This window comes from Canis lupus, chromosome 1, assembly GCF_011100685.1.
Source record: "Canis lupus familiaris isolate Mischka breed German Shepherd chromosome 1, alternate assembly UU_Cfam_GSD_1.0, whole genome shotgun sequence".
NCBI classification, from domain to species: Eukaryota; Metazoa; Chordata; class Mammalia; order Carnivora; family Canidae; genus Canis; species Canis lupus.
Window position 1 is genome coordinate 5,505,424 of NC_049222.1, and position 72,089 is coordinate 5,577,512.

A 72,089-nucleotide genomic window follows, 5' to 3' on the forward strand; every position below is an offset into this window, starting at 1 on the left:
AGACCTAAATTCCTTCTCAAGAGTGATTCTTGATTACAAGTTTCCCTGGGCTGGTGTTTAATGACGGCTCCTGTGTGTGCCTCCCAGGGACTTTGCCTGAAATACTCCACTTTGAATAGTAGCTGCATCTCTTGGAGGACAGCTAGCCACACATACTCCTCACAACCAAATGAAAGGGACAGATGATGTTGAGTGTTCTGTTCAAAGCTGGCTTGCCAAAGAGTGGCTTCCAACAACTGTCTGAGTTGCACTGGGTATCATGCACTGACGGACACAATCATAGCAGCTTCCTGCCATCCTTCCCACCAAAGTTCAGCACACACTTATGCCTCTTCCCTTTGTCAGATTATATCCACTTGCTAAGACTTCCATTTATTTATTTATTTATTTATTTATTTATTTATTTATTTAGGTTCAACTTGCCAACATATAGCATAACACGCAACATATAGCATAACACCCCCATCAGTGCCCGTCACCCAATCACCCTCACCCCCCACCCACCTCCCCTTCCACCACCCCTTCGTTTCCCAGAGTTAGGAATCTCTCATGTTCTGTCTCCCTCTCTGATATTTCCCACTCATTTTCTCTCCTTTTCCCTTTATTCCCTTTCACTATTTTTTATACTCCCCAAATGAATGAGACAATATAATGTTTGTCCTTCTCTGATTGACTTATTTCACTCAGCATAATACCCTCGAGTTCCATCCACATTGAAGCAAATGGTGGGTATTTGTCGTTTCTAATGGCTGAATAGTATTCCATTGTATACATAGACCACATCTTCTTTATCCATTCATCTTTCGATGGACACCGAGGCTCCTTCCAGTTTGGCTATTGTGGACATTGCTGCTAGAAACATCGGGGTGCAGGTGTCCTGGTGTTTCATTGCATCTGTATCTTTGGGGTAAATCCCCAGCAGTGCAATTGCTGGGTCGTAGGGCAGGTCTATTTTTAACTCTTTGAGGAACCTCCACACAGTTTTCTAGAGTGGCTGCACCAGTTCACATTCCCACCAACAGTGCAAGAGGGTTCCCCTTTCTCCGCATCCTCTCCAACATTTGTGGTTTCCTGCCTTGTTAATGCTCCCCATTCTCACTGGTGTGAGGTGGCATCTCATTGTGGTTTCACAGAGGAAGACATAGACATGGCCAACAAGCACATGAGAAAATGCTCCACATCACTGGCCATCAAGGAAATACAAATCAAAAGACTTCCATTTAAAAATGGCACCGACATCCCTGCTCTTCCTGAGAGACGCCTCCCAAAGTATTATAGGGAGAAGCCTAATTCCCTTTGGATAATCCCTGTGATGGACTGAATGTTTGTGTTCTAAAATTCACATTTTGAAATCTTCTCCTCTGGTGTGATTTAGAAGATAGGGCCTTTGGGAGGTGATTCTGGTTAGATGAGGTCATGAAGGTGGAGTCCCCATGATGGGGTTAGTGTCCTTAGGAGAAGGAAAGAGAGCAGAACAATCCTCTCTATGCCAGGAGTGGGCACTCACCAACCCACCACTGCCAGAAGCCTGATGTCAGACTTAGAGCCTCCAGAGCCATAAGAAATAAATGTCTGTTGTGTAAACACCTAGTGTACAGTGTTTTGTTAGAGCAGCCCAAGCTGGTTAAACCATATCCATGCTTGGGGATGGCAGAGACTTTACAGAAGACCTAAATTCTAGTTCTTAGGTCCCCATAAAGGAGTATATATAAAACACCAAAGAGAGCCTTGAGTAGCATTTCCTTCTTCTTTTCAGGAATGCACGCATTCTAAATTCTGATACCTTCCTTATCAGCTCCACAGGCTCCCATAATATTATTCTCTTTAACCAATGGCTGCAACTATACTTTTTCAAAGTAAGCTTTTTACAGAAAAACCACTTGATAGGGGCCCCTCTCAATTCTCATAGTTTTCTGTCTGATAAAAAACCTCACTAGAAAAGACATCCTTGACTACAAAAAATAATGATATCTGCCTATGCCTTGCTGCACAACAATGAGACTGGATTTTTCTCAGTGGCCTATGCAGTCCACTCTCATTACTTTATAGGTCTAACACCTTGATAGTGTAGACACCCCATGTAAGTCTTCCTTTATTCAGTTAATGTAAACCAAGTAGAAGTGAATTCGGGCAGAAATGATAATGGTTTGAATATAGGTTCATGAATATTCTAGCTCAGCCCTTGGAGTATGGCATGCCAAATATGAGAGAATGAAAGAAACAGATTTTACTAATAGTCATCATACTTGGATTATGAAGATGCCATTTTCCCTGTTTTCATTTTGATAGGGGATAATGTGTAGGTGTTCAGGGACCTCCCTGAGGCTGCACAGAAAATCGGTGGTGAGTGGCCTCAATGTCATCCACAGGATCTGAGACCTATGCAGGTACAGTGTCCTCCTGTGCTGGGGGCCCAGGCTGGGCCTAATGTTCTACTGCTACCTTCTTGAAGTGTTTAATAGTTTTTGAACAAAGGGCCACATGCTTTCACTTTGCACTACGCCACACAAATTTAGTAGCTGGTCCTGATTATAAGTGTTGAGTATTTTACACTTGTCATTTGGACCTCATAACCTAGAATTACAAATTATGCCTTACAGCTAAATATTATTAAGAATCTAGTAGAATGGGAGAAAAAAAATGAGTTAACATTTTCTAGTTGGGAGGTCAAGCCCTGAAAGCAGTGGCTCCAGGTACTTGTAAGAAGGTGGGTGAATTTGTTCAAGTAGTTCCTTAAAAAGAAGGAGATGATGTATACCATAAAAAGTTGCTGTAATGTATGTGAAGGCTTTCTAAGCTCTGGCAGTAGTACCCTGTGATTTTTGCCCAAAGTTTGAAACTTTGGAATTCATTTAAAATCATGAACCAGAATTTGCAATGTTTGGGTTTCTGTACTATAAAGTACTATAAATAAATTGGCTGTGCATTTAGGTCTTTGCAACTTTACGTGCATTTAAATCATGAAGTATGGGCAGGGCTGTCTGAACTGAGCTGATCCAATTTTATTATGAATCCAAAGTGCATGAGTTTTAGTTCTTTTTTCTTGAAGCCCATGGACACTTGGTAAGGCAAAGGCATCATCAAGTTACCGTGCATTTAACTTTTTTTATTTTTTTTACTTTTTTTTACTTAGCTCCAACGTGGGTCAATGAAACCCATTTTTGACTGATCCTCCCATATGGTGTCATTATTTTTTCTAATCTTATAATTTGCTCTGACATAGTTATTTTAAAAAGCAGAGTATCTATGTGATAACCTCCCATTGCTTATGTGACTGTCTGCCTTTTATGTGATTCATGTCATTTTGCAGATCATGGTGCTTTGCCTTTCTCTACTGCAGTGGTTTTAAATTAGAGGGTGATTTCATTACCCAGAGAGTATTTGGCAATGTCTGGAGGCATTTCTGATTGTCAGGAATTGGGGATGCTACTGGTTTTAGTGGATAGAGGCCAAACTTGCTGCTCAGCATCTTCCAGTGCACTGGAAAGCTTCCCTAACAAAGAACTCTCTGGCCCTCAATTTTAATAGTGCCCATGTTGAGAATCCCTGTTCTGTAGCCTCGAATCTACCTGCCAGATTAACTTTCTGCTGTCCTAAATAAGGTGAAAATGGGAATGCTGGCATGTAGCACAGCTGTATAATTGCTGACAAGGCAAATATCAGGCTGACAGTTACTCTTTTAAGGTAAGGAGTGTTCCCTGTAAAATACAGAGTTATAGGCACCAGAGTTGTTTTCTGCAAGGCAAACCTTGGCTAGTTTGATCTAAAGAGTGATGCTTTCTCTGGGTCCTAGTTTGTGTTAATATTCTGGCATTGCTTGTTGAAGTAGAGGTTGGGAATTTGTTGAGCAGGACCAGTAGTTTGAAATTGGGTTTGTCTACATGACAATTAAATTCTGCAAACATTTATGAGTATCACATAGGCAATGGGCGTTAATCATTTCAAGGAATATAAATATCAGGTATCATCCTTACCATCTAAAAGGGCAATGGCCGGCCCTATAGGAGACTAGGAGAAGCACATAGGGGAGATATATTCACCTTCCAAGCAACCCTGACTTTGGGAAGTTATGTTCATTCCCATTTCAGCAATTGTCCAATGGAGAAGTGACAATAGTAGAGACAAATCTCTGGGCTTTGGAGGGTACTGGTTAGAGACATAGGAACCTCTCTCACGTTCAGTAAGCTGGAAGTCATGTTGACATATGTATGGTGTGAATGAGGGTAGCTCTGAGAGATTATATAGATGGGGTGTCATTAGGTCTTTCACCAATCAAGGACTGTTGATCTTCTTAGTTCTTATCTGCTCCTGGTACATGTGAAGATAACTTCCTGCCATCAACCAGTCATCTAGGTGCCATCACCTTACTCATAAGATCACGAAATCTGGTGTGCACAAAGACTGAGCCAAATTTTACAACACAAGTAAGTGTCCCTACTGCAGGAAAGTACATAGCTGATATGCTTGATGCTGACAATGAAGTCCCCACTAAATGCCAATGGAAAATATGGGTGGCATTGTATCAGAGGTCTTTGATCAATTGAGTGTTGGGTGACCTCTGAGCACCCTCACAGTCCTTGGGTTCACAAACAGTGCCCTTTGTAGGGCTTTGCAGGTCCACTCACTCAAGTCCAGGACAGCTGGCCCTCTCTGTTCCTGGGCAACCTTCCCAGATTCGATTTCCATACTCTTCTAATAAGTTCTCTCCTTCTTTCATTTTAAACTTCAGTTTCTTATTTAGGTTCAAGGAAAAACTTCACTCTTCCAAAGTTATTTCTTTCATCTCCCTTCCTGTCAACTCTCATCTCTCATAAACCTGAACCTGAAACCCAATTTTCTAGATCAGCACTATCCTATAGAAATACAGCACAAACCACATATATATATAATTGAAAATATTCTGATGAACACAGTAAATAAATTTAAAAGAAACAAGGATAATAAATTTTAGAAAAATACTTTACTTAACTAAATTTATAAAAAATAAAATCATTTCAACAATTGTTTGTTGGGGTTTATACTTTCTTTTGAGGGTGGTTATAAATATTCAACAGTTAATATTAACAATATATTAAGTGACTTTACTACTGATAAGTGATGAAAACTATTGTCTATATTTCCTTTGAGAAAGGTTCCAGGCCTCTTATCCTTGAACATTTTATCCCTAAGCTGGGAATGGCCTGCCAGAATTTTGCCATTATAGAGTAGAAAGTGAGTGGAAAGAATCTGGGATTGAGTATGTATGAATAGAAAGATGTGTATCTAAAATATCCATGCCTTCTTGAGGCTCTGAAATTTCTAAACATTTTAAAATAAAAGTCATACTATTAATATTTTGGATTACAGATAATATTGCACATTAGCCAATTTAGACACATTGGTTTAAAATAAAACAATACAATTTTGACAATATTAAATAAAAAATGATCATTTGTAGACACTCTATTATACTGATTCAAGTAATACTTTTACCTTGGCCAGTTGCCATTTCTGAGTGTGAGGAGTCTAAAGCATTGTATCATGAGTTTCATTAATATCTGATCTGACTGAGCTGGTGTCAAACCAGAGGTATTAGGTTAGTGCCGCTATGACAAATCACACAGATGTGGTGGCTCAAACAGAAGAAATTTATTTTCTTGAAGCTCTGGGGGTTGAAGACCCAAGCAAGGTTGGTTTCTTTGGAGGCCTCGCCCCCCAAATTACATATTTCTGACCTCCTGCTGTGTCCTTATGTGCTGTCCCTTCTGTGCACATGTATATCTACATCTAAATTTCCTCTTCTTACAAGGACACCAATCATTAGCCGCTCTAATGATCTTGTTTAAACTTCTTTACTCCTTTAAAGGTCTTGTCTCCAGGGGCACCTGGGTAGCTCAATAGTTGAACATCTACCTTTGGCTCAAGTCGTGATCCCGGGGTCCTCAGATCAAGTGCCGTATCAGGCTCCCTGCAGGGAGCCTGCTTCTCCATCTGCCTATGTCTGTCTGTCTCATGAATGAATAAATAAAATCTTTAAAAAAATTAAAAACAAAAAAATAATGGCCCTGTCTCTAAATATAGTCATAGTTAGAAGAATTAGGGATTAGGACTTCAACATATGAATTTGGGGGCATGCAGTTTAGCTCATGCATAGTCTAAGAGAGAGTATCCAGCTGTCATTACCCATTCCCTTTCATTAGCCAGTTGGCTTTGAAATCATTGACGTGAGTCACCTATCCCATTCTATTGACCACCTTGAGAATTCTGAGGGATTTGTTCTGGCTCTTTCCCCAGACCCCTCTCTCTTTGATTAATGCCTACCTTACAGACACATTTTCCCTACCAATCTGACTACAGTTCAGTGAAGAAATTCTCTAAATTAATCATAAATCTCTTTTATTTGCAATGTTTTAAAATGTATGACACTTTCTGCATTTAATCTCATAAGACTGAAAAGATATTTGGTTTTGTTTGATTTTTTTGCATTAATTTTAAGACTGAGTATCTCACAAACCATTTAGACTCTGCTTTTAATTCTCTAACTTGCTTCAGGTAAGGAAGATGTTTTTCTGTGACCATGTACTCAAATTAAGTTTAGACCAAGTGACTTTTTACTAATTTAAATAATATTCTTAAATGTTGCTTGTGTTCTCAAATCAATATAGTTGATTAAAAGAGTGAAGAGTTAATAATATTTGATGTCTCATCCCTGCAGTTGTCATGGTCTTCTTTATGTCCTGGGTCAAATCCCTTGTCCTCTGTTTTGCTCTTGTGCATTATAGGAAATTAAGGTCAATATTATAGACTTGACCTTATACACAAAATGTATTTATTTCTCTGACTCTGTGTGTATTTACACTATGTGAAAGGAGATTCAATGCATGATGTATAATCCTTACAAGTAGCAAGGAAACTGATTAGCAGTAATTATGCACAGTTCCTGTTCTTCAGTCTCTGTCTGTATAACGTCAAAATGGTTGAAATAAGAGAATTTTGCTGATAAGTGGTATGGTCAAATAAAACGCTCAACTAGGGCAGCCCTGGTGGCTCAGTGGTTTAGCACCACCTTCAGCCCAGGGCCTGATCCTAGAGACCCAGGATCGAGTCCCACATCGGGCTCCCTGCATGGAGCCTGCTTCTCCCTCTGCCTGTTTCTCTGCCTCTCTCTCTCTCTCTCTCTCTCTCTATGTCTATCATGAATAAATAAATAAAATCTTAAAAAAAAACCGCTCAACTAAATTTTCTCATTGTGAAACCAGTATTATTTATCTGCTGTTGGAGGGGAAATCTATTCTGAGGTATCTTCCTTCTATTTTTTGTAATCCATCTTAAGATTTACACATGGCTTCTTGAGTTGGGAGTTGATTTTTTGTTTGTTTGTTTGTTTATCTGTGGATGAGTTCTTGGGTAACTGACCATAGTAAAGTTAAATTTTGTCTTTATAGCAATGGTGTTCTAAATAAGTTAAGTAATATTAAAAGCTGGAAACAAGATATACAGGTTGATTTTTATTAAATGTTTGAACTGATTGAGTGTAATGTGTGCACAGCTTTTGGTCCTAATTTACACAAGGCCTTGTCTGTGTGAGAGAGGTTCTTTATCACTGTCCTTTGGGCGGCTGCTTCCACGGTTTCTCTATGGGAACATAATGTGAAGTTTTTCTTCTCACTTTCAATGTCTTGGTTCTGTCTCCTTCTTGGTTCTTTCACTAGCTCTTTGTTTTGCAAACAGCAAAGGTTGAGTAGAACCACTTCCATGTTAATGCAATTCAGGCATTTCACAAACCCAACCTGACTTTGTCTGGACAATTAATGTCAAGTATGGATTAGACAGTGGTGATGGCATCATTTGCAAACATAATGGTTTTATTTTAGAATGTTCAGGCTGCAGAATAAAAAAAGTTTGATATAAGGAACACTGTATGTGTCTTCAGCTTGCTCTGAATCTTTGCCACATTGATATTGCGTATTTTTGCCAAGCTTCTGAAGGACATGGCTGGATCTGGTAGGATGGGATTTGTCAATTTAAATATACTGAGGACATAGCTCCGTTGATTGCTCTATTACATAAGAGGTTCCTTATCGTTATTTTGTTTTCCCTAATGGAAGTTCACATTTGTTCACATATTTACTCATTCATCCTCATGCACATCTGTATATGTGTTCAGCACTTGCACATCTTTCACCCGTGAGGCACTGCATGGGCACCAGTGATCCCAAGATGAGGAATAGAGAGCACTCTCAATGGGCTCGCGGTATACTAAGAGAGAAGCATCCTGCCTGCTATATGGGATGATGAGCGATCAGTCCAGCATACACTGGCACCCTAATGAGATCGTGTCTCAATGGTGGTATGGAAGTTAGCCAAGTAAAATGAGAAAAGGTTTTCTAGGCAACAAAAAGCATAAGTAAAGGCACATAGTGAGAGATAATATTACATATTAGAGAATTATTAGAGGTTAGTATTATTGGAGCTTAATTACGAAATAGGAAGATGGGCTGGCTGTTAATGAGAGATGGATCTGGAGAAATAGGTGGCTGGCCATGAAGGGCACTCTTTGCCTTCATTAGTGGCTTGGACTACATCCAGTAAGACAACAGTTCTTGTCCCTACCAGGCTACTTACAAGAGATGTTTACTAATATTCCATTTACTGTGTTGAAATATGCAGATCCTATAATCTATCTATAACCTTAATTTAAAAAATCAATATAAAAAATAAAAATAAATAAAAATACAAAATCAATATACTTTTACCATAATATGAAGAAAATATACAAGAAAAATTAACATATATTAAAGGATTTAAATGTTTGATTTAACATCTTTAAGAAACATAATGACACTGGGCTGTGTAAATGAAACATAGGCTAGTGGGACATGTGACAGCTCCATATGCAGACTGGTGCAGGTGTATCATACTGATGACTCAGATGCCACGAGAACATCGTGGTGACATAATTTCCTAAAATGTTAAATAACATTTGCTATCTTTCAGAATAAAGCAAAGTGCAAAGTAGATGCATTACTCGGAAATATCAGCATATACTAAAACTGTACATGTACTTTGTGTTTATGGGCAAAATATCTCACACATTGCAAAACATCTGGAACCTTGGGCCCCAAGACTAACTATGATATCCTTTCATCTCCATCATTGTGACAGCCAGAAATTCACAGGCACATTTCCAGACAAGCGGGTGCTACTTCTATTGAGAAATGTTGCTTTGGACAATGAGAAGTAAGAGTGTTAGGAGAATATCATGATTATATCTAGGTGTAGACAGATACCTCTAGAGTGTTTTTGACTTGAGTTTGAGGAGTACAAGATGGCAGACAAGAGAGCCTGTAACTGGGTGACCACAATGTTCCAAGCGAGGTATTATGTGGACATAGAAAGAGGATCGAGATAGCAGGATGGGAAGTAGAAAGGGATCTGTAGACACTTGATCTTGGTGAGGTGAAGTTGTAAAAAGCTGCCACAGGCTAAGTGGATGGGGAGGGAGTTCTCCAGCTCGAGACTGAATTCTCTCCTGAGAGATGGGTCGGCTGGTCTTGGAAACTGAGAAAACGCCCAAAGAATAAATACAGAAGAAAGATAATGAAAACAGTTCTGGCTGACTTTAAGTACCTGTAGATAGCCAGGAGGAGATGCCCTGCAGGTGTGTGTGTGTGTGTGTGTATGTGTGTGTGTGTCTAAAATTCAGTGGACAGGTCAAGATTGAAAATAAAGGTTTAAGAGTCACCAGCATATAGTTGATGACTGAAACTAAGAGAGTATTTCCCAGAAAGAGTGTGTGGTATCAGATGAACAGAAGAAGAACAAGGGTGAAATGTGTTTTAATCTGTGTAGGATTAAAAATTCATTTCAGGGGTGCCTGGGTGGCTCAGTCAGTTAAGTGTCTGCCTTCAGCTCAGGTCATGATCTCAGGGTCCTGGGATCGAGCCCCATGTTGGGCTCCCTACTCAGTGTGGAGTCAGCTTCTCCTTCTCCCTCTACCCTACTCCCCTGCTTACACCCTTTCTCTGTCAAATAAATAAATAAATAAAATCTTCAAAAAAATAAAAATAAAGGTTCATTTCCAACTCTTGAACTCTCCAGAAATAAAATCTTACTCTACTAATTTTGAGTCATCACAATCATTTGAATAATGAAAGGAGTGAGGAATCATAATTCTTTCACATTCACACTTTTCTAAGAAACTATTTTTCATAAGCTGTGCAGCTTGATACCTATGCAAACAAGTGTCTAGTTTTAAGGACCCCAAGTCAGTTGAGAGAGATTTGTTCACAAGCCCCTTACTGCAGTTGAGACCTGGCAATGACAAGTATCACCGTCCCCGTTTTACAGATGGAGACCTGGATGCCTGGGGAATGAAAGAATTTGCACATTGCCTAGGAAGTCACCCCTTTTGAGCTGCTATGGTGCTTAATTGATTCTAGCTTGTGTCAGATCCCGACAGTGTTTTAGATCGAAGATAAGAGACAACATACCACTCCCCAGATCACAAAATGGCTTCATTGCCAAGAGGTCTTCCTGCCAGGGAGACATGTCATATTTGCCGAAATCATTTTGGAAACGCAGTGTCAAATTTCATTAGCACAAACTCTCCCCATACTTTTAGGTTAATTTATCACAATCAGTATTAGCTAGAATGGAGCTTAAGGTTTTCCCTGCAGTGAAAGAAATTCACCTTGTCAAACTCAGTAATTTGAAAAACACTGAAGACAGTGGCATCCCTAGTGCATTTGGATCTGACACCCTGAGCAGATCACTTTCTAACAGGTGCTTCTCTACTCAACAGTTTAGATGACTACCAAATCATACCACTGATGAAACATTTCATTTTCTTGGTTCATTTTTTAGTTTTAAAACAATGATCAACAATTATAAAGGAAGATTCACTTTCGATTTTAAAGACAATATTTAAATCCAGTAACATCTTCTCCGAATGTTTTCTGCTTGTACTAAAATTTGCCCTTACTAGTAAAACAAAAATATTACACCTCACACTGGAAACTATTTCACAGTATTAAAATTTACACACAAATTAAAAAACCTCCAAATGGTCACATAGAATGACAAAACTGGAAGTGACTCAATTCATTTTCTTAGTCTTTACCATCACTGTGTTATTTGTTCTTTCATATGTATTGTTTAAATGCAGCATATGCAGAACAGAGAATATACAAGCTGAGTCCAAAATAAGTTATATGGTTCAGAGTTGCTACTCCAGTTCCCCCTGTGTCATGGAACTACCGTATTATTGGGAATTCCCCAAACATGGTTTCCATGTAGACCATGATGTTTGTTAAAGACGAGTAACAAAAATGGGTTATTTGTAGCTTACATATATTATTAAAGTTCGCTAGTAACCACAGCAACCGCTCAAAACTAGACCAACAGAGTATTCTCCTCCCCCCCCCCCCCCCCCCCCCCCCAGGGAGGTACATGTCATCACTGACGTTCAGAATTGTCAGTTCATGGTGATAATAACAAGCAGAAAGGTATAGGGAATTCGGATTGGTCACCAGAGAGCTTGCTTCCTCCTTCCCGCCGCACTCCCACCTTCCAGGCCAGGTGGACTCAAGGAGAACATGGCGGTCTGCAACCTGGAAGAGTTCTTGGCAGAACAGAACCACGCAGCACCTTGATCTCGGAACTCCAGAACTGCAGGAAATGAATGTCTGTGGTGTGCAAGCCACCCAGTCTGTGGTAGTTTGCTGTGGCGCTTTGTTTTTGTTTTTAAATAGAAACTGCAGCTCCACCTTAACCAGAGTGGTGTGAATGGGCCAGTATAATAGTGATGCATGTCTTCTAACAGCAGGCGTTTAAAATAAGTCTTAATGTGGCCTGAGGAACTAGATTTAGCCTTATATTTCAGGCAATAATAAAAGGTCTAAAGTAATGAAGCCTATAAAGGCTTATGGAGAAAAATAGACGCCATTGGGAATTTGAAGCCACAGCCAGCCATGAGGAAATCGTAATTCCGTCTTCCTCATAAGTGCTCGATGTGTTAACATCTAGCATTTTGCCAAAGGCCTTAATCACGGCTAAATGAAATCAAGGATACTCCCTTACCACCTCATCAAAAAGAAATCTGGGCATTTGGATAAGCAAGGTTAAAAACTCAGGCATTATTATACTCCACAACCAGAAGTGCCGGCCTTGCTTGAATTGCCACGTCTTTATGGGGGCCCTGACTGAATAATAGCCCCTCGGTGCACCTCAGGGTGCTCTCATATCCCTCTCCTTGGCATCACAATGTTTTCCTCACAGAAGACTCGTAGCCATTATGCAGACACCACCAGGCATCTGGAAGTGGCAGCAATGTACTGAAGCAGACCTGTCCCCACTGGCAGATAAGAAAGAGAAGTGGAGGGTTCCAGAATGACCACAAAACTGTATCAACCATCTCTCGTCTATTAAACAAATGGCTTTATGGAGACACTAACATGGTGACCTTGCTCGAATGTTTATCTGGTTTCAAGCTACTTTTCCTAAATGTTTGTTCTTTATTGTTCCAAACATTTATGTTTATTAAGAACATTCTAAATGTGCAGATACTTATCTGCTATGTATGCAAACCCGTTATTTGCCTCTCTCAGAGTTTCAGTTTCACCTATCTTGGATTGGAAGGAAAACAAATAAAAACCAGAATAAAAACTTTACTAAGTGTACCCCGAGAGTAGTCTTCTGGAATATCCCAAAGCCAGACAGTTAGGTGAGCTGAAAGCTCATGGAACTTGCCCCCAGCACAGTCAAAACACTATTGCATGTCACCTCATTGAAATTAGAGGTCTGCTGCCACTTGAAGGCTGCACTTGACCTTAAGAATTGCATAGAATTTGGGGATCCCTGGGTGGCTCAGCGGTTTGGCACCTGCCTTCTGCCCAGGGCGTGATCCTGGAGTCCCGGGATCAAGTCCCCAGGCTCCCTGCACAGAACCTGCTTCTCCCTCTGCCTGTGTCTTTGCCTCTCTCTCTCTCTCTCATACATAAATAAAATCTTTTAAAAAAAAATTGCGTAGAATTTAAATGTCCTACATCGTGGGGAATTTCCCCCTGAAGTCCTCCCTGATTCCTTTTTGCTTCCATCTTTTCTACCTCTCAGATTAAATCAAAGTTAACAAGTTTGAGACCATGACTTGCAGCAGCTCTTCAGCCTGAAACAGAGATAAAGCACACTCAGAATGGTTACATTAAATGAATCTCAAACTTAGAGAAAAAATATTGACTCTATTTCTGTTTTTCTAGAAGGAAAACTAATCAACTGCTATGGGAATCAGGTTTGACATTTCTACCTCTTACGAAATTGCAGAAAAATTAGTAAGTGGGATTAGTGTGCAGAGATTCACCGCAGACCTTGTCCTCAGCTTGTTGCAAATGTACATGGGCATGAATCGGGCCAGGCGATCTGAAGTGAAGCCATGTCACCAGGGCTACTATGACTGGTCGTATCTTTCATTATTACCAGTCTCTGCCTTTGTATCACCCTGACAGCATTTGTAAATGATGTCCTGTGCAGACAAAATAAGCCCTATTTTATCATTGAAAGATTGGGCTCAGATATGTGGAATGATCACTAAGCTACAGAAAGAAAATATTATCTCCTCGAGGTGGAGGGCATGAGCTCCAGAGTCAGCTTGGTTCAGTCTTAACTATACCACTCACCATGTACAAGACCCCAAGCAAACCATGCAACACTCAGTGCATCAGTCCTCCTTTGTAAAATAATGTCAGTGGGAGGATTTAATGAGATAAGCTGTGTACCGAGTTACCCATAGTGACCAACACAAGGTAGGCTTTCCATTGGAATTACTGTCACGATTGTCTGTAGGACGAAATGGGAGATTGAAGAACTAAGAGTAGCTGACATTATGGAGCTACTACTATTATAGTTTATTTGATGCAAGTGACTTTGTCATTTAGATAAAGAGCCATTTTGAATTTAAATGCAAAAAAATTATTTCAACTTTTTAATTTTCTGTAAGTTTATTCTGGCAAGAACACAGAATATGAGATCTACCCTCTTCACAAAATTTTAAGTACACAATATGGCATTAACTATAGGCACTATGTTGTAGAGCAGATGTCTAGAACTTACCTTGCAGAACGGAGCAACAACTGTTTCCTCCTCCCTAAGACCCTGGTAGTCACTATTCCACTTTATGTTTCTATGACTTTGACTATCTTAGTTACCTCATGTACCAAGGAATGTGGGAACATGCTGAGTCATGCCTGACTCTAAATACCAAGCATACTCCTAGGGTTGGGATTGGGATAGGACAAAATGGATAAAGATCACCAGTGGAGGATGAGGGATGCCAGTTGTGCATGTTGCTTGGTATTACAATTTTATTCTACATTTTGATGTGCCAAAGCACCATGTCAATATATTCCTATTCCTATTATATCAAAGTTTGTACTTTGAATGAGTGATGGAAAACAACCTCAAAGGGGCAGATACTCCATTCAGTTTAGAAGAATTGACCCAGGTCCTTCTTTTCCTCCAAAGTTCCATTAGCATGTTCTGTAATTTAAAACAAAAGAAATCCACAATCTAAAAATCAGGCACAAAGGTAATGAACCCTCTTCCTGATGATTACTATTTCCTTAAGACAGACATACTTCTCTACATCTAAATCCTTACTTTTCTCTCTGTAATTTTTCTTCCCTGAATTTATCTGTTGCAATCTTCCCGTCTTTCTTCTATACTCATCTGGAGGGGATCTAGAATCCTACTGATCTATGACTTAAGAGAAAATTTTTACATTAAAGAGCTTAGAGTAAATCTTGCGAGCCAACCGATTCCAAAATGTGTTCCATTAAACACTAGTAAGTCTATTTGGGGAAAAAAAATGGATTTGATGGTAAAATAAAGTTTAGGAACCACCGAGCCTTGTCTCTTCCTTCTAGGAGACTGCCAGTGCTTATCGTCACATTAAAGCTCTGAAGGTCTGTAACAAAGTGGACTAGTTTGGTGATGGTCTTCTAAAACGGGCCCATCTCTCCCTCAATTTTCATTAAATATCTCTTAGCATGTTTTTGCACACACAAGACAGTTTTGGAAGTACTTTTTCAGGGCACAGGGAAGAATCATAAGTGAAGGTATAACTTCATCGGTGTTTTCACTGAGATTATAGAGGAGCCGGGCAGGGCTCGTCTTCAGCAGTTAAGAAGCCATGCATGGCTAGTCCAGAAAATAGATAATAAGGACACAGAATGGAGCAGTGTTTTTCAGTGGACACAGGTAGAGGAGGACAAACAAAAAACCAATATGGCAGAAGTGGAATATCCTCAGGTTGGCAGCAGAGTGGATTACAGAGGACTTTAAAGTCTTAAGAGTAGTTGTGTGGGAAAAATGTGGTGCCATTTCTTGATTGAGGAGAGTCCACCATGATTTCAGTTTTGGCATGATTAATTTTAGGTGTCAAAACTAAATGAATTAAGAGAATTGGCGGTGTTTGGAAGAGCACTGGCAGCAACTAGAAGTTTCAAAAGGAGGTTTAACTGGGGAAAACAGAGGCTAGGAAGTTGTTTCATAAAATGATAATTAAAGCAGATTACTGGCTACACCTGTTGTGTTTGGTTCAGAAAAGTGCAAGTTTTCCTTTTTATTTTTTGAAAATATTTTATTGATTTATTCATGAGAGACACACAGAGATAAGCAAAGACACAGGTAGAGGGAGAACCAAGCTCCCTGTGGGGAGCCTAATGCCTGACTCAATCCTAGGACCCTGGGATCACAACCTGAGCCAAAGGCAGACACTCAACCACTGAGCCACCCAGGCATCCTACAAATTTTCCTATTTAAACCATTCAAGTTGTTCATGGCTAATCATATATGTTTATTGAAATTTATAGAATTTATTATTTTAATCTCACTTTTACCACATTCTTCTTTTTCAAAAAATAGTCATTTTTATCCTTGTTATTTTTCCTATCCAGTTGCTCTCTTTCTTTTTTCTTTTTCTTTTTCTTTTCTTTTTTTTTTTTTTTTTTTTAGGCTGTCAGACCCACAAGCTGCAATGGTGATGATAGGAAGATGATGGGTGGAATGCCAGTCCTAATTAGAGACTTGATTTCTCTGTAATAAAAAGCTTATATTTGATTGGACGGTTCTGGGTTGTCAGATAGAATGAATCAAATGTGTCTGCACGTTCATGTCAAAATGTGAAAAATGTGAATGTGCATTATTTATATTGTATTTCATGGGTATAATTAATTATGTGTCTGTCGAAATGATGTCCCCAAAGACAGTTGATTTTATGTTCAATCTGTATGTGCATTTGTAAAACTAATTTGTTCTCATTAAAATTTTTAAGGGTTTATTTGAGCTAAACTCAGGAGGCCTTTCTGGGTATAAAACTCAGAAAATACAAAGCAAAGTCTAATTTTGGTTTTTAGTAGTGAGTGAACTATCAATGCCTGAAGCATTGTACTAAATATTATTGTAGTGAATATGGTTAGGCTATAATAATAAAGAGAAGACATACTTCCCTCCCAGAAAGTGCTTTTAAGCTTGTTAGGAAGACTAGGGTATAAAGCAAATGCAGATAATGCAATCTGACCTTGCATTGCTTAGTAAAAGAATATTATGTTTAGTCAATGAAATATTAAAGCCAAATAATGATTTAACCACATTTTCTTATTAACCTATAGAGGTTTTGAAATTATTTTTCTTTTTTTAAAAGTGCAGGTCATTTCTTCCAGTTTTTATTATCAATACTTTCTAAATATATTAACTACCAATATTAAAGTTTCAAAGGTATTATCTCAAGTGGTATAAATAAAACATTTTTTCTTTTTCAGTGCCAATGCTAAGTTGATTTACTTTCAAGCAGACCGGCAATTCAATTGTAATATTGCAAATGATTTATCTCAAGTTCATTGTAATTAAATCTATTCATTTCAGTAGGATATAATTGCAGTCATTAAAGCAATATTTACCAAAAATTTTTTTTCTCATTTTCACTTTTCATATGATTACAAATCCTTATGTTCTCCTAGTCATGCTATAATCAATAGTTTGATGGGCTGTGATAGGTAGTTCACAGATATATTGGAGTTAATTTCACTCAAAGAATTACTATTGATATTAACATAAGTAGAAGAATATTTGTGTCTGAAATAAATAGGTTGACTTCTGTAGATTATGAGTGTTCCATTCCTTTGTCAGTATTCTTCCGCTAATTTTCAACATGATGATGATGGTGAAACAAGCTGATTCCTCTGTTTTATTTTATCCAATTTCAGAGATCAGTACCCTCAACAAGATGAAGCAATTATTTCCCTCTTTATTTGGTGTTTTCAGAGACCATTAAGCTTATTTTGTCCACATAGGGAAACAAAGTAATTTTCTATTCAAGGTATTTCTGATTCTCAACAGCTCATTTTTCATTCCTGCAATCCCATTCTCCATGAAGTCAGGCTTCTTGGCAGGCCCAGACACAGTGAGAACATGGTCAAGAGCTTAGAGGTAAGAAAAATAAAGGATTTCTGATAAGTGATCGTCACAGAGCCTCTACAACTAATCCTGTGCTGATATTAAATGACTTTCAGGGTTAAGCATAGAAGTGAGTGAATGATGAGAAGCAGGGAGGGATTGCATGTTGAACTAACAGTAGCTGGGGGAGACTGAACTGGTCACATCACAGGCTTACATCAGCAAACAGGCTAAAATCCTGAGATTAACATCAGGGCATCCTTGGAGTCTGGTGGGTAGACAGGGGCAGTGGGGCAAAGGGCAGGGCGCTCGGAAGCACTGCCAACATAGGAGCAAGAAGCTTCAAAGAACCTACAAAGGAGGCCAAGAAAACACTCGGTAGGAGGAGAGCAGGACCCAAGGAAGTGGATAACATTTCAGACATCAAATAAAATACAGCAGAGGGGCATTGCAAGATAACAATATGCCTTGAATTGTGTGGTGTGGATATGAGTACCATCTGCTGCCCGTCTTATCACAGTGGTGTGTCAAGGGTAAAAGCTAGATTCCAATAAGGGAAAAGGGAAGATCAGAGACAACTAATGTGGTCTGATCTTTCATGAAAATTGCTTCAGTTGTGTTTATGGTCTCAGCATATACTTGGTGCTAAATAACTGGAAATTATTAGAATTGTTACCATCAATAACAATGTATAGCAAGAATTAGACTCTGGGTTTTCTCTACATCATTTAGATATATACTATATCAAAGGTCATAAACATCTTCAATTCTCTTTTCTTTCTCTCTCTGTGGTTTATTTTGGGCAGATCAAGTTTCTAGAACTTCACAAAATGGCTATCCTCAGAACTGTTGATTTTATTCTTATCTCATTTGGCTTTCCTCAACTGTATAAAACTTTTTATTTTTTCTTATTCTATATACTTCCAAATAGCCAATAAAGTGAAGAACTTCTGTTCATAAAACAAATGATTGGTAATTCTTTCAGGACCACTTGTATTTTCTCCCTACACCTTAAGATAAATTGATTTGGGACCTTAATTACAGCTGGAAAATCTCTTCATAGGAGCACCCCTGTGGGTAATTGATTCAATACTCAGAGGCATGCATATACTGGGAGCCAGAATCTTGGGGTGGGGTTCTTAGAATTTTGCTTACTGTAGGCCCTCGGTTTTCACACCTCTGTCAAAAAAACATTTTCTAAAGCAATTATTTACAGTTAACTCTCTTAACGTTCAATCTCCACTTGTATAGGTCAAAAAAGCTTCTAAATAATAGTGATCTTGCATAAAGGAATCATGACATGATTATAGAGACCAGAAGTTATTAGTTTCAGAAAAAGGACATAGAAAGAGATCATTTTTGAAGAAAAAATAGTTTTATCTGTTAGAAATTGGTATTTCTAAATGTTTCTGGAGAAAATATATTGAAACCTACATCGTTGCCAAAATTGAATAGAATTAAACGCGCACATAGATACACACATATGAGTACGAGAAAAACGAGAAAGCTGAAGAAAGGAAACAAGAATTTTTCTCAATGTAAGTATTTTTGTTATGATAATATACTTTTCTTTACAGATGCTTACATTGGGGAAAACTGGATAAAATGTACAAAGAATCTCTTTTGGGTGGTGTTTAGAATTGCATGGAAATCTACAATTATCTCCATAAAATTTTCTATTAAAAAAAAGTAATTTCCTTCTAATCACCGGGACATATAAAGAGGTCAGCTTGTTGGTTTTCCCTCAAACCACAGTGCTCACAGTGCAACTCCCTGCCTTCTTTGGGTCCCTCCAAGCACAGAAAAGGGTCCTTCCGCTTATAAATAAGTAGCTACGCGTTGGGCTGATTCTCTCTGCTGTTATGAAATCCAGAGATTTAAAAAAGTATTTACAATTGTAAAAAGTGCATATTTTGTTTCTGGACCCAAACCAACACAGTATTACTATTCTCCCCGGAGATTGTGTTTAAAATAATCTCCAACTTAAATCACTACAGCAGTCATTGTGCAAAACAGCTGAATTTGGCTTGGCAAACCGTTATTTTTCTCAGGATAATGCTGAGTATGCCTGCTATCTCTCTTGTGTGAAGTTGGCAATTGGCACCTGGATTTTATTACCTTTCGTAATGCCCTTGCAAATCCTACGTGCCTGTAATTTAGCACGGCTACAATGTCTTGTTATGCCTATGTTTTAAACTCCAGCTCTTGTTTTCATTGTGTTTACAGTTTCTTGACCATTGTATAAGTCAGAGGTAATGGTTTCCAATTTTTCTCTTCCACCTACTTTGGTTGCCACCTTGCTTTGGTAATACGTTGTATTATATTCCCTGCACATCTTTTTAAATTTCAGGAGGCACTAGGGTAAAATGCATCACTTGAGTCCCTAGTAAGCCCTGTCAGGTAGATACTTAGATTCCTCACTTCTAGGTATAGAAACAAATTCCGGGTCATTGTCTGAGCTAGTAACAAGAGATATGACTTGAATCCCGGGTGTTCTGGTTCAAAATCGAGTGTCCTTTCCGTGACAACCGCGATTGACAGAGTGTAACAAACACTACCTGGCCCGCTGACGCGTGTCACCTTTTCCAGCAGGTGGAAGCCAGTGCTTCGAGCCTCCCACAGTGGCCTCCGTTCCATCCTACTCAAGATCTTCATTAAAAATAGCACACTACAGGACAGGTAAAATACCATGCCGACAAAGCACAAGCTTTCCTTGAGCTTTACTTCCATTTTTGGCATATGGATTTTCAAAAATGTATACTAAAAATAATATCTTAAGGTCATACTTCTGGAGCTATGGACAAATTGGTTAATTAGCTCTGAAAATGCTTGCTCTGTGGTGAGACAAGAATGCCTTGCAAAGCCAAGCAAAGGATGACCAAATCCATCTCCGCTGAAGCGATGAACACGTGAATGAGCACATGGGGGCTGTCTGTCTGTGATGGAGAACATGGCAGGGAGTAGTTTGAAAGCCAAGTCACTGGAAGGGAAAATTGAGAAAAATAAATTATGCTAATGGCTTTGAACACTGAGTTCAAATGCTGAGTTTTCCTCATTTGTTTTATCTATCAATGTGTTATGTCTTTGTTGCAGGGAACGTTTATGTTCTTTCCCGGGTAGGTGACGCCACTGTGTTGATGACATCATTCTAAAGAAGGAAAGCCAGTTGTATTCCCTCTGTGGTGAACAAAATCAACCATCTCGGCACGTTTTTAAAAAATTAGGCTACTGATGCTCCCTGGTTACCAGGGTCTTAGAGAGAACATCATGAGGCATCTGGAGAAGCACAGCCCTGTGTGTTTTCACTGCTGTGTTTGGGATGCAAGGTGGACTGTGTGCTCGGTCCATTTGCACGCTAAGGTGTGCCTCAGACAGGGCTCCCCCTGAGCACCAGCCTGGACGCTGGAGTATGGAAATGAGGCTCCCTGTCCCGGCCGTGGTCACTGGGGACCGGTGAGCAGGGGAATCTGTGAAAATGGGAACAGTCACAGTGGTCCACAGGACTTTGTCACCTGGCTTAAATAAAATAGGAGCTATAAGTGCTTGTAGCCCAGAATTTGCTTTATAGAAACCACTTAAAGCTGTGGCTTCTTCTAGCATCCACTTACAATTAAAAAAATAAGATTATGTATAAAACAATAAGAAATAATTATATAACTAGCATCCATATATCTACTCCCTGAGTAAGAAAAATGACTACCTTTGCCCTTAATCTTAGTATATGGAGTCCATCTCCTTCCCTTTTCCTGAGAGTGAACTATTTTCCTGAACATAGTTTTTATCAAGACCTCACTTTTGTTGACATGTCACTATATGTGCAGTCAGACTTTATGTTTTTAGTTCTATTTTATACCAAATTTTACATAAATGGAATTATATTTCATGTGTCCTATCACTTGAGTTTTTTGCTCACAATTATATGTTAGAAGATGAAAGTGGCACTGGGAAAAAATAGAAAAACCACAGTGAGAGGTAAGGGGTGTCAAGGACACCAGCATCGGGGAGCTAGGGTTATGCTGAATTGTCCATAGGGTGGACAAGGTGGCTCTCATTGAGAATTACCCTAAAGCCACACATGGCTTCCGTGCTGTGCCTACCTCAATGAAGTCATAAATTCCCTTTATTTTGGGGTTCCTACTATTCCTTTTTTTCCTTGACAGAAAGGTAAGAGTTTTTAATTGATTTTTCTTTTTTTTTTTAAGAATTTATTTATTTTAGAGAGAGAGAAAGCACAAGCAGGTATAGAGGCAGAGGGAGAGAATCTCAAGCAGACTCTGCATTGAGTGAGTAACCCAATGCGGGGCTTCATCTCATGACCTTGAGATCGTGACCCAAGCTGAAATCAAGAGTCAGACACTTAACTGAGTGAGCCACGCAGCTGCCCCTAATTGATTTTTCTATTTGATCCCAACAGTTTTAATTGTCTTTAGCCAGGGGATGGACAAAGTATCTAGACATCCATTCCACCAGAAATAAAGGCTTGTTTCTTTAAGATTTATTAAATACTTAAGATGCTTTAGGACATATTTTTCTAATTTTTATTTCCTCAATCATTTCTTTTTTTCTAGATAATACCTTAACAATTTCTAACTGTGTCTCAACATGTTGAGTGCTTATTATATCCTTGTGTTCTTGAGGCATTTAGAGCAAGGTCATTAATTCTAAAAATATTTATTGCGTTATTTTTCTTTGTGGCAGGTGTTGTGGTAGATGCTGGGGGTGATAACGAACAAGAGGGGCAGAAAGCCAGAAGTGACCTTGGAAGGAGGGGTGGGGACCTTGAACACAAGTGAGCCCACTGAGGGTGCTGCCAGCTGGGGTGGGGATGCTCCAGGCAGGTTATTTCCTGCCTACAGAAAGGACTGATTTAACGTGGGATGTTTAAATATAGCCTTATTAGCCTGGTCACATGCAATCTAGTCAATCAGATTAAATCTTTTTATTTCAAACTGTTTCATTATTCTTATTTTAGAGTCAATCTTTAAGTGCCTTTTCAGCCACACTCTCATTTCTCATCAGCTCAACCTGATGCTGTAAGTAGAATCCGAAACAACTTTAGATATGTGGATATTTAAAGAAAATGTTCCTGTTGACATTTGATTTTGCTGCACATCACTCGGTTACTGGCAGACATGAAGGAAGCCAGCACGGTGGACAGAAATGGGCCAGGAGCTCTGGCTGGGAAGATCGCAGCTCACAGGCTCTCTCTCGAACCTGCTGAACTTCCAAGAGCAACACACGACCTCTCTGAGCCTCAGTGTCCTTGCATATTGAATAGAGGCAATGATGACTCCCCTCTGCGGTCATGACTTGAACCACGGATCATGAAAGCATGATGCCAAAATGATGCTTTCGAGTTTTGAATGCTTCATTCTTCAACATCTTGTCATTTTACCTGGAATAAAATCTGGCGCCTTTACTAGCGTCCTGCATAGCCTGGCACCCTTCCTGCCGCTCCCCTGTCATTCCTGGACACCTCCCCTCCTCCACCCATTCACCCTTACAGAGACCTGTCACTGGGATCAGGCTTTGCACCTGCTCTTCCTTCTGCCTGCGTGCTTTGCTCCCAGCTTTTCATCCTTCAGGACTCAGAGCAGACACTGCTCTGAAGGGGTCTCCCCTCCCTGGGGGGCAGTAGGGGGCCCTGACTCAGCCTTTTGGCCACAGGTCACATATTTATTCCTCAGGTAGCTGTCTCCTGGCTGACCCTCCAGGATGTAAGCCCCTTGCAGGCAAAGATTCCTCCCTTTTGGCCACTGCAGCTGAGTTCCCAAGAGTCCACAGCAGCTGGAAGGCGTCTAATACATGTATCTCTAATAATGAACTAGCAGTGGCTGGAATGTAGATTTAGAACTAAAGTATTATTCAAAATGCATAGCATTTTGATCATATTTTTTGTAGTGTATTTTTTTTTTTTACCTCACCTAACATGATCAGAAAAGTCAGATTACATTGTCATTCAGATTCAGGGTGTGATGTTCCAAGCTCCGGCCACAACCTGGGCGGCTGCTCACCGCACTGCCCGGGGCCAGCCCTCAGCTTTGACACCTGAGGGTTTCCAGCTGCCATTTTCAGCACATTTTCATAAATCAGGACAGCTTACCCATCAGTGGCCTCAGTGTTCTGTTGGAATTCCAAATTCAAAAGTGCATTTTACGGATTGATACTGAGGCCATGTCTGTGCAAGTGCATGAGATCCCAACCCCGTCAGGCCATGGGCCCAGCAATGGCCAAGGACTATTTCCTGGGGCAGGGGGTGGGGGTGGGGGTGGGAGGTAAACCTCTTCTGTGTGTAATAATATCAGTAGGAGATGGTTTGATAATACATTATAGTTACAAGATGCTTTCCATGGATGTTAAGAATTCCCTTTAGGACTGCCCATTGTATCTCAAGTCATAATTACATTCCAGCAGATTTCTGACTTATACCATGAGCATCGTATCACCACACAAGCATATGGCACTTGGCCATTCACAGATGGCTCAAATATATTGCCTCTTTTGGTTCTTGCAGCAATGGTCAAGTAAAAACATAAAGTAAATAAATGAAAAAAAGTAACTGCTTCCCAGAGGTACCAGGCCACAGGGTGATACAAGCAGCACAAAAAGGCCTGATCTGTTTAGATGCTCTTTTCAGCCACATCAAGGAGCACGATCCATCTCACTGTTGTCTACTACTCAGCTCATCAAAGTGCCTTGGAACCCTGCTCTGCTTGTCCCAACAAAAACCCTGTGTTAAACACTGATGTGTTGCTAACATGTTTATTATCGCTCCATTACAGCTGCTTGTACATGCTAATACACATGGTCAGTGCAAACCCTGGTTTTGGTTTTGGGTTTTTCTCTAACATATACCTTGAGGGCCTCTTTTAAGACTCTTGACTCCTGATCACAAATTGACCTCCTTTAACCTGGGAAGGTTGTCTTTTGGAACTGCACATTTATTTAGAGGAGGAAACACATGGGCTGGTAGGACTGATCCACATATATGGGTGGATCAGTCAAATCTACTCGAGCGCTTACAGCATGATGGGCATATCAACCAGGTCGCACTTAAATCCTTAGACAGAAGCCTGTGGAAGCCCAGTCCTGCTGTACTGTCATCATCTGCAATATTCCATTTTCAGGTGACATCCTCCTCTGGGTTTGTCATGAACCTAAAGAACATTGTGTTTGAAGGGTATGTTAGATCTCCTTCACTTAGCTTTTCTTACAAGGTGGAAACCATCTCTGGTTTCTGTCAGTTTGATTTTCTAGTCTCTGCATGAAGATGCCCAGAAATAGATAGTTTATGTCATTCATTTTCAAGAATATTCTTTATACTATTCAATTATATATCCTTATATCTGCCTTGTATCTTATATCTTTAGGATCTTGGGGAGAAATGATGTAGTAGTTGATCATATGTAGTCTAGATCCGAGATAACCTGTATTTGAACCACTGGTTGGCCTATGACTAGCAGCATGACCTTGGGCAAGTTACTTAACCTCTCTGTAACTCAGTTTTTGCATCTGTAAATGGGGATAAAATCACAATAATAATATATGCCCCAGAGGTATTAATAAGCATGATGAGCTGAGAACATTGTCTGCATATAGAAATAAGTGTCACCTATTACTGTTCATCATGCTCCTCTCTAGAGCCCCATAGGATTTAGTATATTGACATCAAACTTAAAAAGCCCCAAAATATCAATCACCATAACTTACACTGTGGGATTTTAGAAACAAAGTGTAGTGTATACATTAAGTTATATATTCCTGAATTTCATTTTCAACCTTTCCTTAGGCCTTACATTCACCACAGCTCACAGAAAGGCCACCACATTCTGGGTGTAGTAAATCATTGGAGTTTTCAGCAGGCTTTAATGACACATGGGTGTTTGACAGGTGTCTGGGGTTTCTGGAGAAGCTCTTATGTCTTATGGAACCTTTCATGGTGGAAGGACTTCACAGCAGGGTCAAGCACAGAAATATTGGCCTCAACCTATTGGCTTGGGAATGGTGTAGCTTACATCAACTCTGTTCTCACAACTCTGGGCATGCACCAGGCTGTGCTCTGGATTCTGTGGTCAGTGTCAAAGGGGCTGTAGAGGGTCAGTTAGGGACCACGAACCGATAACAACTCTATTATCTCATGTTGTCACTGAAATAAAGTGATCTCAGAATTGGGGCAGCAGTTGAGCAGTGCTATTAAGGCCTCAAATTTTGGGGGAGTGGTTAGGGTGAGGCTTATGTCTCTGCTACATTAACATGTCTGTCTCTGCTGGTTACAGGAGGGATGCAGAATTCCAGGTGTCATGTGCAGACAGGAAGACCCCCATGAAGAACAGTGCCTTTTTTTTTTTTCAATTTGATAAAATGAATAAGGAAGAATTTCCCTTCTAGCCACCTAAAAGCCTTTTCCAGGAGGACCGGGCTACATACCCGCCACTGCTGGAAGAGGGGCTAGACAGAGGAGTAGCTGGCATACTTGGTCTCTGGGGTTAGAGAGAGGCACTGCTGGAGGAAGGAGGGGCAGAAGCAGCAAAGAAAGTGTGTCCCATGATTGCCAGGCCCTGGGTTTCTTTCTGGAAGTATACTTAAGAACGAAATGTACTATGCAGCCGAAGAGCATATGGGCTAAGGGGAAGCGGCACATCAGCCAACAGGAAACTGCGCTCAGGATGATAAACGACACCAAGAGTAGAGACAAGGGGAGCTACGAAAACATTCCAGAAGTGCACCTGGCCCAGTTCTGGGCACACACCATGCGCAGGTGGCTTTCCCAGGAAAGTAACCTCTAAGTGTGAACCCAAGGAGAGCTTGTTCTTGGCCAAGTGAACAAAGAGGGATAAGAGGTTTCACTGGGGAAAGCATCCACGCATCACGGGCCCCGACCACGATGAACTGGGGCTCGGGCCCTCCGGCTGGAGGGGGTCAGGAGCACCCAGAGTCCACGTGCGGCCCCTGAGGGCAGGGTCTGGACCTGCTCTCCCAACCCCTTGTCCCCTCACGTGTCAGCGGGCTGCGACCCCGGCAGCGGCATCGGGGGGCGGCTCGCGGCTGCCCCCTCTCCCGAGCCCCAAATGCCCGCGCGGCGCCTAACCACGAGGGAGGGGACTTGGGCGCAGCCGCCTTTCCAGGCCTCTACACAATAAACCTTCGCGAACACCTGTCCCGGCGGGCACGGGGGGGGGGGGGGGGGGGGGGGGGGCTCTACGGGTGCGGCCTCGCTTCCAGAAGGTCACTGCTCGTGGGAAACGGGCACGAGGCACACGCACGCGGTGTGGACGAGAGGAGCCGAGAAGGCCCAGGGGTCCGGGTGCGGAGCCCTCGCGGGTGCCTCGCGTCGGGTAAACAGTCGGCGCTGTCGGTTCGCTCAGCTGAAACGCAGACACCGGACTCGCCAGCGTTTCGTGCTCCTTCCAGCGCAGGGATCGGTGCCCGCCCCGTGGACGAGGATCTCGGACTGTTTCAATTGTTCAGCAGCCTCCTAAAGCAGCCACTCTCCGCCACCTCGCCTCCTGGCGGCCTCCGAGCCCGCCCTCCCCGCCGGGCGTCGTTCCGCGGCGCCTGATGCTCGGCTCCCTCCTGACCACGGATGCTCGGGTGCCTCGTGCAGCGCTCACGCCTGTCGTCACGCGCGGGTGGGTGCTCCTTCCCGCCCACTCGGTGCCCCCGCGGGCCGGCCTCTGCTGGGTGCCCTCCCCGGGCTGTGACCGCGGGGCGCCGCACGCTCGTCCTCCGGCGCGGGTGGGTGCGGCCCTTCACGATCGCTGCTGCAAGGATGTGCCCCATGAGGGGCCCCCCGGTGGCCCAGCGATTGCGCGCCTGCCTCCCGCCCAGGGCGCGATCCTGGAGACCCGGGATCGAGTCCCGCGTCGGGCTCCCTGCGTGGAGCCGCTTCTCCCTCTGCCTGTGTCCTGCCTCTCTCTCTCTCTCTCTCTCTCTCTCTCTCTCTCTCTGTGTCATGAATAAATAGATAAAATCTTAAAAAAAAAAAAAAAAAAAAAGAATGCGCTCCATCTATCTCCTTTGGGGAACGAATTCAATACGAGGAACCCAACGAGGCACATTTTCAGAGTTTCAGGGTTTTACATTCTATGTCGTAATATCGATTTGCTGTCTAATAAAAAGAAGTAATGATGATGTCAATAACGAGGCAGCGCCGCTCACAACAGAGCGTTCACACCGACTGACTGCAGGGTGCTGCGGGAAACGGACGGCAAGCCTTGTAACAGAGAGGGAGTGCATTGCAGGCACTAATTGGCTGTTTATTTGCCTTTTCTTTTCATAAGAATACTTTTTAAGTTTTTTTATTTACTTATTTTTAAAATATTTTATTTGTTTATTCATGAGAGACACACAGAGAGAGGCAGAGACACAGGCAGAGGGAGAAGGGGCTCCCCTCCATCCCAGAATGCGGGGAATCGAAGGCAGACGCTCAACCACTGAACACGCAGGTGTCCCATAAATACTTCTTTTTAAAGGTTTTATTTACTTACTTGAGAGACAGAAAGAGCACGAGGGTGGGGGAAAGGGTAGGGAGACAAGTAGACTCCCCGCTGAATAGGGAGCCCAACCTGGGGATCAATCCTGGGATGCTGGGATCATGACCTGAGCGAAAGGTAGATACTACACCGATGAGACACCTGGGTGCCCAGGTATAAACACTAACTCTTAAGAACGATATAGCATAATAAGTATTCACAAAAAGCAACGTCCTTCTCTCTTTAGGGAAGAAGGGAGAGATCATTTTTGTAAAAATGTCCCAATTCCAAGAATCATTCTCCAATCTCCTTTTCCTCCTAACCAGCAATTTCAAATTTCGCTGGGCATTTGCAGTGAACTGGCTTGTGTTTCCAACGGTACCTGGTAGGAAGTAGATAATTCAGGAGTTTTTACATGCTTTTTAAAAATGAACTGCAAGTCAACTAAGATATTTAAGAGAGAACGATGGAAATCTTTTACAAGATTTCCAAGGTGAGCCACACACTTATTCACCTGCATAGTCAACTCATGAAAGAGTCAGCACCCATTCCTGATCAAAACTCTTCAGAGTGTAGGCATAGAGGGAACATTCCTCGACATCTTAAAAGCCATCTACGAAAAGCCCACAGCAAATATCATTCTCAATGGGGAAACACTGGGAGCCTTTCCCCTAAGATCAGGAACAAGACAGGGATGTCCACTCTCACCACTGCTATTCAACATAGTACTGGAAGTCCTAGCCTCAGCAATCAGACAACAAAAAGACATTAAAGGCATTCAAATTGGCAAAGAAGAAGTCAAACTCTCCCTCTTCGCCGATGACATGAAACTCTACATAGAAAACCCCAAAAGCCTCCACCCCAAGATTGCTAGAACTCATACAGCAATTTGGTAGCGTGGCAGGATACAAAATCAATGCCCAGAAATCAGTGGCATTTCTATACACTAACAATGAGACTGAAGAAAGAGAAATTAAGGAGTCAATCCCATTTACAATTACACCCAAAAGCATAAGATACCTAGGAATAACCTAACCAAAGATGTAAAGGATCTATACCCTCAAAACTATAGAACACTTCTGAAAGAAATTGAGGAAGACACAAAGAGATGGAAAAATATTCCATGCTCATGGATTGGCAGAATTAATATTGTGAAAATGTCAATGTTACCCAGGGCAATATACACGTTTAATGCAATCCCTATCAAAATACCATGGACTTTCTTCAGAGAGTTAGAACAAATTATTTTAAGATTTGTGTGGAATCAGAAAAGACCCCGAATAGCCAGGGGAATTTTACAAAAGAAAACCATATCTGGGGGCATCACAATGCCAGATTTCAGGTTGTACTACAAAGCTGTGGTCATCAAGACTGTGTGGTACTGGCACAAAAACAGACACATAGATCAATGGAACAGAATAGAGACCCCAGAAGTGGACCCTGAACTTTATGGTCAACTAATATTCGATAAAGGAGGAAAGACTATCCATTGGAAAAAAGACAGTCTCTTCAATAAATGGTGCTGGGAAAATTGGACATCCACATGCAGAAGAATGAAACTAGACCACTCTCTTGCACCATACACAAAGATAAACTCAAAATGGATGAAAGATCTAAATGTGAGACAAGATTCCATCAAAATCCTAGAGAAGAACACAGGCAACACCCTTTTTGAACTGAGCCACAGTAACTTCTTGCAAGATACATCCATGAAGGCAAAAGAAACAAAAGTGAAAATGATATTGGGACTTCTTCATCAAGATAAGAAGCTTTTGCACAGCAAAGGATACAGTCAACAAAACTCAAAGACAACCTACAGAATGGGAGAAGAGATTTGCAAATGACGTATCAGATAAAGGGCTAGTTTCCAAGATCTATAAAGAACTTATTAAACTCAACACTAAAGAAACAAACAATCCAATCATGAAATGGGCAAAAGACATGAAGAGAAATCTCACAGAGGAAGACATAGACATGGCCAACATGCATATGAGAAAATGCTCTGCATCACTTGCCATCAGGGAAATACAAATCAAAACCACAATGAGATACCACCTCACCCCAGTGAGAATGGGGAAAATTAACAAGGCAGGAAACCACAAATGTTGGAGAGGATGCGGAGAAAAGGGAACCCTCTTACACTGTTGATGGGAATGTGAACTGGTGCAGCCACTCTGGAAAACTGTGTGGAGGTTCCTCAAAGAGTTAAAAATAGACCTGCCCTATGCCCCAGCAATTGCACTGTTGGGGATTTACCCCAATGATTCAGATGCAATGAAATGCCGGGACACCTGCACCCCAATGTTTATAGCAGCAATGGCCACAATAGCCAAGCTGTGGAAGGAGCCTCGGTGTCCATCGAAAGATGAATGGATAAAGAAGATGTGGTCTATGTATACAATGGAATATTACTCAGCTATTAGAAATGACAAATACCCACCATTTGCTTCAACGTGGATGGAACTGGAGGGTATTATGCTGAGTGAAGTAAGTCAGTTGGAGAAGGACAAACATTGTATGTTCTCATTCATTTGGGGAATATAAATAATAGTGAAAGGGAATATAAGGGAAGGGAGAAGAAATGTGTGGGAAATATCAGAAAGGGAGACAGAACGTAAAGACTGCTAACTCTGGGAAACGAACTAGGGGTGGTAGAAGGGGAGGAGGGCGGGGGGTGGGAGTGAATGGGTGACGGGCACTGGGGGTTATTCTGTATGTTGGTAAATTGAACACCAATAAAAAATAAATTAAAAAAAAGAGTCAGCACCATTTCTGCACGCTCTTTCGTGTCACATAGTTTGTAAGCCACATGCTAAAAATCAATCTGACTACAGATGAATCATTAATATGTTCAAAATGTTTCTGTGGAATATAATACATCCTACTAATTTCGTCATGTCATTGATTCCATAAATTTACTTGCAACCTCATTCTTACCTATGTGCAATTTGTTATTGTTAAATAAATACCCTTGAGAAACTCCATTTTACTGCAAGTAGATGGAGGGAATCTCTAAAAACTACTCTAGAGTCTTAGCTCACAAAACTCAAAATGCTCCGTACAAGCAATTAGTGTGAGCCCTAATTAAATACTGCAAAACTAATCCTCTTCTTCTACAAGTCTATTAACTATAGTTACAAGAAGGGGAAGGATAGCTTAGATTTTTCTAGCCTGGGTACCATCACTCTTGAATTAAAATGAGAGGGTTTGATATTAAATCTTTCAGAAAGCACTGTGCTTGTGTGTAATGATAAGTCATTAAGATGTAGAGGGAAACATTCGATTTTCCAGATGTTCCTGCATATTCATGATAGATTTAGTGAAATCTGTTTTGAGTTCCTTTAACAGATACAAGTGTCCTTCTTCTCCCATGGACTCGATCAGGAGATGGGGAGATTGGTGAAAACCAAGTCAATTTGTGATATGTCCTGAGAAGATGGGGGCTGCACCTAGAAACAAGGATGCATTTAGGGGGCAGTCGAGCCACATAGAGTCTGAGGAGCACATGCCAAGCATCTTACCACTGTGTGCCAAAGGATTTGTAAAGGGAAGCTTCTGGAATACATCATACAAAATGATCTATATGCTGGCTATGACTCAGTGATTTATGTTCTATATGTACATGCAACATTTAGAACAACACTTCAAATGTGCTTGAAAATATTTAACTTTTAGCTAGTAGTTTGGAAAGGTCTGGGAAGAGTGAATTGAGGGAGGGTGGAGTCAGAAGTCTCAGCCCTGGGGTGCTACCAGGGGCAAGCAGTGATCTGGAGCTTTCCACATACTCCCAGGAGGGCCTGGGAACATGAGCTGGATTGAGGCTGCAGGGCTCACAGTGAGGGTTGGGCTAGCCTTGCAGCAGAGGCTGCCATGACATCTCTGCAAACAACCAGAGAGGCCATGTCTGGCCCCATCATTTGCTCTAGTAGACACATCTCCTTCATAATCCTCCTGCCGTGTTTTCTTGTTCTCACATTTGAGGTGTGTGCCTCCCAGAGCAAGATCACCCCAAGGGGAGGCATACCTAGCATAAACAGTAGAGATGATGAATCAGATCTACACACACAGAAAATCACCTAAGAAAGCTAAATATCTAAAATCAACATTAAAAATACAAATATTGACTTCCAATTTCTAATCTAATAAATAAAGATCATGTGGCTACAGTCAGGCCGACCTCTGGCTTTGGCTCAGCCAAGAAACCAGATCAAGACTGTGGCCAGCCAAGGACTCCAGAGATGGATAACACGTCCACGAGGGACACAAGGGGCTGGTGTACAAGCACAGCTACAGTAATCCTTCCACTCCTCCTGTTCTCACGCGTGGGACCTTACTGCTCCACGTCTCCAGGTGGGGTCTGATTCCTCTGCCCTTGAACCTCAGCCTGCCAAAGGGATGCTCCTACTGGTGGAACACAGCAGAAGTGACACTCTGCGACTTCCCCAGCTGGGTCTGCAGCCTCCACCTGGTTGTTCTGGGACACCTGACCCAGAAGGCCCTCCCCCTCCCCCTCCCCCCTTCCCCCACCATCCCCCATTCAGGGCGTGGCTGCCATGAGACACTACTTGCCACAACCTGGTGAAGAGTCCAGCTGAGCCCTGCCTTCTCCTCGTCCAGCCGGGAAGCAGACAGAAGAGAGAAATTTCCTTGGTGAGTACAGCCAGCAGTCATTCCTTGTTCCTGAGTAATCCTCAAATCAGAGCCCCATGAGGCCTCAAACACCATAGAGTGGAGACAAACTTCTGTAAGTTTCTGGCCCACAGAAACCGTGGGCATAATACAACCATTGTTTTATAATACTAAGTTTCAGGTAGAGTGTGTTACACAAACAGATAACCAGAGTAAGGGACAAAGGTGTGCAGGTGAGGAAGACTCAGAGTGCAATAGGAGACCCTCCAGCAGACTAGGTCCTCTACCCCCCTTCTCCACATTGAGGTGCCATGTTGGGGGCTGGGAGGCTGGGAGGAATGGGAGCATATATGGAGAAGAGAAACAGCCTTGGTGATGAATTTTGAGGCTTGACCTTGGCTATCACTTCAGAAATGACTATAATGTATGAAAGACATTGAAACTGGAAGATACTAGAATACCTTAAAATTTTATTTTATTTTAAATATTTTATTTATTTATTCATGAGAGACACAGAGAGAGGCAGAGACATAGGCAGAGGGAGAAGCAGGCTCCCTGCAGGGAGCCCGATGCATGACTTGATCCCAAGACCCCAGGATCATGCCCTGAGCCAAAGACCGACGCTCAATGGCTGAGCCACCCAGGTGTCCCAATAACTTAACTTTTTAATCTACCCCCCAACCAGCAATTAAACAGGGTCCTTCAGGTAAGACAAGAATCCATTTGGAAAAGAGAGAGAGCAACACTTACTGTACCAGTCAGCTTATGGTGTGAAGTTGACGCTGAGCCCCTGTTTGATGGCAGAAGGTCTGTTAATTTCTAGACACTGGATGTATGAGAAGCGAAGCTGACCAAAGTGTGAATGACACTGGCACTTTTCATGAATGCTGAACATTTTTATTCATTGAATCATAATGACAATTAGTGATTTATGATAAATGAGTTAAAGCTTTGCTACTTTCTGTATTACTGTGATGTGATTTGTTTCCACCATGTTTCAGGATCCCAAGAGGGTATCACACTATTAATTTATCAGATTTATGCAGACCTTCTGGGGTCCACTGCACCAGCTCCGTCCGTGCTTTAGAGGCCCTGGAAGTTCCTCGCTTCTGTGTGCTCACATCCTTCCTCGTGTAAAACGAGCATGATGTGAGCAAAGAAAATCTCCATCAAGCACAAATCAGCCAAGGAAATCTGGCTTATTTGGGAACTCAGTAACTTGACATCTGGCCCATGGGGGAGAAAGATGGAAAATAAGTCATAAGAAAAATGAACAAGGCTATTACAAATCAGAGGTAATTATCTAATGGAAATATGAAGTTTTAGTTGTATTTCTTCACTTTTGGATTTGATTAATGGTGCAAGACTTCAGCAAATATGTATATAATTTTATTGAATGTTTCCCTAGTAAATGCCTCATTGAGACCAGATGTAGAATTATTCAAAATTTAGTCAGCAGTGATCCTAACAGGCATGAATGATAAAATGTTGCTGCTGAGAGATGATGTATGAGCTATCTGTGGAAGGGCCCAGTGATGGGGAAAGTATTCAGATTTCTTTATCTATTTTATAGGAAGATGCCACTGGATGAAGAAGAGACATCTCATCATGTGTGGTTTTGTGGTTGTCTTCTAGCCAATATGATTGGTCACGTCAACATGAACTGACATAGTTGCTACTTCACTAAGTTTCACTCAGATCAGACAGGTTAATATTAATAAAGGATATTCACAAAGACACAAAGCAATTATTTTTAAGACAATGAAGTCTGTGGAGAGAAGGACATCAGAGTGTACTGGTGATCTGGACGTGAAATGCTGTTGTGTTGGGGAGACGTGCTCATGTCAGGTGCAAAGCCAAAGCACCTTTGTATACCAGCAATGTTATGTTCAAATATTTAACATATTGATTTATAAATGTTCAGGAAAACTCCCTGTTCTTTGCATAACCACATCAGTGCAGGTTAACAAGACAAGGAAGTGACTCTCCTTGTTGTAAGGAATTTAGCAACAAGCAACAATGATGAAAGTAATGATGCTGCCTCACATTTGCTTTGTGACCCTATACTTACACATATACTTTCTTATTTATGTCAAGCCTCGTGAGACAGATAAGAGGATTCTAAGCCAGTGAGTTATCAGAAGGAAACCTAAAGAAAGGCCTCTTTGTTAGCTGCTCATGGAGAAAAATCATGTGGGGATATGAATTGGCCACAAGGAGATTTGAGTCCTGTTTCTAATGCCATTTCATGATGACCTTAGGCCAAAAAATTGTGTTTGTGTCTTTGCTTCCTCATGCATAGAAGTTCAGTCGTAAATCACTATTGATCTTGTGTGGCATTCTATTTAATAAAGAGTTAGCATACGAATACATATAACACAACTTGCACATTTCAAAAATATGATTCAATTTGTAATCATAACATAATTTGAACAAATATCTGTGACATACAACCGGGTTAACAATATATTTTCTTATAACAGTAGAACTTTCTGGCCAGTGTATAAAAAAGATGAACAGATTCTGGACTCATACTTAACTGGATTTAAATCTCAGCTCAGCTGTGAACCTTTACAAAAGTTACTCTGCATTTTCAGGCCTAATTCCTAATTCCCCTTCTCTGTAAAATGGGGTAATGATGGTGCATAAATGAGGAGGCTTATCTTGCAGATGAAATGAGTTGAGAGATGTAAGGTAATTAGAAGAGGGTTGACACATGGTAATCCCAATATGAAAGTTAGTTCTTACTAAATTCTGGGAGACATTTTAGTATCAATAGACCTACCTTGGATTTCCATGAATAACTTACTCACTTTTACCAAACACTGAGACTTCACTTTACTTTGCCTTGTCATATTTTTCTTTTACATAATAAATTTACTTAAATTAAACTTTTAGTCATTTGGGGAGGGGGGATTTTAAGAGTAGTCTGTGAATAATAAGGAGGTGTCCCTCTCTCTGTGACTACTAATAAATCCATTTGTAATTTTAATGACGTCCATGAACTCCTTATTTCGATATGTGTGGTTTTAGTTGTTCGCCTATCATCGATGGTGTAATAAACCTTCGAAACTGAGACGAGAAGATGTGATTTGTGAAGAGTAATTTTTGGGAATGAATGTCAGGGAACAGTGGTAAAATGGCCACGCAGAATGGGCCAAATCCCGTGCTATCTCTCGAAACATTTTTAAAGGTAGTTGAGAGTTAATGGCTGTGTGTCTAAAGTATTACCTGGCTTATGGCAAACTTGACATGCTTTACCTTAAAATCTAATTCACTGAGGTGTCAACTCCCCAATATTTATTGGATAATTTCTGAGTGCTAGGAAGTGTGAGCAAATTTTGCATGCTACTCCGTAACATCTTGGTATTAATATAAATCGTGCACTAATTTATATAACGTGGAAGGATGAGGCACTTTATATCCCAAGATTACAGGAGGCCGAGTATGAGAAGCAGAGACAGATATATTTTGATGTTCCTAATCCCTTACACATCAATTAGAATGTGTGTGTGCATGTGTGCACTCACATTTATCTGTGTTTATATCCACATCTGTGTGTATATTTGACTGGAAACTTGATTTGGGATTTTGGCAACCATATGTAGAACCAAATATTTTAACAGATTCTATTGTTTTGGCTCAATTTTCCTTAATTAAAAAAGAAAAATTTACCATGGTTTTATTCTGTAATATCTTTTATATTTTAATAAAAATCTTAAGGCACTGTTTTGGAGCCAAATCAATTGAAGCCATATGGTCTGTGAAATTTTTTTCCGAGTTCATTATTTGCTAACAGAGTCTGCCATACTTTAATGAAATGGAGAACAGGGGTTTGGATAAAGGCCAACTAGCAATACATTTCTCACATTCCTGTTGACTCACCTCGTTTGCGGGTTTCAAAACATTGTGAAAGTTGCCAAGGAAATCATGTTTGGTCTAAATATTGAACATGTAATAGAAAGTAAATAAGAGTTAGATAATTTGAAACTAATCAAGTATAGGAAAATAAGAAGAGTTGAGGCCTTTATAGATACCGTAAAAGACTTTAAATAACTTGAGTCTATCATATTTCACTAACAATTAAAGCTCGTCCTATCAGCGACCAGCTGACAACTGCTGTCTTTGCCGATTGTTAATGAAGAGCATGCCATGGGATATGTAGAAGACTGATTTGCTTTTTCTATTAAATGGAAAAATATTCATTTTCAGATTATTTTAAATTAGTTAAACAAGATTTTGAAGTTTGTAAGTTCCATAGGAAAGACTGAGTTTTGAATGTCTCAGTGAACTAGACCCATCATTCAAATGATATATTCAGTTTTATATTGTCGGTTGTGGTCAATGAAGCTTTTCAGTGTAAAGCATATGCTTTCGGCTGTTTTATGAGAATTACTGCTTAAAGCAATGATATGAGACACTTGATCCATAATCTTCTATCAGATTTTCATCCTTGGAAATCTTTTCAACTGATGATGCTCTATGTATGTTGCTCAAATTATTCTAAAGGGGAAGCATTATACAACTCCACCTGCTTTATGCATCTTCGCCGTCACTGTTGAAGTATCTATACTATTATAGTTTGTTTTCCTCTCTAGGGAGACATAGAAAAGAAGAATCTTATGGTGAAAACTACCAAGTTAATGAAATGGATAATGTAATTGGCACATTTTCCAATGTAGTGTTTCTAAGATATTTAACAAAGGTGCATTTTATTTTTACCTCATTATGTTACAACTTTTAACTTTTTCCAAAAGTTTGTTGTGTTTATTACATATTTTAAAAATGATTTTAATTTCAAAAGCAGAGCTTTTAAGATATTTAGTTTGTGTTAGGAGACATATTTTTGATTTATGATTAAAGAACTCAGGAAATTAGCCAATGCCTGCATCCATTTAACATTAACTCAACATATGTTTTTTGAGAAATGTATATTTTTGGCACTTTGCTGGTGTAGGATAAGTTTTTAAACAAAAGAGTTTAAATAGACTTTCCTTTCCTGAAGATTATAGTCAATTGGATGACCATGCTTCCCCAAATCTGCATTTTTAATTTCATGTAATTAGAATTTAGAGAGCCATGTGTGACTATGGCCACCATATGGAACAGTATTGGGTTGAAGGTTGTCAGGCCAAGACGCTGAGAAACTACCAAAGGAGCTAATGTAGTGAACCAGCCACAGACAATGAAGACATGGTTTTAGTCAATGGCAGTGGAAATGAATATAAGAGGGTGTGGTAATGAGATTTTTAAGGGACAGGAAGAGATCTAGATGACCACTTCTTTCTGGGTGAGCAGCCAGGTCCACTGCAGCATCATTCAGGGACAGAGGGAGGAGGGCAGGCATGAGACAAAGGTGACCCATTATCTTTGAGGTAAAGAAGAGAAGAAAGACCAAGATGAACACATGAGTGAAGACTGATATTGGAAGGGCAGATGCAGAAAACCAAAAATGAGAGAGATTGTTACATAGATGATGTAGAAGGAAATTCAGAAACCGTGGTGTCACTACCTCCAGGAGAGTTTCAGCAAAGGGTGAAGTTATAAAAGTCAAAAGTCATAGCCAAGTAGAATTAAGACTAAGGAATATCCAGTGGATTGGGAATTTGTGTCAGAGGTAACTAGGCACAGAGCTCACTGGAGTTCACTGGAGATATAGGATCTCTGTGAGGCTTAGTGGTTGAGAAACAAGCTCTGGTAAAGGCAGATAAATGTAAGCTATGACTTTTAATTTAAACTTTTAACTTTATATTAAGATAAATAACCGATATGATTCAGTCACTCTTTCATACAAATATCTCTTGAATGCACTTCTTGTATTAACCTGTTTTCAGCAAGTATATCAAATATGCCTCAGAAGCATGAGAGACTCTCAAAGAAATAACTCAAATAAGGAAGCCTTGTTCTTATTTGTCTGAAGGGGAAACATAATCATTGCTCTTTTCTCAAATTGTAATTATTATTTTGAACCTATATATTGTCTTTCTTCTGCATATGTGTAAAGCTTTAGAAGGCATTTCCTGTCCTGGGGACCATAAAGACTAATTTCCCTGGAAGGGCCAGGATCTCACTCTAATCCCAAGGGTTTCAATAGTACTGACAAAATCTAGCTAAAGGAACAGCAGCAAGTCAAACTTTAGGTGGTTTTACAATTCGTGATTGATCTGAATCTTTACCATTCCATGAAGTGACTAGGCCAAAGGCACCTGCAGGAGCTATGGAAGCAGATTCCCAGAGTTGGGCTTCTCGGAAGACTTCCTGGTATTTATTAGATAGCTTGTACAGTGGCCTATTCTTTATGAACAGGTGAATGAGAGGCATGTAGAATAATAGTAACTAGATAGCATGACATACCTGCTACACTTTATCCCAGAGGCACAGGAGGGCAGAAAGGGGTAGCCCCACCTGAGAGCCCAGCCAGGAAAGTTTATTCTAGAAGCGATCCTACTGCTCTGGTGCCATGTAATATTTTCCCTGAACCTTCTCAGTGGGCTCTGGCTGACTGTGTTCCCAGTTCTCAATGGCAAGAAAATGTCTGTGTATTTTTAGAAGTGCTCTCATACTGTCACTATCAAGGGAAAGGAATCACATTGGCTCAAATGTTTATAATGGTATCAACTAAACTGGCAGGTTGGCCAAAGATTTACTAACTCCTAACTCAGATTATAGTCTGTAGCATTTTCCATTTACAAACAGAAGAAGTTCTCAGAGAAATGACTTATTCCAGGACTGGTGTACAAAATGAGCCCAGAATAGCTTGTTCTACCAGAAATCAAAGTAGTTAGGAATGGCTCTTGGGGTCAAGACTACCAAGGTGGGGTCATTTGGACTTGACCATCAGTAAGAAGTATGACTGCAGTGGATTGAAGAACATCAAATATGGTTTTGGGGGTTTTTTTTCTATGAATTGCATATCAGGGCAAGTAACTAGTTGGTGGGTGAGCAAGAGTTTCTCTTGATGGAATGATTCCACATAGCAAATGAAGAAGGCATGAGAGAAGTGGAATATCACAGGGTTGTTTTTTTTTTTTTTCCAATCCTTTATGAAATAATGAGTCCACATAGAGATTGTCAATGGCTGCAAGCCTCAGGAAAAAGAAAAAAGCCAGACACTTTGTTTCCCTGGTGAATATACATCGTGCTACCAGTGAGAGTATTATTGCCCAAGACTCCAACCTGATCTAATCTGTCTCCTCAAACCTATTTTAATCTACCAGTTTTCTGGTTAAATAAAATTATGATGATACAATAAGCAGCTGAATATGGAGGGGTAATTCTGTAGAACAAATAAATTGGCCCCTTCAACAAATAAATTGTGAGCACAAGCCAAGCAAAACAAAATAAGCAACATAAAAAGGAGACACTACAGATCACAAGTAGGTATTTCAAACAATGGACCTTAACTCAAGCAAATTATATAAAAGTAATTCTTTGCACTTGGGAAAATTCAAACACTGCATAAATTTGTAGGCATAATATGGAGTTGGTTAATTTTAGGAGGATAATACTATTGCAGCTATTTTTACATTCTTACCTTTTGGAGACAAAACTAATATTTAAGGATGAAATGATATGATGTCTGAAATTACATTCAAAGAAATCTGGGGGGACAGGTCTAGTAGGTGGAGCTTATATTTTGTTAGAAGAATTCTTTATTTACCCACTCTGACTCACCAAAGCTTCTAAAGGTCACACTTAGAGTAACCATGTGTTTGGAGGGGACCAGGTTAATGTGAGTGGGAGGAAAACTCTGTCCACACTTTCATTTGGATATACAAATCTTCCTTTCTATTCCTATCTATTAATAAGAGTCCTTCTTTCATGCTATAATTTGGGTTTGGTCCCATGTGGTATTAGGAACTTTCTTTTGTTCCTGTACTTTCTTGCAACCTGAGTACTGTCATTTATTCATGTTATTTTGTCAGTAATGTAAAAATGATTTCACTTTGAACCTTTCTTTCTTTCTTTTTTTTTTTTTTTCCACTTTGAACCTATTTTAATTTGTCAGATGTTCTGGGCTTTTATCGGCCAACTTTGTCAGATTCCGTAATTCCTTCTTAGATACCAGGTCATGAACTTTTGTTAACTTCTATATTCCTTAGTAATCAAAATCCTTCACATAGGGAACATTGTGTTTACATTCTCATGGGCTGGCAAACTGACACCCCTACAATTCACAGTCACTAAACTCAACTAATTCCCTCAAAACTGCCTGGCTTTTCACCCTCTGGTTGGCTTCCTCTCTAGCTCTCTGAAATAGTTATTTTAAATACAAGGAGTCCTATTCCAATCCCCTCTCCTCCCTGAATCTTGGCAGTGGATTGCTCATGCGAATTTACCTGAAAGTAGAGGTGATTAGAGAGGAGCTCCCTCCACATTCCTGAATCCATAAATAAATATAAATATTTGGTATCCACTTTCCACCCCATCTCTTCCCTTTCTGTTGGTAAATAACAGAAGCCAGTACCTCCTCTGGGAACTACTCCGTTCATGCTTTTAAATAAATTCATTGATTATCTTTCCAACATGTTTAGCTTTTCTCTCTTTACCTCATGGGTCTGCCCATGAGTCCTGAAATATGATTCAGTTTCTCCAGGTTTTAATATTCGATAAAGGAGGAAAGACTATCCATTGGAAGAAAGACAGTCTCTTCAATAAATGGTGCTGGGAAAATTGGACATCCACATGCAGAAGAATGAAACTAGACCACTCCCTTGCACCATACACAAAGATAAACTCAAAAAGGATGAAAGATCTAAATGTGAGACAAGATTCCATCAAAATCCTTTAGAAGAACACAGGCAACACCCTTTTTGAACTCGGCCACAGTAACTTCTTGCAAGATACATCCACGAAGGCAAAAGAAACAAAAGCAAAAATGAACTATTGGGACTTCATCAAGATAAGAAGCTTTTGCACAGCAAAGGATACAGTCAACAAAACTAAAAGACAACCTACAGAATGGGAGAAGAGATTTGCAAATGACATATCAGATAAAGGGCTAGTTTCCAAGATCTATAAAGAACTTATTAAACTCAACACCAAAGAAACAAACAATCCAATCATGAAATGGGCAAGAGACATGAAGAGAAATCTCACAGAGGAAGACATAGACATGGCCAACAAGCACATGAGAAAATGCTGTGCATCACTTGCCATCAGGGAAATACAAATCAAAACCACAATGAGATACCACCTCACACCAGTAAGAATGGGGCAAATTAACAAGGCAGGAAACCACAAATGTTGGAGAGGATGTGGAGAAAAGGGAACCCTCTTACACTGTTGGTGGGAATGGGAACTGGTGCAGCCGCTCTGGAAAACTGTGTGGAGGTTCCTCAAAGAGTTAAAAATAGACCTGCCCTACGACCCAGCAATTGCACTGTTGGGGATTTACCCCAAAGATACAAATGCAATGAAACGCCGGGACACCTGCACCCCGATGTTTATAGCAGCAATGGCCACGATAGCCAAACTGTGGAAGGAGCCTCGGTGTCCATCGAAAGATGAATGGATAAAGAAGATGTGGTTTATGTATACAATGGAATATTACTCAGCCATTAGAAATGACAAATACCCACCATTTGCTTCAACGTGGATGGAACTGGAGGGTATTATGCTGAGTGAAGTAAGTCAGTTGGAGAAGGACAAACATTATATGTTCTCATTCATTTGGGGAATATAAATAATAGTGAAAGGGAATATAAGGGAAGGGAGAAGAAATGTGTGGGAAATATCAGAAAGGGAGACAGAACGTAAAGACTGCTAACTCTGGGAAACGAACTAGGGGTGGTAGAAGGGGAGGAGGGCGGGGGGTGGGAGTGAATGGGTGACGGGCACTGGGGGTTATTCTGTATGTTAGTAAATTGAACACCAATAAAAAATAAATTAAAAAAATGTAAAAAAAAAAAAAAAAAGAAAATGAAGTGAAAATAACTCTGATTGACATTGGGAGGTCCCATTATCCCCATCTGGTTGTGGCCAGACCCTGAAGGAGAGAGATGTGTGTGTTCGCCACCCCCCTCACTCCCCTCACTCCTCAATGCCATCCCTTCTGGCTCTGCTCCGCTACACAGTGAGTCTGACACTCTCACGGGACCCAGAATACCAGGCTCGGTTAGGCCAGGGGCGACTTTCAGTCACTGCTGACTCAACTTTCTAGTAACACTCAACACAGCTGACACATCTGCCTCCTTGGGCGCTCTCCTCCTGGGCTTTTCTGACCCATTCTCTCTTCTTATAACCAGTCTTCTGACCCTCCACTACCCAGTAGTCTTCTGCCTGTAATTTAAGTGCTGTGCTTTCTCCAGGTTCAGTTCTAGGCTACCTTTTCTTCTTATTTTACTCTCTTCCCAGGCAATCTCATATATACTTGTAGCCGTAATTACCGATACCCAGAATGTTCCCTACTTTAGTCTCCTGCTGACATTCTTATTCTAAGTGCCAGGTCTGTATCTTCAATACATGTTTGGTATTCTCCACGAATGTTTTAGAAGCATCCCCACCTGCGTAACCCTAAAATTGAACTCATGATCTTTCCCCACATGCTTAAGACACTCCAAAGATTTCCCTCTATTTGTCATCCATCAGATTGTCTTAATTAGTTAAAAAATAGTTTGCCTCAGATTCATTCACATAGAGTAATTATTGCTTTCTTGTGAAAGTCCCAGGAGATAGCTATTAAAGTGGAAATGGAATTCTTTTTCTATTAAAACAGAACAAAAATCTCTCCTTCTTCAAATCAGTCTATCTTTATGTTTTACCAGAGTGCTAGAAGATGGGAATTTCATTTTAGTCCTATCAAATGTGATTTGTGTTGTTCACAAAGTGACACGTTGCACCTAGCTAACATCAATCATAAAAGACCATGTTCTTATCTTTGGAATTAATCAATAAGGTAAACCTTATTTTTGGAATTGATTTCTTCCATTAGCCACCTAATATAGCCAACAGTTACATTAATTTCACCTCTACCTCTGAGGAGGATGCCAAAAAAGTGGAGAGGGAAAGGTAGCAGTTTGAGGTTTTTCTGCTTGGCATCTTAGAACATTCCTGAAGGTCAAATTCATTCCTTTGTCTCCAAAAACTGGGGTGAGATAAAGGCAAACTCTTGCCTTTTAAGCAGTCAGAAAATTGGGATATTCAGCAAACACTTACACTGATAGGTTTCTAAAATGCTGAGGGTAGAAGGAAAGGGTAAGAAAAAAAATGGGAATTTATTACACAACTCATTTCAACTCGAGTGTGAATTGGCTAAGATGTAATGAAAATAAAATTGCACTGAGGGAATCAAAATATCTAAATTTGAATCCCACGTCTGTCAGAAAACCAAAGCTCTGCTGAATCACATAGCAATGCCCTACCTCAGTTTCTCCAACTCCGAAATGATCAAACAAACACCCACGGACAGTTAATGTCTGTAGATGCAGTCTGTAATTACAGAGCTATAAAATTATAAGTTATTCTTCTTTTTAAAAGTCCATAGATTACTAGGCCATCAAATAATCAGATTGAGCTTCACTCAAGCTTAACATTTTTAAAGCTTCTTGATATGAGAAACTTTCCATCTGGATATCCCCGGGGAATCCAGAGAATGATCAAAAGCCCTCCTGAATTCCTGCGCTGCTGACAGTGTCAACCAAGGCAAACCAACCAACTTGAAAACAAAGCAGACCTGGGCCTTTTATAATCGTCCTGTGGGACTATATACCAGAATTTTATTCCAAGGCACATATTTATTTTCATTTGTCATCTTACTTTCACATTTTGGTTCTTAAAATTTAGTTTAATACAAGGATACCAAATACAAACATCTGCTGTGAGATGCTTAGAAGAGAATGCGTTTATTTTTCCCCAGTTGAATATTTTCTAGTTGCATAAAAAATTCTACAGGACAAAGTTATTACTAATTAAATCAACTTTAAAGAAACGACTACAACTTTATCTCATCCCTGTTTTCATCAAGACAATGTATGTAGTCTGTTCTATTCTTTGTATTTATCTGATTTCATCCCAGTTGGGGAAGCCCTGGTCCCCTCTCTCGTGAGGGGTCACTTCTCAGTAGCCCATGGTGTGAGACCTTCCTTAGCTAGCCCTCTGCTCTCCAGGTGATTTCCCTGTGGTGAGGAACGCCAGGTATTAGGTCCTGTGTGCTGCACCCTTACTGCACTTTCCATAGCATAGCTGATAGGAGACTTTTTTTTTTTTTTTTAAGATTTTACTTGTTTATTTGAGACAGAGAGTGTGTGCACCAATGGCAAGGAGGAGCCAAGGGAGAGGAAGAAGCAGACTCCCCACTGAGCAGGAAGCCTGACTCCAGGTTCAATCCCAGGACCCTGAGATCATAACCTGAGCTCAAGTCAGATGTTTAACTGACTGAGCCACCAGGCACCCTTGATGAGAGACTTTGATCTCAATCTGCTACTCTCCATCAGTTGGTTAAGAAATTGGTTAAAAACTCTGAAAGCAGGTGCTGAGAATAATTAAGCTTCCCCAAATGCCCAGGAGATACCCCTCGAAATACTACTAGGCTTTAATGATCCAATCTTTCAGGAGTACTCATTGGTGGGTTTCTGTTCATTGCTCAGTATTTCACTAGCTTTCAATTTGTCAATCCATTTAATAGGAAAAATAATCATATTTTGCTTATCTGCTCATATATTCTTTAAACTGCTCAGCATGGGTAGGAACATCTGTGATTTTGTTACCAAAATGAAATATTTATTTTAGTATCATTTTGTTGCCTAATATAAGTGCAGCCTCTTCATTCTCTCAGTCTTTGGTGGGAAATAGATCCTCAGCATGTTACAGATTTTTGGCTAGTACAGAGGACAGTCACCCAAATATATGCTATAGGTTCTTTTATACACCATGGCTGATAAGCATGAATACTTGTTCTAGATTACCTTGGAAAAATAAAAATTAAATGTAAGGGGTATATTTTACCCACAAAATGGGGAAGATTAATAAAAATACTGTCTACAGTATTTTAATTAATAAATTAATAATGTCTACAAGGGAACTTCCATACTCCTGATAGGCATTTAAATCTGAACAAGTTTTCTGAAAACAATTTGTTAATATTTACCTAAAGCCTCTATCCTTTGGCTCAGCAGTTCTACTTTTAGGAAAGAATCCCAAGAAAGTAACTGAACATGTTCGTACAAGGAAGCAACTACAAAGAAAGCATTACAGTCTTCTTAGAATAGGCAAAAATGGGAATGATCTAAATGCTCAGTAGTAGATGGATAGTCAAAGAGATCATGGCACAGCTGGACAACGTGCCTATTAAAAAGTAGCAATAGAAATAAATTTTCTGACTTGGAAAGGTATTCACAACATGCTTTTCAATAGAAAGGTAAGTCATTAAAGAGAATGCAGAGATTTTTTAAGATTATCACTTTCACATATAGAAGTGGTTTTCTGTGGGTGGGTGAGTGGGTGATGGGTGACTTTCTCTTCCTTCTGCTTTTATTCCCTTTGCATATATGTATTTTATTTTGTAAACAATAAACACATGGTAGTTTTTAAGTAAACTGTTAGTTAAATAAATGTTTTCAAATAACACCTTTACATGGAGAACCTCATCCATCTCTTCCCTTTCAATTCCTCTCATCATGACAGCCACCCGCAGTGGCGATTAATGGAAGAAATTCATGTCGCTGTGGTTCGTCTATCACTACTATGTTAAATGAACACAACTCATTGATTACCTCACTCTTAACTTATGAGAAAGGGAAAGGGGAGATGAAAATAGAAGATGATATTCCGAATAGAGAGAATCAGTAATTTGTTGAATATGTAAAGTTGTTCTTTACATTCATTGAGGAAAGTATTCAAATGCCAGATACTTTCTGAAGTTAAATTTGTGTTAACAATACAAATAAGTAAGTCACCAATTAATTTAATAGCGAATTCTTCTTAACTAAACAAGGTCATTGTGGATTTTTTTTCTTACTCTGGTAGCTCAAAATGTTGAAATAGGCATTTGAGTAACAAAGCCTTACCCTTTCATTGTATTTAAATTTCATTAAATTATGTGAAGTCATTTACAGTCTTGGCATCAAAGTTGCTGAATCATTTTTTGGCTTATTTTGGGCAGTGTGTGGGATTTTTCTTCTACCAGCTTGCTTTAGTGACATTGTTAGAAGAATTCTTTTAAATAGTTTACTTTGTACTTTAGGTTCTTTCCTCCTAAATAAATAACTTTAGTACAAATAACATTTATTTTGACCCATTTTTTCTTCTGAGGCCAGACAAAGCCTATTGCCCTGCTTGGATCCATGGGGCATTTCCAGAATGTTGAGAGAACGGGATTCTTAATTATCCATTATGTCCTTTGAATTAGTTTCCAATGATGGCGGTGAGATTCTTTAAGCCTTTTCAGAACATTTCAACAAAGTTGAATTTTCTAAATTTAGGAAACATTTGCGCAAGTAAATTAAAAATAGAAAGTGTAGCTATTGTTGTTGCAAAAGATAGTAAAATAAGTATGTCTTCTTCAGCGCATTGCATTTCAAAATGTCAAAGTACTGCTGCAAAGATCACTTTCAATGAGATTTCATTTGCTCTTCATTAGAGTCACATCAAATGCAGCTCTGAGTGGAGGGAAAAGCAGTCCGTGGATGTGCCCCTGGAGGAAATCAGCTTGTGGTCCCCCTCCCCCTAAATCAAGCTTTCTTCCGCACAGTGCAGCTTTAAATCTGTGGATTCAGAGTTCTCTAGCTGCCCATGAATCCCTATTGACCTTAACTAGAAAAACTTACCCTCCTCCAAATCTGTTCAGAAATGTGGCCACCAGGTCCCCAAGGAACTGTTTGAGTTTCTCATCATCTTTCAGCTAAAGGAGAGTCCTAAATGTAAACTTTATGCCTCAAGGACAGTGGATGAATCTCTGGAGGATTCAGTCATTAAACACTGAATGAAGACATATGTGTATTTTTAACTAAGCACATATTTTCTTTTGTTTCATTGTTATTATAGTATGGAAAATGATTTATTTGCTATTTAATCTAGTTATGTCTTAATGGAAACAGCAGTAAACTTCTCCATAGCCTTAGCTGGATTGTCTGCCTTTTTGATGTGATTCAGCAAGACTCTTGCATCCAGAAAGAACAATGAGCAAAGACATGAACCAGGAACCTGCTGACAGATCTGTTGTGAATCCCAAGTGCTTATAGGCTTCTGTAAGATATTGTGCCATAATTATAACACCAATTACATCAGTTCTTCTCATAATTTATGGATTTGCTCAATTCACTTCCATGACAGGATATGGCCAATTAGTTTGAATTTGTGGCACACAAACATCACTTTCCTTTTCTTTATAATCATGGTTTATCTGTACATAAGGCATGAATTTCCTTCCCTGAGGCCCCTTTAGGAGGGGTTTTATACATTTTAATAAGCCAGGTTTACTGTTCCATTTGTTTGCTTCAGGCAACAGTTTCACTGTGACTTAGTGAAAAGGGGTCTGACCTTCTAAAAGAAGACCCAGAATATCTTCATCACATAGATAAAAATGTGGCTTTGAAGAGGCCTGAGAGTCTTCTTGAAGGGGAAGAAGGAGAAGCAAAGCAGAGGGAAAGGGAGTTATCCCTTTAAATAAGATTTTTATAAAAAACACACATAAGATCTGGCATTTTGTGTTTATGGTTTACACTTTTTACTGGTATCTAGAATCCCATCAGTGGTCCTGAAACACACCTAATGCACATAGGTAAAAATGATGCAGATCACAGAAGACCAGCAGAATCTGGAATAAGAGAACTTTTGTTTAATTGTTTGAAACCATAAAGTGAAATTGTAATCAATCTGCTTCACGATGCCATAATTTTACAAAGCACCGAAATGCATCTCAATCTATAAGGTTTGACTTCAAGTCAAATCCCTTTATATTTTCCACACATTTCCTTAGTTAAATCACCCTCGGATTAATTCCTTGTATTTGCTCCACCCTGTCTTCTTGGATGACTAATCAGGGTAGGGCAGATGGGTAACAGTCCCTCAAACAATGTCCGAGGCTTGCTTCTTATCTTTAGGGACTGCAGGACATTGCTGCAAGGCAAGGAGACAATTCTGAGCTCCATTGATTTGAGCCTGACACTCAGAAGAGCTACACCTGGCTCTGGTATCTACCTAGTGCCATGCACAGAGGTGCACACTTCTTTGCCTTTTTTTTTTTTTTAATTGGTACTAAAGCTTTTACTGTAACAAACCAAATATATTTACAATTTATACAAAAGTTTAACCTTCAACAAAAATACAAAAAAAACGTTTCACAAGATGCAAAACCAGGAAACAAGTTCATTGGAGACACCAGTGCTCTACCAAGCACAGAACGTGAGGGGAACTGCAAGGAACAGAAAGGTAATCTCAACAGATCACACAGAAAGGAAAGAACAGGCTCTGCCTATAGCCCTTGGCCCCTCTGTCCACTCTGCCTTGGTGTCTGTTTGGTCTAAGTAGATCAGTGACCTTTGGTTGATGGGACTCGTTGCCTCCTCTTCGTAAGCTCAAAATAGGTTCGTGTCAAGGTTTGGAAACAGGTTTTCATGGTGGTTTTGTTTTTTCCTTTTAAAGTTGCAACTTTTCTATTTCTATAAATGCAAAACATTTTGGCCCAATTCTTTGCTTATAGCTCCAACATATTCACTGGGCCTGTTGGGACCCAACATTCACATTCTCCCTGGAAATGGAGTTCAGGTCTCTCTTATGGACATGGTTTTCACTTCCTAGATCTAGTATTCCTGAATCTCTTGATGAGAATTCTCTGCTCTAAACATAGCTCTTCAAAAATAACACTCAGCTGGATTTCTACAGGACTATTGGTAGAAAATTATGAGAATCTAGTAGATGTTTTAGGTAGTGATTATTGATTTGGAACTTAGTTAGAAAGTTTTTGTCTTCCCATAAAATTGACCAAAACAAGAATAGGTGATTTAAAAGAAGGGAATACAAATGGCCCATAAATATGGAAAAGATGCTCAACTTCTATGAAATCAAATAAATTCACAAGAAAGCATAATAAGCCAGTGCCTGTTAATAGATTGGCAAGATTAAAAAGATTGATAAATCCTCGTATTTAGTGAGGTTGAAGGGAAACAGAAATCTCAAGCACATCAATGACTGTGTAATCTGGTGCAAACTTGCTGGAGGGCAGTTCTGAAAATACAGTAGGATTTCAAATATCAGTGTGGAAATAAGGGAAGACCAATGAAATGAGGGCAGACAAAACTACTTAGCATTGCAGAGGTGTCAGGCACCATCATTTGTGTAGTCACACAGACTCGGAAGAGAAAGGAAGCTGTAGTGGAGGAAAGGGTGTGTGCCCTGAGTTGAGGCTGTGGGTGTGAGAAACACCTGGTGGCCCTGCTAGACGTGGGGCATCCTAAGTGACTGCCTAGAGCTTTCTCTGGTTGCCCCTCAGTTGGAAGCAAGTACAAAAATTAGAGAAGCTGTCAGTTATTAATAAATTCCTGGCTGTTCAGGCAGACTGTTACGGTGATGATTGTCTGGCTTCCTAGACCAATTGCCAAAGTGGTCTTACTCCTTTCTGGCCTGTAGGCGGGCTTCCTGGGCTAGTTGTTGTGGACGATGGGCTGCTCCCCTGGCATGGCTGCTGCCAACTGTGGGGCAGATTCTATCTTTGCACATGGTCGGGCCATTGTCTGTATATTTGGGCTCTTGTAGGAAGAAGGAGGTAATCAAACTACAACATTATTAAAGAAAAGTATTTGTTAGTTCATGGAATGGCCAGTGAGAATTATTATTTCCAACTGAGCATTATTCTAGACTGTGGCAAAAGGCTGAAGCAATGGTTTTTGATTCACACAAAGATACATATCTCTCTAAAGGGAAGTAACAAAGGGAGATGTCTCCCCTGAGTATAACATAAGGTTCTTCTTTATTAAACTGCCACGTGAAGTTTTAGAATCCATGCTGATGAATCTCAGCATCCCCAGAGCACCAGGAACACAAACCAAAGAAATAAAAAGAAAACCAAAGAAAATGAGGTGTGTTACCTTGCTATAGCCGGGAAGATGCACTCCGTGGGCAGTCAAGAGGGTTCTCAGTAAGAGTGTTTAGTGGGCTTGTCATACAGTTTGGGCTTTTGACTTGGGGGGAGAATATAAAGAAATAAATTTAATTTTAGATTGGATGCTGCCAGGAAGCAGAGGTGATTTGATGACTGAATATCTTAACACCTGTTACTATGGAAGCCGAGCACTGCTTAGTGGGGCTTGAGGTGTGAGCACTACTGCTACTGGCCAGGATAAAAGACATTCAGTCACTTTTGTGGAAGCATAATGTCCTCATTTTAGTTTTGTTCCAACATGGTCATGGAGTGGTGGCATCTGATGTTGGCATTCCGTGAAACTGTTAGAGTTCGGTGGGGAGCCCCATGACTTAGCTTCATGGTTCCCAGACAGTGTGCAGAGGTGCCCTGAAGTACCATGGCACACTTTCAAGGGCACTCTGGCGTAGTTTAAGCTTTTGAGGAAAGCACGATGACATCAACTGAGTATCCCATATGCACTACCATATTGTTTGGACCTAACAATGTAATGCATGCAACGGTTAGGTACTTCTCTGGGCTTTGGGGTACTATGGAAAAAAACCAACTGGGATAGTAAGGACAGTAAGAACTGAGTAAGTCTGGGAACTTCTGGTTTGCTATTACTTGATACTGGGTTCCAGCTCTTGGGGCTGGGATGTTCTTCTCATCCCTTTCTCTTTACTCAGCTCTCAGTGGTAAAAGTTGGAAACTGTGAGAACTGCTGGTCCAGATCTGTGGTGCAAATACAGCAGCCACTCACCACCACATCTATTTCAAGTTAAATGTGTAAGCTTAAATAAAATTTAAATAATCCATTCTTTAATCACACTGGCCATACTTAGAGTGCTCAGGAGCCACATCTGATGAGTGGCTACATCATTAGTTGGCATAGATAGAGACCTCTTTCATCCCCTTGGGTAGTCCCATTGTAGAGACAGGTCAGACTCACTCCTCAGACCCTTTTGTCTGTGCCCACAAACTGGTAAGTCCTGTGGGTCCAATCATTCCACCGGAAGAAGATATCATATAAGCTCCTACTCTTCCTATTCAATTTTCACACCCACTAGCCAAGACATGCATCCCTAAGCATGGAAGTTGCCAGGTTCCCTCCCCCTGCTCACAAATGGAAGACTGGCAATGAACCCCCTCTCCATATGGTACAAACAACACCTCAGGCTGCAATATTTGCCTTTGTATTATTTCAACACCGTCTTGAGTATCACTCTCCAAACTAAAAAGATGTGTACAACACAAGCAGATTCTTATTTCCACAGTTAGAGCCGCAGTGACAACAAATAACAAACAGTAAGACAGATAAACTCATAAACTTATTTTCTCAGCTTCCAGTAATTCAGGGATCAAGACTCAAAGTTCACTATCAGAGTATCTTTTGCAAAGACAGGCAACCAAATCACTGCACTGTTTGCTAGCAGACACCTGGACCCCCTGAGGATTTCATGTTGACCTTGACCGACACTGAGTTTCTCCAGCTCCTCGGGTGACACTCCTCAGCTTTGCCCCAGGGTTGAATGGCTGGTGGGGATGTAGAGTAGGTCATGGGCTTAGATTAGGAGTCTGTGGTGATGCCCAGATCCTTCACTTTCTAAATCCGAGAACTTGGACAAACCTCTTAGTTCCCCATGCCTCAGCTTACTCATCTATGAATTAATAGATTCAGAGAGAGGAAAAAGGATAACATCTAACCCAAACTCATAGGTTGTTTTGAGGATTAAATGACTCAATGTAGGTAAACTTATGCCAGGTGTATAGTGCTCCTTCCATAAATGTCAGTTATTAATATTATCATCTGTCAGGTAGTGTTAGGTGATTTCACATGATACTTGATTCATGTCTCATAAGGAAACTGTAAGATGTTAATCTCACTTACTGATGAGAAAATAAAACATCAGAAAAATGTAAATAATTGACCCCAAACCATACAAGTTAGATCACAAAGCTGAGATTCCTTGAGTCCTTAATGAGGTTAAGTCTGACAGTCATACTCTCCCATAGCACCCGTAACAGTTTCAATTACACACTCTCTACACCTGCAATGGTTTATGAAGTGTTGTTCTTCCCCGGTAGACTGCGCGTATCATGAGAACAAGTTAGTGTCTGCCTTGTTCAATGTTCCACCCTCATTTCCTAGAGCACAATGCCAAAAGCATTGTGGGCTCTTGATAAAGATGGATTGAGTGAGCAAATTGACAGATGAATGAGTCTGTTGAACCCCAACCCAAGTCTGTGTTTGTTGTCAGTGAACACATGCTCTATCTTTGTTCTAACAAGCAAACCACATGTAGCTGATACACCGTTGTAGTACAATGCCCCCCATTCTCTGCTCTGATCATTAGACTTTCTACATAAGTTGTCATATTTAAAATGCTACCCTAGACATATCCTACAACATTTCTTTTTAAATCATCCCTAGCAAATGTCTGTCATCTCACATAATGAAAACTTCACTCTTCATTATAGGCTCCCATCGTGTTTTGTTTTGTTTTGTTTTCTTCCTCAAACCATCAAAACCTATCATCTCTTTTAGACACAGCTTGGTAGGGTTCAGTACTTTGAAAAGCATATTTTCTAAACAGCTCAACCTGGTACATGTTTCACAGCAAAAAAGTTCCATGTTCTATAAGCACCAGGAATGCTGAACATTTGAGCTGCCTCTTTGAGCTGCACAAGGTACATGTTACAGGTGCTTTGAAAACCTTGTACATGATGACTGGCACATTCACATTTCCAGGCTTTATCCTCCTCTTTGTTCACAGGTCAGTTTAACTTCCTACAAGTTTGATTTTATTTTTCAATTTTGTAAAATAAAATACAAAATTCTTTTGTTATTTTTGGAAAAAAAAAGCTAATTGATTTTTTTCTTCCATTCTATTTCTCTCTCCTTTTTTTTCAAGGTTATTCTATTTGGGGTGAAAAGGATGTAAAAGAATAAAAATTATTTTTTATTAGTGGATTATTAAAGTTATCAATCTTTTTTCTTTTTAAACAAAAATAGCATTGGTGTGAACAAAACCTAAAGTCGCTTTAGGTAAGAATAGTCACGGAAATGGTCATTGGTTTCAAAGCTGAGAGACATGTTCAACGGCAAAACGAAACAGGCAAGATTTAGCAGTGATAAAAAACCATGGAAGTGAGTGGTGGTTTTGCAGGACAGAAGGTGCTGACATGATCCGGGGTTAGTTAGGATAACTTTCTTTTTTCTTTCTGGGCCAGGGATCTGCCCTCAGGGATAACGGATCTATTGGGATCTTCTATAATAGTATGTATAGAGGAAATTCCAATCACCTTGAGAATGACACTTCCTTATAATGCAATTTAGCATTATAATGGAATTTGCCATTTTAACTCTGAAATCTCAACCTCACTTTTAGGAAGTTGTTGCTAGGTTATGTAGTCTGCAATTAACTGGCCTTTACCTCCTCGTGTTAGAAATTACAGATTCATGCTTACTTGCTAATATGCCAACATTCTAAATTCATCACTTATACAGAATAAGTGCAATTTAAGCACTTAAGGGCAGCGATATCTGCCAACTGCTGATAACAGATTAAAGCATCTACCCATAAGTAATGTCAGCAGAAATGAAATGTCTTGACTGAGGGGACAAACGTCTTCAGTGAGACACTTGCCTTAAACAGCTCCGCAAACTCAAAGGAAAAATGTGCTGTGTGCTACTCAAGTGATGGGAAGCCTTTACTTCCCTCTTTTATCTACAAACTGTTAGCTCTGTGATTGCCTGAAGATTGAGAAGTTTTCTATTTTGGGGAAATAGAAGGTATAATATATGTCTTAGTGGCGAACAATTGTGAAATGAATCCTACTTGCATCAATCTTTCATTGTAATTCTGTAGTTAATTGGCCAATAGTTGAGCGTTTCTTTGCTTCTGAATTTCTAAGTTAGATATCTCTTGAATGAATTGGGAAAATTTGCTCTGTCTTGAAACATGTTACTCCCCCATTTGCATCAGGAGATGGGCCCCTGAAAGAATTAATGGAGGTTAACAGAGGCCATAAGGGTGGTGCCTTGATCCAATAGGATTAGGGTCCTAAAAGAAGAAATGCCCTATACCTATCTCTGTTTCTCTCTTTCCCCTTCTCTCCTTCTATCTCTATGTGTTCCAGCTCTTGGGAAAGGTCGGTGAGACAGAAGCCAGGAAGAGAGTCTTTACCTGAAACCAAACCAGCTGGCACCTAGATCTCCGACTTCCCAGCCTCCATGATTCTGAGAAAATAAACTTCTGTAGTTCCAACCAACCAGTCCATGGTATTTGTTACGGCAAACTGAGCAGAGTGAAATCATATGGTATTGAATATTTCAGTTCATACAGGAAATCTTTTTTTCCTTAATGTTTTGGTAGACTTGCTAGGGAAAACAAAAGAAATTTGTCAAGTTTTCAAGGAAAATTTGTAAAAACTTAAAATTATGTTTTCAATTTATTTTATGAGAATTGGTCTAATCAAGTTTTTACCCTGAGGCAATTTTTGAATGTATACTCTTCTAGAAAACATCAAGTTGTTTTTTTTTGTTTGTTTGTTTGTTTTTTTAATAAAAGTTTTCTTTTTTTTTTTTCTTTTTTTTTTTTCTTTTTTTTTTTTCTTTTTTTTTTTTCCTTTAAGAAGAACTCTGAATGTTTAGTTCTGGCTTCTTTTTACCACTTTCATGTTTATTCTAACCTTCTCTCACTTCCTCTAATTAGAATTAAAGAGTGTTTATTTTATTGTTGGTTTCAAAAACGAGTTTTCGATAAAGTAATGTTTTCAAAATTACTGTTACTTTCTATCATAATCTTTCCCAAATGCACCCTTCTTTATAGTATTATGTTTGGTTCTTTTAATGAAAGAAATTCAGGAATAAATGCCTGATGATTTTACTTTCAATATTTCTAGTTTTCAGAGAAAAGTGCACTCAAGGTTATAAATGTTCCGAATTCTGCTCTGAATGCAGAACATAAATTCTGTCATCATTTTCATTTAACTCTAAATAGACAGAGATTTCCATCTTGATTTTCATCCAAGAATTGTTTCAAAGGTATTTTAAAACTTCCTCTGTATTCCACACAGCAATCACAAAATATGAACTATGAACTATGACTTAATTTCCACTGTTTGGAACTTAATATTTTCATGTCATGAATATTTGAAATCTCATGAATATTTGAAAACTGCCGGTATCTTCAGTTTGGTGTGGATAGTTTTGTGAATGTTTTCATTAAAGCAAAGTTAAGTAGGTTACTCAGGACTTTATGTTTTTCCCTATTTTTTTCTAGTTGCAATGTTGATTTTTGAGAAGCGTTTGTTATAATTTTTCATCATAAGAATGAATATAATTATTTCTAACATTTTGTGTTACAGTTTCCTGATTAGATCCAAATACAACGCCCTTCACTAAAAACATCATTATTTATTATACATAAGAAGCCCAGTAAAAATCTACCTTTTGGGGTGAGGACATTGCCACTCCAAACAGAATCAAATCGGTATGTCTGAGGAAGGAGAAAAATGAATATTAGCAGTGTCTGCCACAATATGTTTTTGTCGGTGGGTGGGTGGACATGCGTGTATTTACCAATTCGATACTTTTCTTATTTTGTTTAAATTAATCATGTTATCCAAATATTATTCAAACGTTAGGCATAATCAATATAATTATTATAAGTAACATAGGATTTTATTTTTACACTGTGTTTTATATGTTCTATTGCTATATATTTCTTTCTCCTTTCTCTCCACCCCCTTCTCTCTAACTTTATTAAAACTTCCCTCATGTTGGGTTTCTTCTTTTGTTTCCTGGTTACCAACCAGTAGCTTCCCTCCCCTTAGCTTTAACATAAAGCTTAATTAGACACCTACATGCTCGAGCAACAGTTTGGCTGTTAGCTAAAATTGTGGGCATGAAGTTTTTTTGTTTCTCATGGCGATTGTAATTAGCTCATTATGGAAATACTCTCTAGTTTATTTATGGGATGACATTTTTCATATTTGTGTAGCCTTCACTCTGTTCCCATTCACTCTATATATAAGTTAGGGGTACTTTTATCTTCAAGTAACAGAAAACCTAACTTGAGGGTTTTAATCAAACATGAGTTAATTTTTTTTCTAAAGTTTGTGTCTTCCGGTAGTAAAGAATAGCTCAATGATGTCAGATTGAACATCTCTAGGATGGTCTTGGCCTCTCCTTATGCTTACAAGGAGGTGACTGCTGCATGTTCACCACCATGTTCTCTGTCCAGGCAGGAAGAAAGGACCAACTGCATGGGTGATGCATTCACATTTTTTCAGAAGTACCTTGAAAGATACATTTGCTTACAAATCTATGCCTACCATCAGCAGCCGTGAGAGAATGAGAACCCCAAGTATTCTGCCGAAGGGTAGTCCTATAGATTCACAAATAAATATAATATTTATTATATTTATAAAATATATCAGGGATATATTGTTAGAGAAAAATGGTGCAGTGGATCTGAGGTATGTATGTAGCCATATACATCACACTGTGTATCTTCAGAAATTAAATCCTATGCTGTGCCTTTTTAAAATTTCTTACCTTCCATCTTTTTTCCACTCTGGTTTCATTTTTAATTGCTCTTGAATTTATTTTCTTTCTTTTTTGAATTTCAGATAAACTCAGTTCTATTTATTTATTCATTTTTTAAAATTTAAGTATAGTTGACATATAGTGTTACATTAGTTTCAAGTGCATAGCATAGTGATTCAGCATCGTTATACCTTATGCTGTGCTCACCACGAAGGCAACTACCCTGTGTCACCATATGATGCTATTAAAATATTATTGACTGAACCCCTAGGCCATACCCTTTATTCCCATGATTTGTCCATTCCAAAGCTGGAATCCTGTACCCCCCACTCCCCATCTCCCATTTGCTCATTTACCTACCCCCTTTCCCTATGGCTATCATTGGTTTGTTCTCTGTATTTATAAGTCTGACTCTGCTTTTCATTTGCTTGTTTTGAACTTGTTTTCTTAATAAGAAATTCAACCAAGCCATTCCCTGTCTCACAGAGATCTTTAGCATGGGATTAAGGTTCATCAGACTCCTGGTTGGCCATTCTCTCCATTGCTTCTTGGGCTGGAATCCTGCTTCTCAGAGTGTGCCATGCTTTTCTCCACTCCTGGCTTTTCCAGATGTCGAGTTCCTGAATAGAACGTGCCTCTCTTCTTGCCTCCTTGAAAACTATTCATTGTCCAAGAACCAACTCAAAGTCCTTTTTCTGTGAACCCTTCAGTTCTTCTGATGTCCTGCACTGCTGCTCCTTGGGCAGTTCCATGACCCCCAGTTGTCCTCAATGGGGCTCATCTCTCTGTTCCCCAATTGGAACTGAAGGATCAGGATAAGTTTGTGTATCTCTTCATCCCCAGAACTTAGTGAAGCATGTGTAATTGATAAGAACTCAAATATTGGACTCAATGAATAAATAAATAAATACACAAACAAGGAAAACCTCTTCAAGAAAAGAGCATTTCCTAGATTACTAAAGAATAATCTCTTCTTTCAGAAAACACAAAATAAATTTTTTAACATAAGAAAATAATATTCTGGAAAATCTTACTGTGTCAGCACTACCTGCTTCAAGAACTAATCTCTAAGCATGGTTTTGGGATCAGTTTTGAAAGTTCATGTAATATCTCTCTCTCTCTCTCTCACACACACACACACACACACACACACACACAGACACACACCCCATATACACACAGACAAACTCAGGTAAAACCATGATGAAATGATTTCATACTTATACGTGCTGATTCTAAGTTTCTATTTTTAAAATAGTTTATTTAAATTACTTATTTGTCTTAAAATAAAATGTTATTTTATTTATATTTGGTATGGAATTAAAGAAATAAAAGATCCTTTATTGCTACTTTTGTAAGATGTGGGTTTTTAAATATGTTTTTAAGGATAAAAATGCAGAGAAATGTGGGCAGTGACATGTCAGTGGGTGTAAACTGTGGTGTGCCAGAGAGTTTAAAGGCTTATGAGAAATGTGAAGATAAGTTTAATTCCAAAGTTCAGTTTTTATTTTCTCTTTTTTATTTGTATTTTTTTTTAACATGAAGGTATTTCCTTTTTACAATGACAAGAGCCTCCTGCTCTAAAATATCCAATCTGAGAAGAAATTCCATGAAATGTTTCCAGATTTCCCTTCATAACCTCCCCACTCATGGTAACAGAATTGGCTAACAAGCCTGATCTCATAATTTGACTGTCAGAGAATTAGGCTCTATTTTGGGCAACACATCAGCCTTTACCTGATTCTCAGACTTCCTTTAAGTGGGAGGGAGACAATAGAAGTGACTGTATTAACAATACTCAGTGATAATTAATACGCCACTGCGATTGGGGTTCAACAGCACATGACATACTACCATCGCTCTGAACGACAGCTCTCCTATAGGTGTGTCAGGAAGGGGAAAAAATATGTCAGAGAACCCAGTCCATGATGGAAGGAAAAGAAAGGCAAAGTGAGAAATTGTGTATTTTATCTTACATCAAAAACTTGAGGCAAACTACTACCAATTGTCCATATTCACAGTGTGTCAACTCTTGTTTTTTAGCTGGTTTCGTGGTGAAGCAGAAATTAGACATAGTTAAAGCTTTTAATTGTCCCTTCTCTCTCCCTCTTGTTTCTTCCTCCTTCCTCCTGTCTTCAGACCAGTTGAAGTCTTTCGAATTCCACCATTAATAACCTGTCAGATCAGAAGGAAGATAAGCTTAGAGCATCATTCCAAGAGGTGATGCTGCCTGTGTTCATCATGGATTGTAGGATGTAACTACCAACTTGTCTCTACAACTTAGGACATCAGAAGAATCCTAGTCAAACTGTCCTACCCTTTTCTGGGTTATATACCTCACCAGTCATGAGCATCCATGCCGTTTCTGCACTCACACCATGTCAACTGATGTTGGCATAGTGATATCTTCCCAGCGGAACATTAAAAAAAAAAAATCTAGCTTCCTAAAAGCAAGAAGAAATAAAGTATGCATGTTATTTTATTTTACTCCAACATTCTCACTCGTGGTCAATTCTTAGTGCTGGTTCCCCTGGTATTCTGGAAGATCATGGAATAATCCAGTCCAATGAATAGTGAAAGACCTCTAATCTGTGAGGGACATTAGTTCTTGCTCCTGTAAACCCTCTCATCCTTCTTTCTACATACACTAGCCTCCTTCCAGATTTGATTCATTAGGGTTACCTTCTCTCATCTTATTTGATTGGAGCCAAACTCAGTACCTGACCTAAAATACTTGTTTGATTCTTGCTCCTTGTCTCTCCTTCTCCGTCCTCTCTTTCTCTCCCTATTTTCCTTCTTTTCTTCTATCTTTAAAATATTCTTGGGCACGGTGTGCCAGGAATTGTGTACTGGGAGGGGGCTGCAGAAACACATGTGTTCCTGACAGTCCGATGGGAGAGAAAAACACATAATCACACAAATGAGAGAAAATAAAAGAAAGAATAAAGGAAGGATTTCATTGAACTAATTCATATTAGAAAGGACAATGGTTAAAAAAAAGAAAGGACAATGGTTAAGGAGGAAAACTTGAGGTGAGAGGTACAGCTCACATAGGAGTGAACCATGCAAGGAGAAAGAAGAGACTCCCTGGAAGAAAGAGCAGGTGTATAAAGGCTCTGGTGGCAGCAAATATAAGGGTATCTTTGAAGAACCCAAAGAATCATGTGAGCAAACAATAAGGGGGTCACTGGTATTTCTGTAAGATGAGCCTGGGAAGGTGGTCTTGGGAGAGGTGCAGGATGATGCCAGGCAAGTAAAGGATTTGGGATTTTATATTTTTTGGAAAGAAAGGAGGTTCATTTTCCCACCTAGCAGAAGAGTGACATGTTTTGATTAGAGTGAAATGAGTCAGGAAGGCCATTCCAAAAGCTACTGTGAAAAATTGTAGCTTCCAGAGAATTGCAGGTGGAGTGGGGTGGTAGCTGTGAAAACGGACGAAATGGATGGGTAGTGAACATGATAAAGCTGTTGCGGTGCATGGAATCTTATGGGACAAGAATAGCTACTAAACATTTCCAGTACCAAACTCTAAGGAACTTGAACATTTTAGATATTGTGCATGAAGTAGCAGCAGGTTGAGAAAGAGTGGACAATAAAGTAAGAGAGCTCAGTTTTGTGGAAGAAAGAAGTATTTCAAAAAAGAAGGAGCAATCAACAAGGTTGAATGCTACTGGTAAGAAGGGGATTGAGATATGTCCATTGGGTAGAGCAAAATGGACATGGCTGAGACCTTAACCATGAGCAGTTTGCTTTCTATTTTATTGGCTACAATGAGGTGACCACCCAGGGCTTCACAGCTATGTTACATCAAATGGAGCTGCTTTTGTCAGCTACTCCCAGAGTCACTGTACTTTCATCCCTTCTACCAGTCTTTTGCTTCAGCCATTTCACTCCCTCCATGACAGAGTTCTCCATGCTCTCTTCTCAGAAGACATAGAAAGGAACAGCATAACGTGCCTCCCTCCCCTTGTCTCTATCTGCAAGCTTCTGGATATCTGCACGATGAATGCATTCCTCGTGTGCTCCCTTGCTCTCACCTTGCCCCTTCTTCTCCAGGACACCACTTCCACAATCACTGCCCTTTCTTTTATGCATGAAGTTTCCCATCTTTTATATACTTCTCTGCCTGGAACTCTGCTGAGCCACTCCATCACCCAAATATTTCTTCTTGAATCTTCCTCTTCTCAGGATGCCACCTTCGCCTTCCTTCCACAGACTGATGAAATTCGAAGGGAATATACAAGATATATTACTCAATCCTTAAATTTTCCATATAAACAGCTCTTTTCTCTGAGTTCTGTAACCCTTGAACTCCACCATAGCAGGGGTATTATTCATTCCATGTCTGTTTTTGCCACTAAATGCTGTGTTTCTTGAGGGCAAATGGCCACGTCTTATTAATCTCTGCATGCCATTCACCAGACCACACATGACACAGGAAGTTGCCCAATAACTATGTGATTAATGAATAAATGATGCTTTGGGACATTATTAGAACTTGGAAAACATTATTCTTGATACAAAATATTGACTTTATTAACATCCTGAATGGGACATCTGGGTGGCTCAGTGGTTGAGCGTCTGCCTTTGGCTCAGGTTGGGATCAAGTCCCACATCCGGCTTCCCACAGGGAACCTGCTTCTCCCTCTGCCTCTCTCTCTCTCTCTCTCTCTCTCTCTCTGTCTCTCATGAATAAAAATAAATCCTGAAGATTATACTCATCCACTATAACCCCTTTTCCACTGGTGGACATAATTGATTGTAGACTCTACGTGCTACACCTGCAAAATGCCTCACCAAAAATGCATACATACCCTTGCTTCCACATTAAGCCAATGTATTCAAAATACCAGAAATCTTTTGCTGTCCCCACAGTGAGAGCTAACCTACCAATACATACACTGTTAACATTCTAGCCTTTGTCAGTAAAGAACTGTTGCAAACTCAGTTTTTGCCCAGCAGGGAGAGGAGTCGCCTGTCTCATCCACTGAGATGTTTTAAAAACGAGCGGTCACAATGACTGTTTAAATGAGGCTGAGAATATTCGAAGTTCTTGTATTTACATAATTCTTCATGCATGAATGCCCATCGGGTGTTTATTTTTCAAATCTCATGTCACATCTGTCTTGCACACCGTATTTCTGATGGCTCCCCTTTCATCTTAAATCTAAAGATTTAGGCACACTCAGTGTTGTCCCCTGCTTGCTTGCTTGTTCAGAAGAGCAACAGAATTCTGCAGGAAAGGAAGACCATTTAGAGCCACAGGTTACATCCTGTGGATTATTTAAAAGGAAGACTTTTGTGGAGGGACAACAACCTGGCCATAAATGTGCTCTTCCCTGGTGCCCCTGGGCTGAGTGCTAAGTATGAGATTTAGCAGAGCACAATAGAAATAAGAGTAATCAATCTGGTTGCTGCATTTCTACTGGAAAGATGTTACTGGGTTTATGTTTGTAATAGAGTCAGCTATTTTGTAACTCCTTGAGGTGGAAACAGATTGATATGTTATGCACCCAAAACCATTTTCACTGGTTTAAAATCAGATTTTAAAAAAACAGGGATCCAGTCTCAAAATGGAAGTTACAGAAAGTGAAATGAAAAGAAAAATATTTTATATTACTTGATTATCAGAAGTTATATTGATTTATTCCATAGATATATCTAAAGAAAATACCAAACACATATTTGAACACATACATATCTTGTATACATATGTGAACAAAATGTACTCAAATTGTATTTCTTTCTCCTACATCAAAACAGAGACTTTTAAAAGGACCATATGAGTTACACTGGGTTTGTCCTTAGCGTTAAAACATCATATTTATTTTTTTCCTAAAAATAAGAACAATTTTAAAAAATATTTTATTTATATATTTGAGAAAGAGAGGGAGAGGGAGAAGAAGGCTCCCCACTAAGCAGAGAGCCGGGTATGGGGTTTGATCCCTGGATCCTGGGCAGATGCTTAACCACTGAACCACCCAGGCCCCCCTCATCTTCTAAGAGAACTTAGAAGGCACACCCACCAGAGCTTAACACATTATTTGGAACCTAGTAAAACATAACTCTCCCCACTCATTGAAAAGGGCTCCTGATGGGTGTGGGCTAAGGTCACCTCATTCTGCCTCATGAGGAGAGTACTGGGCTGGGCCCAGGATTCCTATTTGTGTATTCCTAGCATTTCTGCCCCTAAAAGGTTTTTGGCAAATTACTTCTTCTTTTGGAGTCTCATTTTCTTTACAATAAGGACATCAGCTAAATAATACCATCTAAGTCATCTTCCTTTAGTCAAGAGATGCTAAGCAAGGGGCCTAAAGGTGAGGAAGCTCTGGAGAGACGCTGGGCCGCACTGTGCCCAGAGTCCACCATACTGTGTTGCACACTCACACATTCAGTAAGAGGGCAGATCTCCTGTTATGTCCTTTCCACAATAAGATAACAGTTTAAAAAAAGAAAAGTTGGGAACGCCTGGGTGGCTCAGGGTTTGAGCGCCTGCTTTCCGCCCAGAGGGTGATCCTGGAGTCCCGGGATCAAGTCCTGAATCTGGCTCCCTGCATGGAGCCTGCTTCTCCCTCTGCTTGTGTCTCTGCCTCTCTCTGTGTGTCTCTCATGAACACATAAATAAAATCTTTCAAAAGAAAGAAAGGAAAAAAGAAAGAAAGAAGAAAGAAAGAAAGATAGAAAGAAAGGAAGAAAGAAAGAAAAAAAAAAGAAAAGAAAAAAAGAAGAAAAGAAGAAAAGAAAAGAAAAAAGAAAAGAAAAGAAAAGAAAAGAAAGAAAAGAAAAGAAAAGAAAAGAAAAGAAAAGAAAAGAAAAGAAAAGAAAAGAAAAGAAAAGAAAAAAGAAAAAAAAGCAAAGCTGAGGTTATGTAGGGCAAGCGCGGCGGAGCGCACCTCGCTTTGGGTTTTCCAGGGGCTGCTCTGGGCTTGGTGCGAGCTGCGAGCTGCGGGCCACCGGCTTCGCTTCCCCCGACCCCTGCGCTCCCCTTGCGCCGCGGGCCTTGGCCGTGGCCGCCCCTGACCCTCCAGCTGCCGAGGCCCACGTCTTGTCAAAACCACCGACACATCGATAAACTGCGGGAAGGACTCTTGCTACCCTCCGGGCTGACTTGCTTATTGCACCAAAGAGTGTGCTGAGGCTCAGAAATGACCCGAACAGAGTCCCCAGGCGAGGCTGTTCTTAGCAAAGAACCACAACTTTTACATATATGTTATTTATGAAGTAGCCGTGAGCGCTTTGTGGACCCACACAGGGCACATCCTGCAACGGGGCGGACCCCCCCGGAAGCCTGGGGTCGCGCCCTGCCCGCCTCCCCCTGCGGTAGGTCAGCGTGATCCTCGCGTCGGGCGCCCGCTTGCTTCCCCCCTGGGTCTGAACCCCGGGAGGTGAGACAGGCAGAGCGCCAGAAAACAATCCGAGGGGTCGGATTATTCAGGAAGAGCTGGAGGACTTTACATGGACTTCGGAATACGCCTCATGGAGGAAGAGACCAGGGGCAGTCGGAGGTGTGCAGGCCAGGGGCCCGCCCGCGAAGCCCTGCCAAACCGGGAGGGAAACGGGGGGCGGAACCGCGAGCACCTGTTCCTTTGCAACGTGTTACCGCCGGAGCAGCGCCACTAGCGTGGGCACCTGTGGGTGAACAGAGGTGTGGGATGCCGGCGTGACGGGGGGGGGGGTGTCTGGGAGCAGAGGCTTTCACGTTAGCAGCCGGGAGAGGTTAATGTTGTGCACCTGCTACAAATGGGACCCCGCAGAGGCCTTGGGGGTGCTTTATGGCCTGCTTTCCAGCTGATAGGTTTAGGTGTGGATCCTCGGGATACCAAAGTGCAAGGAGAAAGAGCATCATCGGGGAGATTTATAGGGAAGAGTGCTCCAGATCCCCCAGCTTCCTGCAGCTCCCCCCCCCCCCCCAACACACACACATCTGGTTTAGCGCAGTGGGGACACCGAAGGAGACACCAACAGGCGTCACATTTCAGTGTTCCTGACAGAGGAAGAGCTGGGCCACTGATTTAGCAAGGTCTAAAACACACAGAGCAGTGTATTTTAAGAAATGTGTTTAGAGAAAACAAACGCACAGTAATTTGAGTAAATAAAAGAATTCTAAATACTGTCAGGCCCAGAACGATGATTTCCTTTAGTGCAGTGATTTCACTGAGCTTTACATGTATTTTTAGTTAATTAATGGGAGTTGTTGCTAATCACTTGGCAATCCACGCACTTTGGTCCGCAGGTAAGCAACCTCTAGCAGCAGAGGTTCATGGGAGACAAAGGTCTGGTAGGGAGGCCACCTCGGCTGCTGGCTCAATGGCCCAGTAGGTCCTGCTCAATTTTTTTTTTGTGTGTGATTGTCTTCATTCTCTAGTTATTGGTCCACAGAGAAGTTACTAACCCTAATGCTTCTTTAATTAAAGAATTAAAGATTTCTTTACTCCTAATTCCTGTGGGGCCCCTTTTGGCACCACTTTCATCTCCACTGGCTTGTGTGTAGTGAGCTGATTGTAATGTGCATTATTTATGATATGTTATGTTCACAACATTTCTTTTTTTTTTACCCAGAATGATACAAACTAATTTTAACATCATCGCCAACTATCGGCCTCTGAAATAGCAGTTATCTTTTTGAACTAATGTTAATGCAATTTATGAATTGGATGCTGCTACAACTCATCAAAAGTCTTCTCTTAAACATAAATAAAATATGCTAAACAAGAGACTAGTTTACCAGACAAATTCTATTACTAAAAGCCAGACAAATTCTATTACTAAAAACACAGATCTGGCATGTATGCATCATTTAGCTATATATTAAATAAACTAAACTGTCTAAAAATGCACAAATTCGAACGTGATTTCTTTTTAAATGAAGAGAGAGCAATGTGACAAGTAGGATGTTTAAACTCTTAACACTCCCTGGTAGTGGCCTCCTGTTTAGACTCAAGACAAAAAACGATATCAGAGATTCTTTTTTCTTTTTTAATAAATAGTGACAAAACATTTTGGCAACAGAGTTGATAAAGAATACATAGTTACTCTCTCCCCATTCGTGCTGGTGCCTGCCTATTGTGTGCTACAGTTATTGTGGGAAAATCAGCACTAGACTTTGCCCTGAGTATGTCACAGTCACCTGGGGACAGTGCATATATACTTCCTGCCAGAGAACAGGTGAACCCAGAAGCCTGTACACAAGACTTGTGGTGATTTAGACCTAGATGTCACTTAGATAGAAAATTTATACTAGAATATTGGCAGATGCCAAACTCACTCCATCAAAAAATTTACCGTTTTGGCCACGGCACAATATTCTTTCTTTTTTATTTATTTAAATTCAGTTTGCCAACATATAGTATAACATCCAGTGCTGACAATGTTCTTAAAACTTCATTTTTCTGGGCATTGAAACATGGCAGAAATTTTCCTTCTAAGAAAATAGTTATCACTGGAACAGTAATATTTCTGGTGAGACCATATATTTTCATCATCCATTAATCTATGCAAATTTTCAGGGCAAAGCTTCTTAATACAATAATGAAAGCCACATAGTAATATACAAAGAATAATTTTAAAAGTAGGGAAGTATTAGAGAATCTCAAGAAATGTTGAGAATATATGGGGCTTACTATCTATTATACATTTATAACTTAGAAAGGTATAGTTACACATGAAAAGTAAAGGGATATCCATCATGTAGTGTTCCATAATTAGCAAAAGGTATGCTGGGCATTAATATTCAAGCTTTTGACTTCAAGTCAAATAAGTTCTATGATAGATCCATAATCGATCTACAGTATCCAAAATCATTTCAAAATTTTACAAATAATTTATCCCACTCTTCTCATTTTACCTATATGTAAAATTTAATGTGCATGTGCTATTTCTGTAGGGCTTTGTATATATGTGTATTTGAGAATATTCTTATAGACAAAACCTCATTTTATCTTCACAATAATTTTGTGACTTGGGGGGCACTGCTATTCTCACCATAAAAATAAGCAAACTAGTGACTTGCCAAACTCATGCAACCTTTTAGAGGCCCAGGTTCAGAAAAATAATTATACATTACAGATGAGAGGCACAGACGTTAACCTTTATGAGAAGTACAGCCATTAACCTATCGTAACAGCCATGTTTTTGTAATTCTGTATTGTTTTTATTGGCTGTGCAACTGATCGTAAATTTAGTTTTTCTAATTAGACTGATGGCCATAAATATGTTTTTCAAATCTGTAAGTTACGTTCCAATATCAACTTGAAACCCTATGATTTCACATAACTGCCTGAAGCTGTTTCTGCTTTGGCAGAAGCAGGAGGCAAATGGACTAGAACTCTTATATATCCCAGTAATGGCTCTCAATGAACTTTAAAAAAAATAAGTATTGTCTTTAAAACAGAAAGGAAGCAATCATTTTCAGAACCTCTTCTAATGGAAACCAGAGAAAGCCAAACATGACCTTGGATTATTTTATATGCTCATGTGTATGATGGCTCTTTATCATTTGGAAATGGTCCCTTATGTCCCCATGGGATATCTTTAGCCAATATTTGTAAACAGACTACAGATCAGTTGTAGTCTTGGGCAAGATCAAGCTGCTTCTGTTTGTTTAAGAAGCTGCTTCTGTTAATGAAGAACCTTGTTTGGGTTGTTTCTCCCATTTCACTCTGGTTAGACCTGGTCAAGATACCCTTCTTCACTTTACTTTAAATGTACTCTATTCAACTTCTATAACTGTCAATAGAACAAATGGCAATAGATATACATCTAGTGTTCCACAAAACAAACATGTTGTACAGGAACCAATCATGAGGTTTTTCAAGGAAAAAAATTTTCATAATGGGATCGTCTGATGATTTGCACCAGGACTCTCTAAGAGTAGGTCAGGAGTCTTTACTTTCAATAGTCACCTTTTTGACACAAAAATGTTATAGTCATTGGTATAGGACAGCTTCTCTAAACACTATCATATGATCCTTTTGATTACTCGTGATACCATCTTTTTGGTATTTACAAATAATTTGCATATAGGACCATAAAAATACATCTAAAAGACAAAAAAAGGCCCTTGTGAATATTTAACATGAAGATTCACACAATTTTGTTAACATTGCTGAAAAAATTGTGGAGATTTGTCTTCATGATCTGTGTGCTGATTGCGTGGCTCCCACAATCATGAAGTAAAGATATCTCAGGGCATAATCTGCACACGGGGCCCTATCATTGCTAATCGTCTTGGATGTCAACCCATGTCTCTAGTAATGGTAGTAATTTTTTGATGGATCTGTATTACATTCCAAAGATTGTCATTTAGTTTTCATTGTGCCACAGAGCACGATGAAGGATCCCATTAAGCATAGTGTGTCAGAGTTTGCCTTTTTGGAGCGGCATCATTTTCAATAACCAGCCACATGATGCCCAACCTGTTGGAGTGGATGCCAGACTTACCCAAAGTTTGTGTGAGATTCTATAAAGGATCAGCTTTGCCTTGGTTTCTACTTTTACCCTTCTCTTCTGTGACTTCTTTTCAAGAATCATCTATAACTAAAACTTGCTCCATAGGGACCAATTTAGTTAAAATTAAGTCACACAATATCTTCAGCCTTCTTAAGTGATGGTCCCTAAAACTGTAAACTTTAAGAAAAGAGGCAAATGTGGTAAGGGAGCCAATGGTCAGCCCCCTGCTCCAGGTTCACGTTCTTCCCTCGGGATATCCTGCACCCTGAGAGTGTGAGCCCAGCCAACCTGTGCATCATGCAATAGCAAAGCCCAATATGTGTCTCCTATTTCAGATGATACAACATCAGTAAGGGCTTCATATTTTCTTTCTGTCCCTCCATGGATCACTCTGGGTTCTCCTTGAACTGTATAAATAACCTCCACACTGTGGAGACCACCATACTTTGGAGATAGAACACCTGGATCACCCAAATCTATTTCACTTTTTTGAAACCAAGGAAAGAGGGGTGTTGGAAGCATAGAAAGAAAATAAGGGTTTCATGGAAGTATCTTTGAAAGTTAGACAATCATTGAAACCACATCCAAGGAGGGCAAAGGAATGGTGGAAGATTTCTTTCTTGCAATTTTCATCCATAAGAAAGTCACATCATTTCTTTGGATAGCCTGGAGCAATAAAACGACATGCATTTAAATTAAGAATCCACAATGTGCTCAACAAGCACGAAGCACCAAGCATCTTCAATGAGGGTCATGTTGCATTGTTGTTATTGTTTTAATTTAGGTGTGTCTCAAATGTTGTAAGTACTTTGTATTAAGTAGGGAGTTACTACCTTAAAAAGAACAAGATAGATGTTTTATTAGAGCTGCAGAAAGCCCCACGACTGTATATAAACTGTTTGATTCCTGCTCTAATTGCTATCATCTAGTTTCTTAACCAAGGAACAGATCCTAAAGTGTAATATCCCCACACGAATAGTGTAGAATTTATCAGAGAGAATTCTATTTAATTTTCTCTCTGATGTCAGAGACAATAAAAAATAGTAAGAAGGAGTGTCTTAATGGTTAAGATGGAATAAATAACCATCTGATGGCCTTATAGTATTTAGTGTGCATATGTTGATAACACAAAAGAGATATGGTGCCTTTGTAAAGGATAATTTATAACGTACAAACCAATCTTTTGGATAGATAAACTGTTTTAAAATTGTGCAATATAGATGTGTGCCTTTCTGTACTCAAATGGGATGTTTAAATAGGTAACACATTTATCGACTTGTGATACATCTAAATTTCTATTATAAAATATATTTCCCATCTCCCATTCATGGCAATTTTCATGCTAATTAGTGTTTTTGCATTCCCACAATAGGCATAAATTAGCATGAATATCCAGCTATATGTCTAGGCTGGATATGAAAACGTTTTAAAAGCTAAGAATAACTTACAGAGTTTAGTGTGAGGTAAGAAGGATTGTTTAATATTTGTAAATATATCATTTCTGTAATAAAATTTTGTTATGTGACTAATGTCTGTTCAATAAACTTTGGACTGCAGTTATTTGCAAGTTATTAATGGTGTTTATTAACAATGCTGAGAAACTCATTACAATACAAAACTGGAAAAATCTCCACAATTTTGGCCCTTCTGTAAAATAATAGGCTGTGCATTCCTCGATAATTCTAGTCCCATATAAAACACTATAACAAATCTAGTCCTTCACGTTTGCTTAATTTTATAAAAAAGACATGTGTAGGTTTTAAAATGAATGAAAGACATTTGAGACCCTGGTTGACACTGTTTCAGCAAACAGCGTGCGCTGTCAAGAAGGCATCTTTGCATTCTTCAGACTTGAGTGGTACATGCTTCCTGCGTGTTCCATGTTTACTCTGAAGAGCCCATCTACATCATAAGGATTACTGTACTTTTTGTAAGGAGATAACTAAGGAATCATTGAGATTTGGCAGAGGATAACTGTAAGGACATAGATTAGAAGCATAGATAGATCTATCAGCTGGTCTAGAAGTTCTGCGGGACTTTGGTACTCTCTCTCTTTTGTCTTGTGTGTCTTAAGGAAAGATGTGACCAATTTGCCCGATAACCACAGTGGCTTGAGATGTTCTGGAATACGATCCAAAGTGTAGCTATCCCAGCTGATGTTCCTGAGCTACTGTCAACCTTTTTATTTAATTTAAAATTTTTTAAAGAGAGTGGCAGCAGGGGGAACAGCGAAGGTAGAGGGAGAGAGAATCTCAAGCATACTCTCCACTGAACACAAAGCCCTACACGGGGCTCAATCTCACAACCCTGAGACCACGACCCAAGCTGAAACCAAGAGTCAGGCACTTAACTGAATGAGCCACCTAGGTGCCCTGAGCTACTGCCGACCTTAAAAACTTGTATTATTAATGTGATGAGCACTGGATTTTTGTTGTGCATAAGTGATGAATCACTGAATTCTACTGAAACCAATATTACACTGTATGTTAACTAAAATTTAAATTTAAAAAAGTAACTCAGGAAAAAAAACTTTTATTATTATAATATATGCATTACTCTTACAGCACTGCTAAAAACTTCCAATCTATTATGCAGTGAATTTTTATGTTTATAAATTTTATTTTTTAATTTATGTACTATATATATATCTACACCCAAAGTGGGACTTTCACTCCTTATTTTTATATATTTTTATGTTATGTTAGTAATTCATTTTATGAATTTCATATATTTTTTCAGCTTCTTTCTTAATCTTTGAAGGGCATACTTATAATGACTACATAGAGGAGGCTTCCAATATTTATCAGCACTACTGATAAATTGGAGGACCAGGGAAGGCAACCACTGTTTGTGGTGTGGGTGATACGGTGTTAACACATTCTGTATACTGTGTCTTCAGAGCTCACTCTAACTCTAAAGTAGGTACATTTATCTTCATTTTTGCAAATGAGGGGGGCAGAGATACTAAGTAGCAAACCTAGTAGAAGCAAGCTTTCAAAGCTAGCAAGTGGTAATGCTGGAGTTTAAGGTAGATTAACTTCAGTGCCTGAGACTTTTCATGATACAAGCTCATTCCCCTTAACATATCTCCTTAGAAAGTATTTGGTTCATTTTATTTAGCTTTATTTTTTTAAAAGATTTTATTTATTGATTCATGAGAGACACACAGAGAGAGGCAGAGACATAGGCAGAGGGAGAAGCAGGTTCCCTGCAGGAAGCCTGATATGGGACTTGATCCCAGGACTCCAGGATCATGACCTGAGCCAAAGACTGATGCTCAACGACCGAACCACCCAGGCACCCTATTTAGTTCATTTTAAAGATAATTTTACTGCATCCTGTCTTTTTTTATATAAGCTTGTTACTTGTAGCTATACACTTCTGATACCTGAGTTCCTGAGTTTTGAATCTGAACTAAAAGATACTGACTACACATTATAAGGATGCATCACTGGTAAATTCAAGGTTTTTGCTGTTGCTGGTGATGTTGGTGGTGCTGGTG

General features: G+C 39.8%; 2 long non-coding RNA genes across 3 annotated transcripts; both read left to right on the plus strand.

Annotated features, from left to right (window-relative positions):
* The first annotated feature begins 17,365 nt into the window (after positions 1–17,365).
* Positions 17,366–22,738, plus strand: LOC111092970. Its single transcript, XR_005353322.1, has 3 exons — positions 17,366–17,460; positions 20,017–20,106; positions 22,447–22,738. It is a non-coding gene; the product is annotated as an uncharacterized LOC111092970 (long non-coding RNA).
* A 9,694-nt stretch (positions 22,739–32,432) lies between these two features.
* On the plus strand, positions 32,433–35,520 carry LOC111090571. 2 transcript variants are annotated; one of them, XR_005352998.1, is made up of 3 exons: positions 32,433–32,549; positions 33,530–33,823; positions 34,102–35,520. It is a non-coding gene; the product is annotated as an uncharacterized LOC111090571 (long non-coding RNA). The 2 variants fall into 2 exon arrangements; XR_005352997.1 differs by having other exon boundaries at positions 32,452–33,823.
* Positions 35,521–72,089: the final 36,569 nt, after the last annotated feature.